At 46.5% G+C, this 62,819-nt stretch overlaps 1 protein-coding gene, 1 long non-coding RNA gene and 1 pseudogene across 15 annotated transcripts; 2 read left to right on the top strand and 1 right to left on the bottom strand.

Annotated features, from left to right (window-relative positions):
* Positions 1–5,748: 5,748 nt before the first annotated feature.
* Positions 5,749–15,594, top strand: LOC125508511 (uncharacterized). 14 transcript variants are annotated; one of them, XR_015604334.1, is made up of 4 exons: positions 5,749–6,196; positions 6,598–6,760; positions 6,847–15,018; positions 15,173–15,594. It is a non-coding gene; the product is annotated as an uncharacterized LOC125508511 (long non-coding RNA). The 14 variants fall into 14 exon arrangements; XR_015604340.1 differs by having other exon boundaries at positions 5,749–6,760; positions 6,847–7,297; positions 8,095–15,018; XR_007283558.2 differs by having other exon boundaries at positions 5,750–6,760; positions 6,847–7,040; positions 8,095–15,018.
* A 10,111-nt stretch (positions 15,595–25,705) lies between these two features.
* On the bottom strand, positions 25,706–36,724 carry LOC147970864 (uncharacterized). Its single transcript, XM_087523686.1, has 2 exons — positions 35,957–36,724; positions 25,706–25,966 (listed from the first exon to the last, which is right to left on the bottom strand). Exons 1-2 carry the CDS (start codon positions 36,722–36,724, stop codon positions 25,706–25,708), a joined length of 1,029 nt encoding a protein of 342 aa, XP_087379812.1.
* Positions 36,725–49,371: 12,647 nt separating this feature from the next.
* Positions 49,372–51,945, top strand: LOC147970863 (uncharacterized; annotated as a pseudogene).
* Positions 51,946–62,819: the final 10,874 nt, after the last annotated feature.

The following is a 62,819-nucleotide window of genomic DNA, read 5'->3' as shown; positions in this document are numbered from 1 at the left end:
CATTTTAGTGCCGAAAAAGCATGGTACGTCGCGTATGTGCGTTGATTGATTGTAGAGGCATTAATAATATTACTATTCGTTATCGTCATCCTAGTCCTAGGCTAGATGATATGCTTGATGAATTGAGTGGCTCTACAATATTCTCCAAAGTTGATTTGCATAGTGGATACCATCAAATTCGTATGAAATTGGGTGATGAATAGAAAACAGCATTTAAAACTAAGTTTGGATTATATGAGTGGTTAGTCATGCCTTTTGGGTTAACTAATGCACCTAGTACTTTCATGAGGTTAATGAACGAAGTTTTACGTGCTTTCATTGGACGATTGGTGGTAGTTTACTTTGATGACATATTGATTTATAGCAAATCTTTGGAGGAACATTTACGTGCTGTTTTTATTGCTCTACGTGATGCACGTTTGTTTGGAAACCTTGGAAAGTGCACCTTTTGCACCGACCGAGTATCTTTTCTTGGCTATGTTGTTACTCCACAGGGAATTGAAGTTGATAAAGCCAAGATTGAAGCTATTGAGAGTTGGCCGCAGCCCAAAACGGTCACACAAGTGAGGAGTTTCCATGGCCTCGCTGGTTTCTATAGGCGTTTTGTGAGAGATTTCAGCACCATTGCTGCACCTCTCAACGAGCTTACAAAGAAGGATGTGCCTTTTGTTTGGGGTACCGCACAGGAAGAAGCTTTCACGGTATTGAAAGATAAGTTGACACATGCTCCTTTACTCCAACTTCCTAATTTCAATAAGACTTTTGAGCTTGAATGTGATGCTAGTGGAATTGGATTAGGAGGTGTGTTATTACAAGATGGAAAACCTGTTGCATACTTTTCTGAAAAATTGAGTGGGCCTAGTCTGAACTATTCTACTTATGATAAAGAATTATATGCTCTTGTTCGGACCTTAGAAACATGGCAACATTATTTATGGCCCAAGGAATTTGTTATACATTCCGATCATGAATTTTTGAAACACATTAAAAGTCAAGCAAAACTGAACCGTAGACATGCTAAATGGGTTGAATTCATTGAGACTTTCCCTTATGTCATTAAACACAAGAAGGGTAAAGAAAATGTTATTGCTGATGCCTTGTCTCGTCGTTATACTATACTTTCACAACTTGACTTTAAAATATTTGGTTTGGAGACCATCAAAGATCAATATGTTCATGATGCTGAATTTAAAGATGTATTGCAGAATTGTAAGGAAGGGAGAACTTGGAACAAGTTCGTTCTTAACGATGGATTTGTGTTTCGTGCTAACAAGCTATGCATTCCAGCTAGCTCCGTTCGTCTTTTGTTGTTGCAGGAGGCGCATGGAGGAGGATTAATGGGACACTTTGGCGTCAAGAAGACGGAGGATATACTTGCTACACATTTCTTTTGGCCAAAGATGAGACGGGATGTTGAACGTTTTGTTGCTCGCTGCACTACATGTCAAAGAGCTAAGTCACGACTCAATCCTCATGGTTTATATATGCCTTTGCATGTACCTAGTGTTCCTTGGGAGGATATATCTATGGACTTTGTTTTAGGTTTACCTCGAACAAAGAAGGGGAGGGATAGCATATTTGTTGTCGTGGATAGGTTCTCGAAAATGGCACACTTTATACCATGTCATAAAAGCGATGATGCTGTTAATGTTGCTGATTTGTTCTTTCGTGAAATTATTCGCTTACATGGTGTGCCAAATACTATTGTTTCAGATCGTGATACTAAATTTCTTAGCCACTTTTGGAGATGTTTATGGGCTAAGTTGGGGACTAAGCTGCTTTTTAGTACTACTTGTCACCCCCAAACTGATGGACAAACTAAAGTAGTCAATAGAACATTGTCTACTATGCTTAGGGCTGTTTTGAAGAATAACAAGAAAATGTGGGAAGAATGCTTGCCTCATATTGAATTTGCTTATAATCGTTCATTGCATTTTACTACTAAGATGTGCCCTTTTGAAATTGTGTATGGTTTCCTACCTCGTGCACCAATTGATTTGTTGCCTCTTCCATCTTCAGAGAAGCTTAATTTTGATGCTAAAGAACGTTCTGAATTGATTGTAAAAATGCATGAGTTAACTAAGGAAAACATTGAGCGTATGAATGCTAAATATAAACTTGCTGGAGATAAGGGTAGAAAACATGTTGTGTTTGCGCCTGGAGATCTTGTTTGGTTACATTTGCGTAAAGATAGATTTCCTAATCTGCGCAAATCAAAGCTAATGCCACGTGCTGATGGTCCTTTTAAGGTGTTAGAGAAAATAAATGATAATGCATATAAACTTGAGCTACCTATAGATTTTGGGGTTAGTCCCACTTTTAACATTGCAGATTTGAAGCCTTATTTGGGTGAGGAAGGACATCAATACCATTGTTACACCCACAGCCCCTACTGTTACATATACTGGACCAATTACTAGAGCTCGCGCACGCCAATTAAATTACCAGGTACTTTCGTTTCTTGGTAATGATTCTAATGTTCATGAGATTATGATGCTGCCTAAATTGGATACATTTGTTTTGCTTACAAATGAAGGGCCTAGCTTGGAGAAGGATGAACATTGGAGCAAGAACACGCATGGAGTTGATGGCATGCGCAAGAGGATCAAGAACGGAGTTACAAGTGATGATTTCAGGACTTTGAAGCCGCCATAAGGAGTGCATGAAGCCTTGGACGAAATATACAAGATGCCACTTCATAATATTCGTCCATAGGCTATTCTAGGTGCTGCGCCACCTTATTAATGGGCCAGGCCCATGTAATTTCGAAATACTTAAGTATAGGCTATTTTTAGAGTCCATATGTGTGGGGAAACAAGAGTTAGGGTTGGTTTCGGACCCCACCCTCAAGGGCCACGAAATTTCCCCCTCTTCCTCCATATATACAGCCCTTAGGGCGTCGTTTAGACTTTGGGTTTTGTTTAGATTAAAAGTTCGCCATAGCTGCAACTTCGCGTACTTCGTTTGTGTCCAACGACCAGACCAAGACGTCACAGAACCCCACCTTGATCAATAAAGCTTTCATCTTATATTCGCAATATCCCGATTGCAATCTCAGTTTCTTGCTTGTTCTTCGTTTGCTCGCAGGAAACAGACCCTCGTGGTCAGGTTGATCGTGCTCCGGCGTGGTCAATAACCCTCGGAAGTTGGTTTAGCGATTGCTAAGGCGCGACGTCTCGCACGTTCGTAGTCGGATCGTCAAGGTCGACTCCCACAGAAAACGATAGCCACCATCTCATCGAAACATCGGGACACCTTAGCCTCTATCACGTGTCGTCGTCCGTCTGCGCGATCGCTGGCGGCTACCGCGCCCTGCGCGAGCGCTCGAACTGCTGGTGGAGGGAGAGCATTCATGGAGGAGGCAGGGTGAGTATGCTGTGCGCCAGCGCCGTCGTCGTCCGCAGCACGGTCACGGATGAAGCTCTGGATGGTGCGCGCCGCCACGACCATGTTGCTCTGGACCTGCGTCATGCAGCTCACCGCCGTCAGTGAGACGTGGGGCCCCCAGGTTCTCAAGGGATGGCCCTCCCGCCTCACGGCCCCCGAGGAGGCTGCCGCCGTGCGCCCGGCCGTCATCGAGAGGGCCGCGTTGCCATCGCGCAAAAGTTAGTCTGTTTCTCTACTCGCTTGCTCGCTTTCGTTCGCCCTATTTGATCCGCTCTGTGTTTGAATGCTGATCCTTACAAAATCTCCAGCATAGATTTCATCAACCTGGGAATGGGATGATACAGATTGGTGGTTGGCGTCGATTTTGCTCGCTTCACTGTGTAACATCGAGTCTCCACTGCCAGTCCTCTACGATCTAACCAATCAGGCCTCCATCGACGTAAGCTTCTTAATCTCTGATATCCTGCTTCGTGTCTGATTTGGATTGAATTCGTGACTGTGTCCTACTGTCCTTCTCCAACACAAATCAATGGAGTGCCTGACCCGGATTGGACTTCCCTCCTATAAGAAGGAAGGGTCCTCGACCGGAATCTCCATCAGGTTGCGTACTTGGACCGGAAAATCCATCAAATCTCGGAATACTTGGACGAGAAAAGCATCATGTCGCCTTCGACTTCGTCGGAGGTAGAAGAACATCTGTCGAGCCGTCTAATATCGTGGCTACAGCAAAGGTATGTAATGCCTCGCCCCCCTCAAAAACAGCCTTGCTGCTTTGGTTGTGAACTTGTGGTGCCTGTGTTCCTCAAGTAGTTGTTTTTGATGTTACTGTAGTTGGTAGACCACTGTATGATCGGTGAATTCATCTGATTTTCCTTTGTTTGCACTGCTGTATAATGAATGCAACTGATTTGCCCCCCTCGAATCTACCCCTGTTTCAGTTTATTTTTTCCGATTGCTCATAATTTCAGCTTAGCTGATATGCACTAGAGTCTTTAAACCAACTACTTTGTATGTTTTTTTATGTATTTTGCATTATGTTTCAGGTAATCAGCGATACAAGCCCATGTTTCAGTCTATTTTTTCTGAAAATTTGTTGTTACTAGAAAAGGATTGAACCAGGAAATTTCATGTTGCTGACTACATATACCTGAACATGGTGGCTTGAACTTGGTTATAGTAATTCTTGGACATGATGCTGGAGTAATTCTTGTAGTTTCATATATTCTGCTCTTTCTTCAGTTATCAATTAGCTTAATTACATATAGATGAATAGATATGCTAGCTGCACCTAGCAAAGTAGGATTAGGAGTGAGTAGATGGGTGATGTCGGGGGCGGTGGTGCTGGTTCGAGGAGGTGCCGGTGCAACGTTTGCATGGTCAGGTGCACTTGGCTTCAGGCCCTGGGAGACGCTATCAAATCCACGGCCGCGCTGCTGTGTTGACCAGGACGGCCTGCTCGTGCAGTGCGCCGCGGCCGGCTACGAAAGCCAGGCAGCGGAGAGGCGCAGGCCGAGGGTGAAGCCGGCGGGGTGCTTTAGATGGGATGCGCTTGGATGGGGCAGAGAGGTAAAGGAGGACGTGGTACATATCAGGAGCAGTTGTGGTGCCTACATATGTGTACCCCGTTGTTTTCTCCAATCCCATAAAATATGTAGCAATTCATATTGGGTCTTCTTTATTCACAGTAAGATAGCAGAATATACCTCTGGTCAATTTTATATTGTTCACATGTACTTACTTTATTCAACTGATGATCGGGTCTTCTTTTATTTTTGTTCCTCAATCGTAGACTCGTAGTCTCGGTTGAGGCCATGCATGGAGAAGGTGAGCTTGCATTTCTGAACATGCATTATAAACTGAATCATCAAAAAGTATGGTGATAGCCAGCATTACGGTGCTCTAAAAATATGCAATGATGATCCCAAAAGAACAATAGCTATGCAACACAGTGGTGGACATTGACATTTTGGGTTTTTGTTGTGAGTTCTGTTGAATATTTCTCTAATTAATCTGCCATCAAAATATCTAATTAAGCTTTCCATATCAGTGTTGTTGGAGGATGATTTGACTATTGGAAATTTGATTGAAGATCTATTATTTGGGATGTTGGTCCTTCTATAAATGTGTTTTACTTCCTACAATTGCTAATGTATTTTTTTGGCCCATCAAATTTTTGTGGTTTCTTTAACCCGTTGCAACGCACGGGCTTTTGTTCACCGTTACAACACGCTTTCTTCCTATGAATTTACGCTTTCAGTTTGAATTTAATACATATACGCGAGGTGGTACTAATGTTGCCATCGTTTTTCTATCCGACGTCAACGGTGAAAAAACGTTTCGTTCGTGGGTTGGGCTGACGCACGGGGGAGTAGATCTTTCTATAAAAAGAAACCCACTAGCACAACCTCTCCTCCTCGATGCCTACACACGTACGGCACCGCCGCCGCCATCGCCACCGCACGCGCGGCCGGTCATCTTCCGCGGTCGTCTATCGCCCTATCTCCTTGCCCTCTGCACCTGCCCCCGTCTTCTTCGGCGCCACTCTGAGCCTCCTCGGTCTTCAACCTCCTGCAATCTTCAAGCTCGCGGCACCCAATCCGAGCAACCAGCCGTCAATTCGAGCGACCCTCGTTAGGAATCCATGGAATTTAAGGTGGATTTCCTGGAAGAGGGAGGAGAAAGGATGATGGTGGGGTTCATGGGGAAGAGGAGTCTACTATCCGCGACTCTCTCCCTCAGGGGAACATCGCAGATTTGACTAGGAGCTCTCAAGCACGAGATCCCCTGGGCGTCTCATCTGTCCTTGCAGGCATGTGTTCTTCCTCCTCTTATGAGATCATCATGTGCAAATATGCTAGAGTTGTACTCCCTCTGTAAACTAATTGTGATCTAAAAGATCTTATATTAGTTTACAAATATAGTACATAATATCTTGCAAGGCCTGACTAATAAGTAGTTGTGGCTTAAGATGCTTCTGGAGACTAATTGAAATGGTGGAATTCAATTGGACTACCATATGAGCATAATAGACTATGAACATAATAGACTATGAGCATCATTCAGATTATAATGAATGAGAAGTGAAGGTCCGAATGTCAAACAAAAAAATACAGTGCTAAATATTCAGTCAAGGAATAGGAAGAAGTATATATATATCTTCTCATGTATATTACGAAGAAATTCTTCACATGTTTTGCTTTTTCATACTAGGTTCAAGGTGATCAGGTACGGCTCATGGGCTGCTACAACTATTAGTGGGACAAAAGGGTTGTGCATGCACATGCTTATTGATTGAAGGCATAATTATGGGAGATGGTGCATGGTCTAGATGAATAGATGGAACCCGTCCAGAGAAAAGAAAAAGAAGAATAAGGTGCCACCAATTCGCATCTTTACATAATTTATAGAACTGAGATTCAGTTGAACCTCATCTAAGATGTGCGTGCATTGTAATTACAGAAGAAAATTGTTCTTCGTAAACAAGTACTCCCTCCATCCCACTTATGTTGGGACGGAATACATATTACATCATATGTAACCGGAGAATGGCGGCATGTCAAGATCAGGCAAGAACTCTGATGCCTGTGTGCACTTGCTGAACATAGATGATTGTGATGGCCTTATTCCTTGGATGTGTAGGGAGCTTCAACCTGGTACGTAGCTTATTACCACCTACTTTTTGCGCCTACAAAAAAGTATGTACATTGATATATGTGGTCTAATCAGTACCATGCATCATAACCTATCCTTAGTTTTACTGAAGTTTTTAGTTATTTATTTCTTGGCCGAATAAATCCCCTTTCGTATGTAAAATACAATTGATCATCATGACATCCCCACCGAGGCGCCCCGCGTCTGCGCCCCGTAATCCTACACGGATCCCCGCCGAGGCCATGACATCTCCACCCAGGTATAGGAGCATATTGATCTCAAAAAGGCACCAACCCAATTGAACCTCTCCCCTGACCCTTTCTTCTCCATCTTCCAATCTCCTCTGTTAAGTTTATATCAGTTTATTAAGATGGTTTCCTATCTGTTATGCAGTTTATGTGTGAATTCTGCAAGTCGTCATGTTCAATTGTGGTTGTCATGTCGAATTCATATTGATCATACTGAGCGCAAACTGTAGGGTTAGCTGTGTTTGATGTTGAATCCCTGATGATTACATTGTTGGAAAATTATTCCTGGTTTCCTTTCTGTTAGTCAGTTTTAAGTGTGAATGGTACAAGTCATATTATTTGATTGTTCTTCTCTTACCGAATCTGTCCCGAGCATATTGTTCAGTATGTCAGTCTTATTTCAGTGATTGTTTTGTTAATGTTCAAATCAGCTACATTAAACCTAAAATCATATGGGAATCAGTGCGATTTACATGGACTCTTTGGGGAGATACTTTTCAACTGTGGAACAACAATAAAGCATGTTAGTTACGTGGCGGAGATGGGCTACTTAGTTGATCTCAACCATTTTGCAATTCACTTTTAATCTGAAAAACTGTACCTTATACTGATCATGACTTCTTTAGGTTCTGAGGGCTTAGATTGAAAAAATAAAGACAATTTTTTGTATTGCAGTGGGGTTGGCTGCTGTATTGACAATTTGGAGGTTTATGAATGAGGCCTGTTTTGAGAATAAATGCGGTGTCTGATACTTTTGTTCTGATTCATGTGGTTTGTTATTTGGTTAAACTGATGGTCAATTTTGCAGATTAGTGCTGATTTGGGGAGTAAAGCTCTTCGAGCAAGTGACAAATCATGTCTTTTGAGCATCTCAAAGATGGACGACCTAGAGTCATTTGACTGGCAGCTTAAAAGCAATTAAAGTGAACAGAGGAATCAAACTTTAAAGCCACTCTTGCCATTTGTGGACTGTTCCTGCTTGTTGGTGACTGCTTTTGCGAGTATGTTCACTCTCATCTAGCGATGAAATATTTTGTTTCTATTGTGTAGCTGCTGAAAGGGCAAACCCCGGATCCTAGATATTTGTGGGTTCTGGGTGCCCTCTAGGGTTACCTGGATGTTCCTATTTCTGTTTTCTTCTTCCCTTTTTAGTTTTCTTCATGCTGTAGATGAACTTTTGGTTTCTGTTAATAGAATTCACAGAGGAGGTTCTCTTTTAGAAAATCTAATGAGGGGGAGACTGAATGACCGAGTGTAGATGACACTGACCAAGTTTATTAGTATGTGATCCTACATATCGCTCCATTAATTAGATAATTCCTGTATGCTTAACTGTTTCCTCGCTCAGTCCAATAACGATGACAGATCCGAGGGTATCCTTTGTAGCTGAAGGAAAAGAGGTATGCAAGGGTGTATTCCATATACTGTTCTATCTTTGTGTCATTATAACATATATATTCCCTTAGTGCTTAAAATGTTCTCATGGCCAGTATGTTCACGACGAAGATGGATACTCTCATTATATTACATAATTGATATTTAGCAAGTGCTATCCGGTGCTTATCACACACGTACATGAGTAGTCAAGTGTACCTTTACGTAGTAGCAAGTATTTTTGGTAATCACTATTGGTTTAGGTCTCGTGAATCAAATAACGGACCATGATTGAGCAGACAATATCAAATTTGATGAGACAGCAATCCACACGAAGCAACAACTGAGGAGGCATACGTGCTGACAGCAACGCGGCATGAGGAGCGACACGGGAGGCTAGAAGAAAAGGTTGGGGTAGAGCTTGCATGGCAAACACGTTGACTCACAACATGGCTGCTCAGGCGATATCAAGCCGGAGGTTGATCAAATAGAAGGGGGATTTGCGCTGGTCGACGCCAACGCCGTATATGTTGCGATGTCGTTATTGGGTTAAATACATGTGATATTTTTTCCCCGTTACAATGCATGGGTATATTTACTAGCAATATCTTTTTTAAGAAAAAGGATAAACTCTTCCCAAACAAACAACCAACTATCTGTAGAAAAATTTGACATAGTAAAATAGTTTAAAAATGTTCACAATTTTACATATGTTTACACTTAAAAAAATGTTCACTTATAAAAATGTTCAAAATTCCTAAAAAGGTTCCAATTTTTCAAAAAAATATTTTCATTTTAAAATGTACAAAAACTTAAAATAATCAAAATTTCTTTTTTAAAAAATACATCTGTTCAAAAAAAAGTTCCTCAAAAAAATGATCCAATTTCTGTAAAAACATTATCTTTCCTTAAAAGTGTCCCAATTTTTGTGATTTTTATTAAAAATAAGGAAATTTTTGCATTTTCTCGAATAGTAAAAAATAAAACCGATGGACAACTATTCCATCCAGATGGACAACTATTCCATCCAAAACTACTCTTTCATCAGACAAAGAATGCTAAGTTGCTTCCTCATGTCCAAACTTCATCCTACAAAAAGCAATGATCGGTGTAACCTTATTATTGATGTTTATTAAAATTAAATATAAAAAATGGCGCATAAAGCAGGTTGTACGCCTTTTTTCGCCCGGTGCAATGCACGGGCATTTGTACTAGTCTTTTCCTAATCTCTCTCTAATTAATTAATAATAAAATACAGATTGACTCCGCGGGTTCACCGTCACAATACGCTTCTTCTTATAAGTTTACGTTTTCACTTTGAATTTAAAACATGTCGGGTTCACCGTCGCGCCCTTTTACACGAAGATCCCTGTGGTTTTTGTCATTGAACCCGCAGTCTAATACGAACCGGTACGCCCGAGAGAAAGGAAAGAAAATCACCCCCTCCCACCGCACGCCCTGCCTCCCAATCTCCACGCCCCTCACCGCGCGCCGCCACCGCCCACCCTGCCACCTTCTGGATCGGATCAACGCGTCGGCTCGAGCGGTTGGGCGCCTCGCCGGTGACGACGAGGAAGGCCGGAGCTAGGGATCCGGCGACCTAGGCAGGAGCTCGCCGGAGCTGGGCGACGGCGGACGGGCGCGACGGACGGATCTGGCGCGGCGGCGCAAATTCCTTGCAGGTAGAGGCGGGTCTCCATGGCTGGCAGGGAGAGCTCCAAGCCATGGCGGGGCTTCAGTTTTTCCTGGTAGAAAAGAGAGAAAGAGGAGGATTCATTATGTCGGTATTATTTTCTGAATTTATTTTTTGATGGTATGTTATATGATCCATCTTAATCAGGTCACCTGGAGCCGGCTTGTTTTTCTCATGTGTGGTTGATCCATGTTCCACCCAATCGATGGTCTATTGTTGTTATCTTTTCTAAATTGATTGATGATGTTGCCGTTGCTCAAACCAGCAGAGAAGCATATTTCACCAAATTATTCTTGCAATTCAGAGTTTGGTTAAACCTGACACAACACCTCTCTGTGTTAGAGCTAGCTGAGTCGGGCATATTTCTGTTATACAGGCAGTGTATTGATGTTATAAGTGAGGCAGTTCTGTAATTGTAGGTGATGCAGTTCTGCTATCAATTTCTCCACCGGCTAAAACAATGCGAACAGCTTGTCTGCCCATGAATTTTGCCTGAGTCGATGCTACTCCATTGCCAACAGCTTATAGAAGTTTACTGATTTAATCTTGGTGTGTACTACTATTGGTTTCTTTATTCGTTAAGAAATCGCATATGCCATGGCTTTCACCTTTCAGTACTATGCATCTTTCGTGATGATCTTTTTTCTTGCATTCTGTCGTGGCTAATTTTTAGTATCTCTCACATTAACTGAAACATATACATTTTGAGTGTGTCTTAATTTAAACAAATGCAGAACAAATGTGGAAGTCTGGCCGATTTAATTTTAGATCTAAGCATTTTAATTTTACTTCTATGGTACAGATGTATTTGCTACAATTTTAATTAAGGTATCCCAATTTTAATATATGCATCATCAATTATAATCTTTTTCACTTTCTGAACTTACCAATCTATTCTTTGTACTACCAAGATTCAAGCAACGCAAGGAAAGGATCATGTCATGTCGTAGCGGTGCGCAGCCAGCGCATAGCGTGATTGCTGCGAACTCCACATTTCGCCACTGACGCCAGTTGCCACCTGATCAACCAACACTCGCCCCATCTGGCACCGCACCGTCGAGATGGACATCCCCGTCCTCACATTCGATGCCGCATGCAGGGCAAGAAGGGATTCTTTGCAATTACGGTCATAGCCTTTGTCATCGACATTGGCGGGATTTGCCCAGGCTGTCGGTGCCCGAAGGTGAATGCTCTCGCCAATCAACAGTAAGCCCATCTGGTCTCGCATCTCCGTCACCATGGCTAGCCGCTAGCACAGACCATGATGTTACAGCATTCAGCGGTGTGGATGGAGAGTCTTTTACAATGGCATTTCTTCTAATTTGAGCGATGAATGCAGACCATGGCCGTCCGAAACATCGTGAGACACGGCAGTGGGGCAGCTAATGCTCATTGACGCTAACTAAAATATATGTTAATTCTCAGTCACTGAGGTTAACAGAGTACAATTTCTGCTCACATTATGTTATCCCTTCATGGTCTGTCATTAATGAATATTTTTCCATTTCATTACATAATCTTTGACCACAATGCATTCTACTATCACAACTAGACCACTGGTGCTTCAGTTTTTTTATCAAGGCAATTCAGTTATTGTAATGCACAACAGCACAAACGGGTGAGTTTACATAGAGATATGTAAGGTTCAGCTACCCGCATAAAAAAATGAAAGGCTCAGCTGTGGAGCTAAAAGATTGGAGTTGTAGGGAATAACTAACGACGGAGGCCCTCAAGTCTAGCTCAATAAGACAAGTTTTAATTAACCTTAAGAATTCTCAAAACCACGGGAGAAGAGGAGCTGCAGATCAGGGTGTATGTGATATCCCTACAAGATTGCTTCAACATTCATGCAGCTACGCTTCTTGCAGCTTTTTACAGAATGGCAGGCAATGCAATTACATGTTTGTGATGCTTTGTTCCTACCGTGTTTTCTCTTTCATCTCAGTAGAGATTCAAAATCAAAACAATGTCATTCATGTTTTCACTGAAATTACAAATCACTCCCTGACCCATTCATGTATGTTTGTATCCGCAAGCTAGCATGCTTCTGCCAGCAGATGGGCTCCATGGCACTACATCTATATTATATTGGAATGATGTGTTGACCGATTCGTAGATGGTTTGTGGTATAATCATATAAAGAGTGTCGCATCACTTTTCTAGCTCTATGCTCTCTTCTATACAGGGGGTCACTGGTCCTCAGTCTAATGTACAAAAAGTTAGTTTACCATAATTCAATGACAGTACATATTTACCGTTGTTTATTGCATATGATATTTCTCAATTACATTTCTCAACGTGATATTTGCAGGTTAATTATTACCCAACCGACCTACTTTTGTTGTATTTTTTTATTCACTTTGTTCAGATTTATTTAATGTCCAATGCTATATTATGTGCATCTCTTAACCAAACAGACATGATGGTCAATGCGCTGAACTTGCATGAAAATCCATGGCTTTTCGGTCTATCCTTTGTAGATGCTGCTATGTTTAGCGGCATTCTCCTAATGATCTTTTCCGACATGTCCATGTGCAGGCTGTTTGATGCATGCATTGCTATGAGCTAAGGATTGACAAAATACCAGTAGCATACTGCAACGTCTCATTAGCTCTTCCCAAATTATCCTATAGACTTAAATGATTGCTAGCGTTGTATCATTATCAGTCTGAAGATTGTTTGTTTTGTTTTGTTTTGTTTTGTTTACTCAAGATGAATAGAGTTAATGTTGTTGACCGATTGATTTTCCTCCTGGTAAATCCGTTGATTTTCCTCCTGGTAAATCCATGACTAATTCTATCACAATCTTTTCTTCATTATCTTCATTATTTTTATCTAATGTTCCCTTACAGTGAAATTCTTAGTATCTCCGGTGTGTCTGATGTCGACAAATCTGTCTCCTTTAAAGGATGCCATTGGCGCTTGAAGTTAAATGGAACAAGCTCAATCTTAACTTTTTCATATGTGGGGAACATATCTTCTATTAAGGACGTGTGCTCAATAAATCACTCCATGGAACAAGAAAGTACAGGTTAGATCTTGTGCCTTTCTTTCTGATATTAATTGTCCCCTTTTCTTTTCGGGCTGATAATATAGCTAATATGTTCTACCTTGAACTAAATACTGTTTCAGATCTTACGTTCTTCAATAAATTATCAACATGGTAATGACATGTTACTTATATACTACAGCTTCGAAAACATGTTCTTTTAAGTACATCTGGTATATTTTAAATCATTAGGAAATGAATTGATCCAAAATGCATAGTGCATCTTTTTAGTTCGGTAATTTTGGATGTTAGGTGGCATAAGTAGTGCCCCTGTTAGTTTGTCGGGTTAAGTGAAATTTTTTGTGATGCTTCCCATAGTTCTTTGCCTTCATGAAACAACATATGGGTGAGGCAATATATTTTCCTGTCTATATATCGGCGTCTCTATTTTTAAAAATTGGCATTGAGGATCCCTTTTACATGTTTTTTCTACACCCTGCTGGGAGCTGAATTGCCTTTCCTATATATGAACCGATGGCAAGACATTCAAAGCACGGTTCCTCGCATCTGAGCGACAGTTTTTATGCCCTATGCCCTTGTCCGTCTCACATATCTACCTTATATCTACAGGAAAATATATCTTTTCTTTCTAGTGCTAAGGCAATCTATCTACACGTAATCTATGGATTCTTTGTAGTTCAAATGGACTAATCTATATATTATTTATGCAGTACTGTTTATTCAGTTAAAGGTGCCCTTTTCTAGAGAGTGAAAACGGGTGTAGGGCAGGCTATATGGGTAGACCACCAAAATAGTTATGTAGTTGTAGTTGGCTAGCAATAGCTTATATCCCTAATTATATTCGGTTTTCTGGTTGTACGCAATTTGCTTTCCTCGTAGGCAGAAGTAATGGCTGAGCTAAGTTAATGGCTACATGTTCCAGAACAAATTGGATCTGCAGTGTGTAGATCGATTGATGATATTTATCCTACTTTTAGAGAAAGGACTAAGCCCAACTTTTAATACAAAGCTTTGAAATATTCTGATATTGCTGGGCCAGAAGCGAACAAGTGGCATGCATGGTGAACTGTCGCTAACTTCAGAAGATGGTAAGGTTGCATATGGCTGGAGCAACCTTCTCTTCAAATTCTCGGAATTATTTACCCTTTTTCTCTGTAGTTTCTATCTTCAAATTCTCTTAATTATTCTTCACCCATTTTTTCCCATGCAGTTTCCATCCTTCTGAAAGCTCCTTTTGTTCTGTATGAGCCTAACCTGAAAATATATACGGTTATATATTGTCAGTATTTTCCTTTTCCATGCCTCATGGTTATTCGCCTCTGTTAGCTAGATGAATGTGCTTCAGTTATAGGAATTGCATGCCTTCTACGATTATATTGTTGTTATTGGCTTGCGAAACATGCATAAGACTGTACCTATGGATAAAAATTACCCTACAAACTCCAACATTGAAAATACAGACTGGCTGGCATGAAAGTTTGAGAAATGCAGCAAGTGAATGACTTTGATTTGCACATTCGAGTGCATGATATAGTAGAGCTGGAGGTGTAGCAGCTGTATGAGGGATATCAGGTGTCCTCTACTGCATGTGAGGCTGTTTATTTCCTTCATGTCATTCAACTTTGTCACCGGGGCCTCTTACGCCTACTCACTAGGTAAATAACTCTGTATCCTCAAACTCACTCCTCTATATAATTTAACTCAAATAACCAGTTAAAATAATTGATGTTATGTACACACTTTCATCAAGCTAGATTTGTTGCATGTGTAAGTAAATCGGAATAGACTAACCTTGAATTCTTTCAACAGTTTTAGGAATTCAAGTCTTCAACAGGAAAAAAATCGGATGCACACTGTGGACAATCATGGAGAGCTGATATAGATGACGGTTCATAACAGTTACTATTATTATCCTATTTTGCCATATTTTACATTCTCATATAATTTTGTGTGTGAGCCGGTAAAGAAAATAGACCAAGATCTACCAGTCACTCATACAGATGCTTCGCTATTTGAGAACCACTCGACCAAGCATTCAGCTTAATTTTGTTCTTAGATCTATTTGTCATTTGATGAGTGACTTGGAAGTCTTTAGGCTATCCATGGCAAGCAAACCGGCACATATATCATGTTGATTCCATGGTATTTTTATAACAGCATTTAGGTGGACCTCTAACTTATACTTTGTAATATGCTCAACATGTACATGCATGAATATGTATTTGGGTGGCCGTCTTGATGTCCCTGGGGCCTTGAGATCCTTGCCGCCCCCACATTGAAAGACAGGCACATCTGCTCCACGCCTCCACCATGGTCACACGTTCTTCCGTGTAGTACTACTTTCAATGTCTTGAGACGCTGATGTCCATCGCAAACGACGACTGCAGCAGCAGCTCCGTGTTAGATACATCCGTATCTAAATAAATTTAAGACAAGAATTTTGAGACGGAGGGAGTACTAGGATCTTATTTACACCAACTCTACACCATCCTATTGGCATGTTTATAAACAAAGGAAACTGCTTTGTTCATAACTTTACACCAACCTATTGGCATGTATATTAGCAGCAATGTAACTTAAATGAACAACTCTAGCATATTAATTAAAATTCCTTGCACAATACTTCTCAGTTTCTCAGGTTTAAGAACAATCTATAGCACATTTAATCTCTCCAGTTAGTAGTCGTGCTTTCCTATTTAGATATTTATTTTGTGCTCTTGACCTTTACTCCACATTAATATAACCTGACTTTAAAATATATTTTTAAAGTTGATTATAAATTATTTTGTTGGATAGTATATCATCTTCATTCCATTGGATTACATTACCATCCCCCGGTTACATGAATAAGCAAATGTAGCTATGTCTAAGATTCCAGATTCGGATTGCAAGGTCCTTTTAGAATCTGCAAAGTAATTTATTTTATCACTTTGTTCTATCAACTTTGGTAATCGCTTACTATTCATCTGCAGGTGAACTTGCCTATTTTTAGAAAAGTCACTTTATTGTGAAGTTTGATTATTCTTCTATTTGGGGTTGGCCTAATAGTCGGTTGTCCATATAAGGTCACATGTACATTATTTGTCGGATATTATATGGTTCCAGTTCTCACAAACTTCTCAATAGCTTGCAGATGATTGATTGAATGCTTTTTTCTGATTATTGCACATCATCAGTTATGTATCAAAAGGCTGAAGTGCCCTTTGATCAATCTAACGTAAATAAGATTTGTATGAGCTGCATGTAATAGTAACATAGAAATTATGATAGAAATTATGACCGATGGGAGACAAAAAGAGGGCTGTTGTAATGGTAAAGAAGTCAAAATGACCGTTGTTGAACCTAGCATGTCTACAAATAAGCATATGGCGATGGACATAACTTTCTTATTTGCAACGGCACTGTCCACTGTTTTCTTCATAAAAGTTTATCATTTGGTCTATCAGTGTGTTATATATTTGCTTGGTTGTGTCCAGTATAAGGGTTAGTTGTTGATAAATGATAAGGGGTTGGTTTATAACTATTTAATATAAGAAAAGAACATGATGAAGCCATGCTTGTGCATCACTAATAACATTCATTCTGGTCAAGTTAGGAAGAATAATATCTGGGACAATATTCCTGGGAGTACAACCGAGGAGAAGGATTGAGGACGGAGATTTCATTTGTGATGAGCCAAAAGTAGAACGATAGATGGAAAAGAGACAACATGTTTTTTCACGTGCGACAACCCAGAGTTGAACTTACACATGAACGGAGGGTTAGGGGTGAGAGGTAAATGAATTACTTGTACATATATGCCGTATGAGCTATATCTCTTTTCCCGTGACAACACACAGGCATTGTCCTACTATATATATATATATATATATATATATATATATATATATATATATATATATATATATATATATATATATATATATATATATATGAGGAAAATGCATCCTACTACCGGGTGTAGCTACACCCATTTCTTATATACTACCATGTGGTAGTATATACTCTAAATAATTATTTTTATTATGTTCATATACTATATCTAAGATACTCTAAAGTGAGTTATAAGAAAAAGTTGTAAGTGAGCTTGTAGTTTTATTGTATTTGTGAAATACGTACATATTTGTACGCAAAATGAAGTATGCACAAAATATGATACATACTACAAAAAAATAGTATATATACTACCTAAACATTCTTGTATACTACATACTACGCGCACATACTCTCCAATATGATAGATACTACCTAGAATGTATGAAACAAAAATGAGAGTAGCTACACCCGGTAGTAGGAAAAATTTGTCATATATATATATAGGGAAAAGCATGGCTGATGTGTTTCTTAGCAGAGAGTGCTATCTCAGCCACATGCAAGCATTGGGATATGTTCCAGCCTCTTTCCCTCTTTGCATTTTCCTCATTTTTGATGTCTAAAGTTTATTTCCTCTTTGAGCACAAGTTGGACCACATGCACATGGGCATAGGCCATAGGCCCAGCCTGTAGGCTGGCATGGCCTGCACGTTGCAGCCATCGGGCCATGCGCACAAGGTTCTGAGCCCACCAAAGGTTCTTAGCCTCCGTTTGGTTCTTTGCTCAGCAAAGGTGCGAGATTTTTTTGTTCTTCTTCATTTCTCTCCTTTTTTGTAGTATATGTGTGTGGGCTGTTTGCATCACAACCCGGATGGACCTGTAAGACTGCAACACCACGGCACCTCAATAGTAAGCACATGTGATGGCTCGGTTCCTCTTTTCTCCATCCTCTAATGGGCCGCTATAAGACTACTAAAAAATTATTTCAACTTGTGAGTAGTATAACGTTTTCAAAATGAAGAGTCTGTACGAAGGAAAAAAATAGTTGGTGCATAACCTGAAGAATAGCAAGCTATGGATATATATTTCAAGTAATTATAAGTAGGTAGACATCTTTTCACCCGGACACATGCGGAATCACTCCCATGACCCGGCGAGTATTTGCATGAACAGAAGCTAATCACAAGGCACTGTGTTTTGGACGCAAATCCGGTGAAGTCAATGTTCATCCTGATGGCATGCATGCAATGAAATGAAACCCCCACACCAGCTAGTAAACTGATGCATGTCTAGCACACAGCCGATGGTCCGGCTTTTTTCATGCATGCCGCAGTCCTCACTCTGTCGCACCTGTGGCCTACCTAAACGGCATGGTCAGATCCTCAATTTGCCTTCCCTCGAACTCGGCGTGGCATCGTTTTTCGGGTTGGTTTGATGGGCTGAAATACGATGGATATGAGAGCCAGAACCATATTGCTAGCCAGCACAGCCGTCATCATCCTCTAGCACAAACCATGTCCAACATCGTCTCTACCACTCCTGTAGATGAGGAAGACTCCATGTCTGAAGTTTTAATGCATGCCTATCTCCTTGAGGATGTCCTTAGTAGGGTCAAGGTAGCTACTCTCTCGCCCATCTTCTCCCCTTCCTTCCCTAACATGTTTGGTTTTCTTCCTCACTCAGGCAGGTGCATGCAGGTAGCCAACCCTAGCCGCAACGCCCACTAGCGTTGTTACTGGTTGTACATCAGACTGGAGACGGCGGCTGGTGGGCTTCCTGACTAGGTAAGCCGTAAGCCTCTCTCTCTCTCTCATCATCATCATCATCATCCCATGTGCCCAAGGCCATCCATCCGTGGTTAATCCTTTACCCTCTTCTTGGTGGGTGCCGTCAAAATTAGTGACAAGCTAGCCAACAACCATGTGTGGCCATATACCCCTCTCCATAATGCCAATTTGACCAATTCCTCCCAAATTTGATCTACAGGCTAGGCTCATTAGGAAGGTGGATGTTTCCTTCACGCTCGATGATGGCAATGGCAGCATCGCCTTCATTACATGGTCAAAGCATCTCCCTAACTCACCTAGTTTTGATCGAGCTCTGCTTGTATTCTATGGGCCGGGTACAGTTTTGGACCTTTGTGCTCTGGCTGTCATTGCCAGACATTGTATGAATGACCAAACTACTTTCATGAGCCGATTGTTGGCAATAAAATAACTTTAGAATAGGGATACAAATGGAATGAACTAATGTATTTGAATGCATTCACGGTTGCATTTAACTTGTCAGTGTGGTTAGAATTAGCGGAAAACTGTAGAGGATGCAAGGCTGCGGTACATTTATCACCGAACTATTTAATTAATCAGTAACACTATTTAGGACAAGGTGCATGAAGTGTACTGCTGAGCCTAACAAGCAATGCTTTGGTATTGTGTTCATGCATGCAGGTAACAGCCGGTGTTTGCTACAAGTTACTCTTTATCCTGAAAAAGAGCACTAAGCAAAAAACGGTTGAAATGTCTGCTGCTTCAAAGAGAGATTTCATATATGAAACTGGGGCTGTTGCATTTCAAAAATTTGAACGATGAGATAAACTGGGGCTGTTGGTTATTTTGACTGTTGTTAAGTAGAATGGATGAAGAATTTCTTTTTTTTTAGAAAAGAGGAAGACCCCGACCTCTGCATCTAGGTGATGCATGCAACCACTTTATTAATTATTTCCAAAAAACCTTACAAAGAAATACACTCATATCCAATTGATGAAGGGATGCTGATAGTTCAGGCCTAATACCACAGACCTTGCAGCCAAGCCTAACATTTAAGACCCGAGGCCCCAACCTAGCCACTTGCCGGGTCTGGAGCACACATCGGTCTGGCGCGCTCTCAGAGGCCACCGCCACCAACTGCCATCGCTCCATCTTCAGACCTGTACTGAGGCATCAACCTTGCTCGGTCTAGCTATCGTCGACGCCACCACGTCGGCCAACGGCACCACTTCCCTGCACACGAACAACTGAGCACGTCGCAGGCGCCCCCGATACATCTTAGCACCATGCCGCCAAGTACCACCAGCCGACACAGCTTGAAGTCTTTGGAAGATCTATCGTGCGTAGCACCTGCCGACCAGGCATGACAAAGCGTAGCACCTGTCGGTCAGGCATGACTTGACATCTCCACCGAAGCTCCATGCAAGACGAAGCCACTCCACCTCCTGCCTCTGACTTCCAGCGCTGCTCCACAAACGACGCTCCCAAGAAAGAAACGACACCGCAATGCCGCCATCGCCCGATCTGGAACACCAGATTCTAGGGTTTCCCCCGGAGCAGCAAAAGTGGGTCGACAGTAGTTAAACGATGATGCCTTCATGAATGTAACAGTGTAGAACGCCGCCATCGCCTGCCGCCGGCTCGGTTTTCACCGGCAACCATGTCTCCCCAACTCGCAGCCAGGACTAGATGATGGATCTCAAGATCCGACTACCCAGCCTCTGGCCGGCCACCTCCGACGAAGAAGATGACCACCACCGTTGGCTACATTGGCTAGAACAGATCTGGCAGAGGTGCCGCTGAGCAGTCCACCAGGCCCTCGATGCCGTCGCCGATCTAAAGCACGATGACGCACCGCCGCCAGATCTAGGCCAGCCACCGCAGACAACTGCCCGTGCCCCGAGGCAGGGCCGACCACCGCCGCCATCGTCGAAGCCATCGCCGCCGCTTCTAGATCAGCCACACCTCCACGCGCATTGGGGCCCCTTCACCCCTGAGACGCGGAAGAGAGGAAGGACCCCCTCCACCGTCGTCAGCCTCCGGGCGCATGCCGACAGCGTCCTCCGGTGGCGGCGGAAGGAAGGAAGATGATTTAGGCCCCAACGGCAGCTAGGGTTGGGGTGCCACTCGAGTCGCCCAAGCAGGGGGTGACGCGGGGCCTCCTGACTTTCATAAAATGGGAGAAAAATAACTTGATACTCCACCAGTCCCTCGATGCCGTCGCCGATCTAAAGCCCGATGATGCGTCGTCGCAGATCGCATCACGCCGCCGCCCGATCCAAGCCAGCCGCCGCAGACAACCGCCCGTGGCCCGAGGCAGGGCCGACCACCACCGACATCGTCGAAGCCATCGCCGCTGCTTCTACATCGACCGCACCTCCACGTGCGTTGGGGTCCCGCCACCCCAGACACGCAGGAGAGAGGAAGGACCCCCACCACCGCCGTCGGTCTCCGCGCGCAGACCGGCGGCGTCCTCCGGCGGCGGCGGAAGGAAGGGAGGAAGATGATTTAGGCCCCTACGGCTGCTAGGGTTGGGGTGCCACCTGAGTCGCTAGAGCAGGGGGCGACGCGGGGGCTTCCTGACTTTCATAAAGTGGGAGAGAATTTCGTTAGAAGGTTATAACGTACATACTAGTACTAGTATACTGAAAACAATGCATATTCTGTGTGTGCCTCCTGGCTGCTGTTACTAAAGTAACTTGATACTCGTGTGTGCTCGTGGATGTGAAAATTGATTTATGTTATCACACAAATGCCGTTAGTTCTGACACGCTGGCTCTCTTTAAGGTCTTTTAATTCTCGTGTGTGCTATCTTTTAATTCTCATGAACCAAAATCACATTCACATTTTAAGCAAAACAGAACGACCCTTCATTTCGTATTATCGAAGTCAGACTTGAATATATGTGTGATGTATGAAGTGAAGCCCGGTCCTGCATCTTTTGCGTGTGCAACAGAACAAAGTACGCACACTTTCTAGCTTTTCCTCGTTGCGCATAAAAAAGTATGATGAGTATCATTCTTTTTTGCTGCGCTCTGGTGACCTGTGAAAACATGGCTTGCTCTATTCTTCTTTCTACTCAGATGCACGGTCACGTCCAGCATTAGTAAGGCTGCGCTTGGTTTCCTACACATACGATGCTGCCGTTGCTAAATAGAGACTGTCTGATTTTCTGCAAACTGGAAAGTTGGAGCAGGTGCGGCCACTGCTCGCACCGAGAAATAAGACTTTGACTTGCGCTCATAATGGGTATCAATTATGGTTGTGTGTGTTGGTCTAGGGAACCTTCATTTTATACCATGCACGTTATATTGTATTGACAGGAACCTTCATTTTTCATCGGTAAACCTTTCACAATCTTATTCATACATTCTTTTTATTGGACCGGGCACCTTTCATATCACAAATATTAGAGCATCTACAACCGGTCTTAGCAAATCGAACTCCTCAAACGTCCACGGACCCGACCGGGCGCGTTTGCAGACAGCGACCGTTCACGCCTCAAATTTGCTCCTCTACATCCGAGTCTCTCATATCTCATCTCCTAGATCCATACAAACCATGCAAAATAAACCTACGTACCATGACACCCTAGCTACGATTCATCGTTGGAGATGTCCACGACGTTGGTGATGGGCGTCGGGTGGACGGGCGTGTAGGAGGTCTCCGGCTCCTCCTCCTCATCTATGTACGCGAGCATCTCGTTGAATTCCGTGGCGTGCTCCGCCTCCATGTCCCACTGATGATGTCATATGGCCTCCACATCCGACTCTGAGTGAAAGGGAACCGATGATGGCTTGTTGCTCCGCCTGCAGATCTGCGTCCCTAGTGCCCCCCACATCCTCCTCCTCCTCCTCCAAGTCCTCCTCCGGATCCTCCTCCTTCTCCAAGTCCTCCTCCGGTCCACAGCATCCAGAGGTAGCCCCACGGCGATTCGGGCTTCACGCCTTGCTCGGATCCGCTCAAGGAGTTGCAGATGGTGCTCCGACTAGATATGGGTAGCTCCTTACCTGACTGCGTGGGGGCATGGCCACTAGTGGTGGCCGACGATGAGTGGAAAGTGGCGGCGGCTGTGATGGCCTGGCTTATTAGGGATGATAGACTACTCATATCAATAAGGAGTTCCTTCTTTTCCGGTAGCCCATTCGGTCAGAACTCCAAAGTTAAGCGTGCTCAACTTGGAGTAGTGTCAGGATGGGTGACCGACCGGGAAGTTGCTCCCGGGTGCGCATGAGTGAGGACAAAGTGCGCAGAAAAGACTAGTATTGATCTGTGGGGACAGTCTAGATACCACCAGGAGTAACGACCACCGGCGGATGTGTCCGGGGCGTTACAAGTTGGTATCAGAGTCGACCCTCGCGGTTACACGGATGGTTGCGGACAGGTGCGTGGTCATGTTGTTCATGACGTTTGTGACCCGTCGTGGCACCCGACATGGCACATGTACCGGACTGGAAGCACAGACGTTTGTGCCAAGAGGGAACGTTCCTGTGGCCCGACGAGGACCTCGGTTCCTCTGAGTGGGGGTGTATGTGATGGCCTGGCTTATTAGGGATGATAGACTACTCATATCAATAAGGAATTCCTTCTTTTCTGGTAGCCCATTCGGACAGAACTCCAAAGTTAAGCGTGCTCAGCTTGGAGTAGTGTCAGGATGGGTGACCGACCGGGAAGTTGCTCCCGGGTGCGCATGAGTGAGGACAAAGTGCGCAGAAAAGACTAATATTGATCTGTGGGGACAGTCTAGATCCCACCAGGAGTAACGACCACCGACGGATGTGTCCGGGGCGTTACAGCGGCGGTGGACGGGAGGGGAGAAATATGAAAGGGTAGGGGTTTGGTGCCGGCGGTCGGCTTAAATAACCGGGCTAGGGACTACGCGCCCCGCCGGAGCAGCGCCATGTGGTGCCACCGGTCCGACGGGGGAGACGAGCTTCGAATCGCCAGGTTTCGGACTGTTTTCCTGTGGGACCCCAACACCAGTCTGACATGGCGGGAAGGCCCAGGCGCCCCCATATCCGTCCCTATTTGGGTTGGATATGAGGGGTGCCGGCCAACCTGGGCGTTTGAGGCCCGTTTTAAAGAGTCCGTCTAGGTCGCATTTTTATGACCGGCCACTGAACGGGCCATCTGCCCGAGAGTTATAAGGGCATGTGTAGGTTAGGTTTTTCGTTGCTTGTGTAGTCTATTAGAACATTATACAAATTAGGACACCCGCCCTAAACAAAATTATTAAGATCCACTTGACATTATAATGGCATGGATATTAGACTAAGAGTGCGCATTGGCCAGTGATGCTTTCATTTTTCGTTGCTTAAACCTTGCACAATCGTATGTGTGCATTCTTTTTATTGGATCGAGCACCTTTCATACCATGATGGTTGTACCCCTCAGGGTACTACCTTGGTCAACCAAGTGGTGGGTGGCGGTGGCACCGAATACAACTTCTCTCCAAACCTTGCACATCATATGTGTACACTCTCTTGATTGGACCGGACATCTTTTATACATCTAACATTTTACCCCTCGGGGCACCACCCTGGCCGACCAGGTGGTGGACGGCGGTGGCACCAAACATAACTTGTCTCCAAACCTTGCATATCATATGTGTGCACTCTCTTTATTGGACCGAGAACCTTCTATAACTCTTAACATTATACCCCTCGGGCACCATCCTTGTTGAGCAGCTCCCTTTGAGGGTCCACCGCCGCCTCCGACCATCCATATAATCTCGACCTCTTCATCTCTTCCTCTCTCTCTCTCTATGTGTGTGTGTGTGTATGTGTTTAAGGATAGACGGATTAGAATGTAATATTGGCACCAACACTTGACGTGTGGTTTAACCCACCCGAAATATATATTGGTAGAGTTAGCATATGATGACACACCAATTATGAATGAACAATTGTGAATGAAACATGAAACTTATACCCCTCACGGTGGTCTAGTATCCCTGTATCATCATAGTGACACGAGAACTTTTATTTTCCATTGCACAAACCTTGCACAATCATATGAGTGCACTCTTTTTATTGGATCAGGCACCTTTCATGCCACGAAGGTCGTACTCCTCAAGGCACCACCCTGGTCGACCAGGTGCTAGATGGCGGTAGCACCGAACAGAACTTGTCCCCAAACCTTGCACATCGTATGTGTGCACTCTCTTTATTGGATTAGCAACCTTAAACTTATACCCCTCGCAGTGGTCTAGTATCCCAGTATCGTCATAATGACACGGGAACTTTTATTTTCTATTGCACAAACCTTGCACAATCATATGATTGCACTCTTTTTATTGGATAAGGCACCTTTCATAAAATGAAGGGCGTACCCCTCGAGGCACCGCCCTGGTCGACCAGGTGCTAGATGGTGGTGGTACCGAACAGAACTTGTCCCAAAACCTCGCACATCATATGTGTGCACTCTATTTATTGGACCAGTCACCTTTTATACCTCTAACATTATAACCCTTGGTGCACCACCGTCGAGCAGCTCCCTTTGACGATCCACTGCCGCCTTTGACAATCCATACTCTGTGTGTGTGTGTGAGAGAGAGAGAGAGAGAGTGTGTGTTGGTCTAGGGATAGATGGATTAGAATGTAATGTTGGCACCAACACTTCACACGTGGTTAAATGCACTCGAAATATATACATGTAGAGTTGGCCTAAGAGGGTACACCAATCATGAACAAAGAATTGTGAATGAAATATGAAAGGCAGGTGAACATTGTTGTTGCTGATTCCATGGCCGCAGACCACTCCTTCACGAGGTAGGGCATGCCCAGCCGGTCGCAGAACACCGGCACACAACTTCAACTTTATCATGACATCCCATGTCGGCGAACCTAACGAGGTAGTTGGTCGATGCCCGCTCGTGGCCTTGGACGGGGGCGTTGATGGCTGCCCGTGGGATGTCAGAGAAGCAGCGGATCATGGCCGACTTCACCATCGATGGTTCAGTGCATGTAGCATTGATAACCAAAGCCGTTGCTCGAAGGCGACTCTCCTCCACCATCTCCTGAATCTGCTCAAGCACACAGTGAGACAACAGTGGTTGGCGATTAGGCCAACTCGAACGCACGACCCCAAATGGATGTCCGGATTTCGTCTGTTTAAGGCAGGAAAACAGATACGCCTGTCCGTTTACGGTCATGCGGCCGTTGGTGCATCCAACGCAGCAGACTCGCTCCAAACAGTGTCCGGTTTTGTTCGGCCTTATCATTTCTTCGAACACATCAAAGATGCAGGAACAGAGCACACAACATGGAGCTCCCGACGGCCTCTGCCGCGCGCGTGGACCTCCTAGTGATGTCCTTAAAAAATTGGTGCACTAGATTGGTAGCCATTCTAACTTGATCTGCCCGAGTGAAAACTCTCGCGTTCTCTTGCTTTCATAATTGCTACGCGGTCGCTTGATTTGCTATTTTCACTCGGTGTATGCTCTAGCGATGTTTTTCTATGAGCGGAGACAGCTTCGGTTCATTGGTGTCGTGCCTATAGCAAGCGTATATGTAAAGTTAGACAACGATGAGTTAACTAGTTTACGGTAACTTTTCACACAAAAATACGACCATTCGCTACAAAACAAAGGCAGCGACGGATAAATCCGCTCCGTGCATCCTGGGCACGGTCAGCAACGCATCGCCCTGCATGCAACCAGAGCTGTCGGCATGAGAGCGGGATGCACAGCTCCTAGGAGTGATAGGCATGTCTCGAAGTAGCACATATGTTTGAAGTCAAGTCCACTCAATCGCCGAGCTGAATCTTGCTATCTTGTTGTGTTTGGCAGTGCTGGTGGCTCGTGAGAGCCTAGTTATCTGGCCCAGTGGAGTAGTCTGACACTTATACATCCAGGAGCTGCCTGCCTTTTCGCTATATTAAACAAAGTATGACTCCTATACAGACACAAAGGTATGGCGCGTACATGGCGTGAGCAAAGCTGGCGTTCAAGAACGACCAGTGCAGATTATAGTGTAGTTGTAACAAAGTAAACATTTTGGCATGAAACAAAGTAACAAATGAAAGGTATTAATTGCGTCTTAACATCGGATACAACGACTGATACAACAGACATAGCCGATAAAAAGCTCTGCCTTAAAGCACTCAAACAATCCAAATGCGATAAGCCATGGATGCTAGGATGACAAAGAAAAGCATGTACACCACGGATCTTGTGTCGAAATGCCAACAGCGACCACTATGCTCAATCATATCCCTTTGTTGAGCGACTGTAACGCGCAGCAGATGATTATCACCTTCAAGACGGCGGATCTTGTCTCGCAGATCCACAAGCATCTTTCTCATGTATTCACTTGATTTGGGGTTGATCTAGCTCCAGAGGGGGTGAGCGCAAACCTGCAGGGAAAAGGTTTTGATGTGTTCTGCGCGGTCTGAAATGTTTTAGCAAAACAACTTAATAAAGAGTTTGCAGAGTGCCTCACCGGCGTCCGTGACCACGACAGGTACCTCTGGCCGGGTTTGGCGTCTGTCCACGAGGTCAGACGGGCTGCCTTGGCGCCGCAGCCGCAGAAAACAGCAGGCTCATACTCCTTGGTCTGATCTGATGCACAAATTCCCTGGCCTGAATCCTGCTAGTCCCGTCATGAAAGTCAAACATAATTTTGCTGTCCAAGTCATGTCGATTCTGCATCACACCAATGGAACATCCCTTCATATTTGAAGTTTAAGTTTTGACTAGAATCCCATGGAGACTCAACGCACCACCATATTGCGTTGAAGGAGTGAGCATTGTTATTTGTTTCACCGTCAAAGGAACAAGGTTGTTAGGGAGATCAACCTGCTGCATAAATCCATCAGTTTAGTAGGAAGTCGAACCAAAATGCCCAGGATAAAGTTGATCTATACCTAAACGTTGCTGCACTGGACAACATCGCTTCCTCCGGTTACACGAACATCACAGGGCAGTGTGATTCCCTCTCTAAAATGATCTTCAACATTACAAATACTGCTGGATGAACCTCACATGGTTCTTTTTCCATCACCCAGCCCTGCCATCGTAGATAAAGTAGCTTCTTCAAATCCGGCAAATGGCTGCAGCGATATATATTGGTGATTGAAGAAGTCCAACCAAAGGGACACAGTTATGGCAACGGGCTGGCACTGCAAACCAAATAAATGGTCATCTTGACTACAATCTTTTTTTTGGGTGTGAATTTGATGGCCCTTTCTGATGCACAGCAGACAGTGGGTAGCACACTTTGCAAGATTGAAACAAATGGGCGATTCATTCAAGTTCCTCACTGGGGTGTGCAATGGTGTTCTTCAAGTGCTAACTGGGACAACCGGAAACAAATGCAATAGTTTTGCCATAGGTGACGCAAAAGGTGCAGAACCCTTGGTAGATGATGCATCAGATCTTTGAGACTAAAACCTACTTAAAACCCAAGATGTATGGAATCTTTCACAACTAGGAACGCAACAAAACCTAGACAATAGTCCTCCAAATAGAGCAAGCTCGCTGACCAATGCTGGAAAGGAACTACCCCCATTCCACTTATAAGTCTGTTATGTCAGAACCTAGCTTACCATTTTCATCCACAACCCAGTAAAGCTTTCCCACATGCTTTCCTCTTCTATAAATGTGATCTCCAATAATGCAACAATTCTGAACCTTATCCACATAAAAGTTCGGATCTTGATGCAAACTAAGGGTTCCGATAGCACCCTCTGCTACTAGTGATGGTAGGAAAGCCGCTCTCTCTCTCTCTCTCTTTATATATATATAGTGATACTATTCATCACCCAAGGTGCATAATAAGTTATTCTTCATCCAAGATAATCTTACGATCATTTCATAATTAAATTACATTTAGAATTCAAATATTTACATTCCTAATGATTCACTACGTAAAATTTGGCACAAGAAAATAAAAATATAGGTCATAAGACAAAAAATTTACAGTTTATGTGTATTTTACACTATGTTTTTACGTTGTAATTTTACATAACATAAAATATTTTTTACGACGATTATATATTTTCTTACGGTCTCTTTTTACGTCGGAAATAAGATAAAACTTACGGAACGTAAAATTATGGTACATTGATGGTAAAATAGAGGGGGGTGAAGAATAACTATTCCTCACCCGGGGTGACGAATAGCGCGACTATATATATAGTCTGAGCGCATTATGGATTAGCTTACGCTCCGGCCGCCTGACCCAGTCTATCATAAAATGCTAATGGAACACGGTGAAAAATCTATCGTAAAATGCTAATGGAACATAGTAACCTTGATCTTTCATGCGCTTCCGTGACCGTGTGGAATCCATCATAAAATTCTAATGGAACATAGTAATAGATTTTGCTCATTACTGCCTCTCCTTGTCTGGCTATGCATGATTAGGGCAATTTTCATGTAGTAATGTGTTTACAAAATGTAGTAATGAAGTTTCATTTTTTTTTGAAAAGGGGGACTCCCCGGCCTCTGCATCAGAACGATGCATACGGCCACTTCAATAAATAAAATAGGTTCAACAAAGTCATAGAGTCTTCAACAAAATAAAGGCGAGGGCACAAAGAACCTCGAAGCAAACCAAGAAAAGGCCAAAGAGCCACAACCGGCTGGTAAAATAAAAATAGGAAAACTAATTGCCTATCCTATTACATGATCGCCAACCAAACCGGTTGAAGATATCCCGCGCTACCATCTCCCACCGGACAGATCCAGTAACCAAACGCTCCCTGGCCTCCGTCGGAGTGAGTAATGACCACATACGGATCAGCGCCGTAGCACGGAATATAACTTGCAAAAATTGAATAGTAGTTATTCTGTTAGAAACCAAATCATTTCTGCAGTTCCAAATTGCCCATAACAACGCATACACTCCTACACGAATATGTCTAGCTGTATCGGATTCTATCCCATCCAGCCACGTTTCAAATAACGACCCGATCGTACTCAGAGGAGTAATGTTAAAGGCGATTTGCACGGTGCGCCATAGAATTCTCGCCAAAGGATAGTCAAGTAAGAGATGCTTAATGGTCTCGTCCTGATCACAGAAGCTACACCTAGTAGATCCTGTCCAATTGCGCTTGACCAAGTTGTCCTTTGTTAAAATTACCTGTTTATGGACAAACCACATAAACACTTTAATTTTCAAAGGCACCTTTACTTTCCAAACATGTTTGGTACTAGGAATGATAGTAGAGTTAATAACATCGATGTACATCGACTTTACTGTAAATTGTCCATTCCTAGTAAGCTTCCAACACAACTGATCGGGCTGTTGAGCTAGCTGGACTTCCATCAGTCTACGCACCAGATGGAGCCAAGCTTCCCATCTCTCACCAACAAGCATCCACCGAAACTGAATATTAAGGGGAATGGACTGCATAATCGTTGCAACTAGCACATCACGTCGCTGGACAATACGATACAAGGTTGGGTACTGTAGTGCTAATGGTGTATCACCCAGCCAAGTGTCCTCCCAAAAACGTGTATCATTGCCATCACCGACAATAAACTTTGTTCTATTAAAGAAGGTTACCTTGACTCTCATAAGCCCCTTCCAAAACGGCGAATCAGTTGGTCTCACTGTCACCTAAGACAAAGTTTTGGACAACAGATACTTGTTACGAAGAATCTGCGCCCAAGTTGCGTCAGTCGGAGCTGAAAGCTTATACAGCCACTTACTAAGCAGGCATCTGTTCTTGACCTCAAGATTTTCGATACCCAAACCCTCTTGGTCCTTTGGTCGACAAATAACATCCCACTTGGCGAGTCTATACTTTCTCTTAAGTTCATCACTCTGCCAAAAAAATCTTGATCGGTAGAAGTCCAGCCTTTTCCTAACCCCAACTGGAACCTCAAAGAAAGATAGTAGGAACATCGGCATACTCGTGAGCACCGAATTAATAAGAATTAACCGGCCTCCATATGACATAAGTTTTCCCTTCCAGCAACTAAGTTTCTTTTCAAACCGATCCTCGATGCATTTCCACTCTCGGTTTGTTAGCTTACGATGGTGAATGGGTATACCTAGGTAGGTAAAAGGTAAAGCCCCTAATTCACATCCAAACAATTGCCTATAAGCCTCCTGTTCCTCCTTGGATCTACCAAAGCAGAACAACTCGCTTTTATGAAAGTTAATCTTTAACCCAGACAATTGTTCAAATAAGAATAGCACCAGCTTCATATTTCTCGCTTTTGCCAGGTCATGCTCCATAAAGATGATAGTATCATCAGCGTACTGCAGAATGGACACCCCCCATCAACTAGGTTGGGCACCAAGCCACCCACCTGACCGGCCTCCTTTGCCCGACCTATTAGGATTGCCAACATGTCAACAACAATGTTGAACAAAATAGGGGACATTGGATCTCCTTGTCTCAGGCCCCTGTGTGTCTGGAAATAGTGCCCAATATCATCATTTACTTTAATTCCAACACTCCCCTTTTGCGTCAAGGATTCTACCTGGCGTCGCCAAGCCTCATCAAAACCCTTCATACGCAAGGCCTGTTGAAGGAATGTCCATTTGACTTTGTCATACGCTTTTTCGAAATCCACTTTGAAAACAACCCCATCCAGTTTTTTCGTGTGGATTTCATGGAGCGTTTCATGAAGGACCACTACCCCCTCAAGGATATTCCTGTCCGGCATGAAAGCAGATTGGGTAGGCTGCACAACAGTATGCGCAATCTTTGTGAGCCTATTGGTCCCGACCTTGGAGAAAATTTTGAAACTAACATTAAGAAGACAGATTGGCCTGAATTGCTCAATTCTCACAGCCTCTGTTTTCTTAGGAAGAAGGGTGATCGTTCCAAAATTGAGCTGAAAAAGATGAAGCTGTCCAGCAAACAGATCATTAAACATAGGCAACTGTCACATCCCTAGTTCTGGTATGACCTAGGCTTGCTTTGTGCATCATGTTTAATCTTTCAAATAAATTTGAAATGGGGAAAGTTGCAAACCCTAGCACCAAAGTTTTTCCAATAGGTTCAACTTTAAAATGGATTTTCAATGAACCCAAAATGCTCTTCAAAAATGTTCATGCTCTTTGGATAATGTTGGGAACAACAACCAGAGGTGATGCACATTTTTGCTACACATTTTGGATTTTTGAATCAATGCATAAATATTTGATTTGGAGCTGTTTAAATTATATAAATATTTTAATGGCTCCAAAAATGTTGGGAATTGGTGAGGGCCTCTGGAATATTATATCTAGATGCCACAAATATTTTCAGCATTTATGGAAATGTTTTAACATTTCTTTTAGAGTCAAAACAAATGTCAGAAATAGAAAAAGAAAACAAAAAAAAATAGAAAACACTTACCTGGCGCTCACCTGGCAGCCCATCTGGCCGGCCCAGCCCACCAGGGGCAGGGAGGTCTTCTTCCTCCCGCTAGTCGGATGCACGGCGCGTGCCCGACGAGCGCCGGTGCACGCCCGACCACCTCCTGCTTCCCGCCGCTGCCTCGACGCCCAGGACGACGCCACACAGTCTCCCCGACCCCCCTCTCACTCCCTCTCGCTCATCCCCCTCCTCGGTCCTCTCTCTCGCACGCACCCGAGCGCTGCCATCGCCACCGACAAGCACCACCGCGACCACTGCCTTCCCCTCGCCTCTCGGACGTGCCCCAGAGCTCCGCCTCGCCGCCTGCTACGTCCTCAACGAGCCAGGCGACCCGGGAAGCTCTGCATCGACGCCACCGTCTTCGTTTCCATGGCCGGCCACCGAAGATCCTCCTTGTTGCTCCGATCGCTCCGGGCCTTCCCCGAGCCCGCTGGCCTGCTCTGCGTGATCCCCGTGAGCTGCCGGTCTTTCCCCCCTTAACCACGTCGTCGTTTTCATCCTGTAACCACTGCCCCGCGGGTAACCGGAGCCGCCGTCCGCCATGGCCGGCGAGCTCCGTGCCCCTGAGCCCTCTGTTCCTGCTAGTTGCTCCGGCGGGCTCCTGTTGCCCATTAGGTGCTGCCTAGCACCCCACGTTCGCTCGCCTCGCGCTGCAGCCGCAACCCCGCATCAACCGAGCTCCGGCCGCCGCCGCGAGCCCTGCTCCGGCGAGCTCCGTCCACCCCACGGCCTCCCACCTGCTCCGTTAGATGCGCGCAAGCGCCAGCCACCCTCAGCACCCATCCGCGCGTCGAATGGACGCCTGTAGCGCGTTTCGGTGAAGCACCGCCGTGCGGTTTGGTCGTCACCGGCCGAACTCTGGCGAGGCTGACGTGGCGGGTTAATTAGCGCTAACCCCACAGCCTAATCACCCCCCCTGAGACTGACAGTGGGCCCCAGAGCCAAGTCAAACCCTGATCAGTGCGGGTTTGACCCAGGCTTAACCACTGTGTCACTGACGTGTGGCCCCCACATGTCAGGTTTGACCTGGTCACCCGTGCTGACGCCTCTATGATGTCACGCTGACGCAGTAATTGATTTTCTGGATTTTAAATAATTCAGAGAATTTCAGAAAATAGTTAAAACTTCTAAAATTCCTAGAAATTAAACCGTAGCTCAGAATGAAATAATTTATATATGAAAAATTATCAAAAAAATGCAAGGAATCCATTTATGCCAGTTTCATGCATGAAAAACCAACTTATACTTGCTGTATAAGTGAAAACGTAATAATGGCATGTTATATACTTAATTTGGGATTTGCATATGAACCCTTGGTTCATATGGACTTCAAGCAAATTGATGCTACATGCATTAGGGCAAATCATAGCATCTTTGAAATGTCATCTTCATGCATCATATTGTTGCATATGGTTGTTTATTGATTGCCGGCACTGTCCCTTCTCGATAGGTTCTACTCCGGAAGGTGTTCCGAGCACCTGTCTGAGGAGCAGTGCTTCTTCGTGGATCTATCAGGCAAGCAACCCCCCCTTGAGCATTTCGATAAATCCCACTCTCTCGCTCCTGCTCCTTATACTGCATTAGGACAACAACAATTCAAACTGCTACTTTCTGCTGCGGTAGTTGAACCCGTTCCTCTGCATGACCTGTCATTGCCACAGTAAATAGTTAAACCCACTAGCATGAGTAGGAGTTGCTTGAGCCTTGATGTGCCTACTCATCCATGCTTGATTTCTTTATGCCAGCTATGCTTAGAGTTGTTTCAGGTCTGATTCACCGGGAATGAATCGGAGTGGTGAACATGTCCTACCGGTAAAGGCTAAGTGTGTGAACACGTTTTGGTAAAGGTAGCGATGAGAGGCCATGTAGGAGTACATGGTGGGTTGTCTCATTGGAACCGTCCCTAAGAACTGAGTTCTGTGTATGTTATCCAACTCTAGTTACTACCACGCATTGGGTTCCGGTTATCCGGCCCCTCTTGGCTTATTAATCCACTTGATCTCTGTCCAGGAGTTGTAACTAGTTCTGGCGTTTGTAGGTAGTGCTACTTGTCTACCAGGTGGTGTCCGACGGGACGGGCTTGGGACAGACTAGGCACCGTGGCACGGTGTACCAAGTGGCACCCGGATGGTGGGCTTGGGAACCCTGCACACATCGTTTGGGGCCGTGAGCGACACCCCGGCCGGATCTCCTTGCGGATGGAACCCGAATAGGCGATAAACCTGGACGAGAGACTTGTGTGGTTAGTCAGGTTGTGGCCGACACCCTCGCCCGGCTTCCGCTTGAAGGTTGTCGAGGTACATGACGTGTACAGGGCTATAAGTGGCAAGAGCGTGTGTGAAGAAGTGCACCCCTGCAGGGTCAATATTATCTATTCGAATAGCCGTTTTCCTCGGATATGGAAAGTTGGAGGACTTATGTAGTACATAGACAACTTGAAGTGGATACTCTAAAATCCGCAAGATAAGCGTGAGTGCTATGGATGGCCTTCTCGTAGGGAGACAGGAACGGATCCATAGTGGAGTATTGATATAGTGAATATGTGGACTCGTGTGCGTCTTCTCCCCTCAAAGAAGTTTCTGATACTCGTAGTATAGGTTAGCCACTAAGTTAAAGCTGGCTTGCTGCTGTTAAAACTCCACCACCCCCTTGGTTGAAAATGTTGCATATGTAGATAGTTCTGATGTAAGACTTGCTGAGTACCTTTGTACTCACGTTTGCTTATTTATGTTTTGCAGTTGGTTACCTTAGTGACTTCGACGAGTAGCTTGTATCCCAGCTACGATCTTGTACCCTTGGGAGGGTCGTGTTTAGTCAGGCTTCTTAGTCTTTTCCTTTTGTAGTTGTCTGATCTCAGACATGTAATGCTTCCATTGCTTGTATGCTCTGAATGATGGGTCATGAGACCCCTATTTGTATTGAATGCTATGTGGCTCTTCTGGGCCTTTATCTATATGAGTTTGAGTTATGTTGTGATGCCATGTTGTACAACACATACTTGCATGTTATGCGTACGTGTAACGTGTATTGCTATGTGTGGGATCCGACAACCTAGTTGTTTACCTCTGATAGCCTCTTTTATGGGGAAATATAGTCTTGTGCTTCCATGAGCCATAGTAGTCCGCTACAGCCCGGTTCACCGGAGTCCTGCTAGCCCAGCACTACTGCTCCGGAACACTTGACTGGCCGGCATGTGATTCACTTTGTTCCTGTGTCTGTCCCTTCGGGGAAATGTCACGCGGTGACATCCGGAGTCCTGCCTAGCCTGCTACAGCCTGGGTTCCCAGAGTCCTATTAGCCCAGTGCTACAGCCCAGATTCATACGTTGTTGACCGACATGTTCGTGGTTGATTCATGTATGCCTGTCCCTGTAAGTTAGTGCCACTTTGGGTTCACGACTAGTCATGTCGGCCCGGGTTCTCTGTCATATGGATGCTAGCGACACTATCATATACGTGAGCCAAAAGGCGCAAACGGTCCCGGGCCAGGTAAGGTGGCACTCGTGGGAATACCGTTCGTGAGGCCGCAAAGTGATATGAAGTGTTACATGCTAGATCGGTGTGACTTAGGATCGGGGTCCCGATAGCAACAAATCCCCTTTAATGATATGCCAGCATTTCTTATAAAACTCCGTTGGGAATCCATCAGGGCCTGTCGCCTTGTTATTCTTCATTTGGGAGATGGCCTCGAGCACCTCTTTCTCCGAGAAAGGAGCCGCAAGAATATCATTCTCCACCGCTGTGAGCTGAGGAATATCCTCAACCCTTGACTCATCCAGAGACACATAGTTCTCTTCTGGAGGGTCAAACAGCAGCTTATAGTACTCGATAATGTACAATTTTAGGTTTTCCTGTCCTATAATTGTGCCCTCATCTTGCTCAAGCTGAAAGATCCTCTTCTTTCGATGCTTACCATTGGCGATCATGTGAAAAAATTGGGTGTTTGCGTCCCCCTGGACTACTCGCCGGACCTTGGCCCGCAACGCCCATTTCAACTCTTCTTCCCTAAGAAGTTCTTTCAGCCTCAATTCTGCCTCGAGCTTGGCATGAAGCTCTGCGGCCGGCAGTATCCTGGTTTCTGCTTTTACATCCAGAGATTGAATAAGGGAAAGGAGCTTTTCCTTTTCGACCTTATAAATCCCGCTAAGATGCTTAGCCCACCCACGTAGGAAACTCCTCAAGTGCCTAATCTTATTCTGCCAGCTGAAGTGCAGTCCTCCCTCCTGACTCCTAGCCCACTCTCTGGCCACGAGATCAAGGAAGCCATCACGTTCAAACCAAGCCATCTCAAAGGAGAACACATTTTTGTTCCCCAGGTGGGTGGGTTCACCAGAGTCGACAAATAACGGCGTATGGTCAGAAATACCACGGGACAAGGCCTGGACAGTCACCAGGGGAAACTTCTGTTCCCAATCGACGCTGGCCAACACTCGATCCAACTTCTCATACGTCGGATTTGGCATCGTGTTCGCCCAGGTAAATTTTCTACCCGAGAGATCAATTTCTCTCAGGTCCAAACTTTCAATGATAGTATTAAACATGAACGACCAACGGCCATCAAAATTATCATTGTTCTTATCCTCACGCCGTCTAATAATATTGAAATTACCCCCCCCCCCCCACCAGGATGGGCAACTGTTCGGAACCACAAATCCGAACAAGATCAGCTAAGAACTCGGGCTTAAGCTCGGGCTGTGCAGCACCATATACCGCAACAAGGGCCCAATTAAACCCATCAACCTTCGACCGCACCCTAAGCTTAATAGAAAAGTCTCCCATGACCACACTGCGAACCTCAAGCGCTTCGCACCTAACTCCGAGAAGGATTCCACCCAACCTCCCTCTCGGCGGCAGGCAATGCCAGTCAAAATCTATACCACCCGATAAAGTATTTAGAAATTGAGGCGCGAAGTTATCTCTACCTGTCTCCGATAGAGCGATAAAATCTAAACAATGCTCAACAGATGCCTCAGCAAGAAACCTTCGTTTAGCCAAGTCCTTTAGACCTCTGCTATTCCAGAATATTCCTTTCATAGATCATCATGAAATTTTTTTGTCGTACGAATCCTAGCACTCCTACGCACTGCGGATGCCGGTTATACCTTCCGTTTCCACTTGCGCTTGGGAATAGTTTGACTCTGCAACTGGTCCTCACAGCCAGTCTCAGAGTTGCTAGCCAAAACTATCTCGGTAGAATCAGCCTCTACATCCTCGTCAGTATTAGGTTGCATAAGATCCGCACAAAAATTGTCGAGCACCTTGACCCCGAGCGCATCAACCTCAGAATCACTCATGGGCTTAACAGCCGCAATATTACGAATCATCTCTAAGGCCCGCCCAGCCTCTAGGTCTAGAAGATCATTAACAGAATTAGAGATTTCAGTGTCATTACTACCCAACAAGACTCCTAATTGATTTGCATTTTGAACAATCTCATCATTTGAAAAATGCAAAATGGAATTAGAGGTATTGATGGACATACCAGTAGTGACCTCCACGTCACGAAGCTTGGCCGCCCTCATGGCGCACCGCTGCTGAATGTCGTCCACATCCGGCTGTGTCTGGAGACGGCCGCTCATTCGGCGCCCCTCAGATACCGGATACTGAATCCCTCCAAACGCAATGACCTCCTCCTGAGAGATCGCGGTCGGGGTCCGGCCTCGTGCCGCCCCCCAACCAGCTGGCCGATCAAACTGCACGGGCTCACCCACAGCCTCGCCCGAGAGAGGGCAAGCACTCTCCGCAGACTCGTGGCGCGCCCCACCCGGTGAAGCTGGCAGGGTGGGTGGTGGAGTCCGAACAAGGGCCACCTGCCCTCGCTCCCCACCCAGCACCGGAGAAGCTACCCGCACATGCGCCGAGGGGGGAGGAAGCTCCGAGGCCACCTGCCCCGAGCCCTCTCCCGAAGGCAGAACCGCCATCAACCGCAAAGTAGACGCGACGGGATAGGAGGTATCCAAGGCCACCTGCCCCAGACCCCCTCCCGGCAAAGAAAAGGACACGGGGGCCACCTGCCCCGAATCCCCTTCCTCAGCAGAAGGAGAGCAACCCAAGGCCGCCTGCCCCAGGGCCCCACCCGACAAGCCAGGTACGACAAGCTGCGTCACCTCCTGAGGAGGTACTGTGTGCTGAGCACGAGAGGGAGTGGCCACCTACCAACCCCCAGGAATCGTGTCCATAGCACCCTCCAACCCCATAGCCGGTAACTCGAGCTCAAAAGCCTCCTCGGACTCAACCCGGTCACTCCACAGCCTCGGGGGAGCAGAAGAAGGCTCAAAGGACCCAAATCTCAGAGTCGTAGAAGGTACCACGGTGGGTGGGACTGTTCCATACCCGGTCGACGCAAGCTCGGGCCCCGGCCCCTTGGACAGCTGTCGTCCAGGGTCCTCGACCGGCGACTCCTATACCCCCGCACCGCCATCACCCTCGTGCATATCCACATCAGAGTCATGAGCCGGCGCAACTAGAAGGCTCTCATCCTCAAACTCAATAAGCAGATCATAAATTCTGCCTCGATAATCCCACTTAACCACTTCCGGTACATACTCAATGTTCAAAATACTAACCAAAACCCGAGCAATCCCATGAGCTCTGGTGAACTCCATGTCCACACGCTTAGGCTTCCCCACTAAAATGCCCATACTGGCCACAACCCGAGCATCCTGCAGCGGACTAGAGGGAGCCCCGGAGAATCGCAGCCATGCCTGAGTAAGCGGCTTGCCCTGAGGTTCAACAAGCTTCCACTCTTGAAACTCAAGGATACCATCCGTTCCCGGCACCTTACACATCCCAAAGCTCAACAACCTCTGCATTTCCTCCACAGAAGGAAACTCAACCTTGAACATCCTATCAGCGAGGCTGACAAGGTCCCACTGCAACTCCCCAGGAGCCAACTCACGGAGCCTCTGCACGATCTGTGTCTCAGACACCTCCCCTCTGGTGACCTTGACTATCCCCGTGGTCATACTCGTGGACTCATCAGAAACCTCTCGCTCATTTGGAGATTCAAAAAAAGTTAACTCAGCACAGTACACTCCATACATCATGAGCGACGGTGCCTGATCTCGCAGCAGCGGACACTCCCCAGAGTCATGGCCAGTTTACCGCATGTATCACATAACATAGCCACACACTCCGCAATGAAGTGACCCTTGTCTCCGCAACGATAGCAAAGCATCTTTTCCTTCCTACGCGCCCACTTGGATGCCCTCTCAGCCTCAGACCTATCTGTCAACTCCGCAGACACATCGGTCATAACCTCGTTCTCAGGAACCTGCATGGAGGCAAGAGCCGTCACCACCTCCATAGTGTGGCCAGGCAATAGAGGCTCCTTAGCAGCCCCGTCTACTGTCGTCTGGTCGACAACAACAGGAGGTAGCGGGGGACGTGGACGGTACCGGCCCCCTCGGCCTCCCCGACCACCCCGATAGCCTCGATAACCTTGTCGCTGCCGATGACCCAGATCCGAGGGCCCCTCGACGAAGCCACCTGAAGGGCCCAAGAACGGCTTCTCGACAGACCCATCACTCTGCCAGGCAAAACCACGACCACCACCCGTGGAAGAAGAACCACGGTGCTGGCCAGCCCCGTAAGCATCGTATCCATCGTCCCCCCATTGTCCTCGGGGCGCAGCCGCAGTACCAGGCAGGCGAGCAACGACATGGGGAGGAGGTTCCGGAGGCCTAGGTGGCGCAGCTCCCCGGCCCGCCGCTACCACTGCCTCAGAGCTCTGCACGGCTGTAGGCGGTCTAAGCACTGGACCCAAAGGCACAGGAGGCCTAGGCGGCCCGGCCCCCCTGCCCGCAACTTCCACCGCCGCCCCTCCCGGAGCAAGCGGCCGAAGACCGGAGCCCGGTCCGCCCGGTCCTCCCTGCCCGCCGGACAGCAAGGCCGGAGCCGGCGGCCTCCCTACGTGCCCCCCGGCAGGCACACGCGCCGCTGCGGCATGAGAGTTTGGCGCGCCACCACGACCAGAACCAGAAACGGGCACCTACAGCGCTCCTTGGCCAGCGCCTAGACCCGGCGGCAACGCTCCTCGGCTAGCGCCTAGACCCGGCGGCACCGCGCCCCGTCCGCTGCCAGGACTCGGTGGCGGCACCCCCGCAGCCCGGCCAGCCCCATTGGGAGGCGGCTTCTTCCCGGGAGGAGGAGCCCCTCCAGCTCCAGCCATCGAACCAAGAGGGAGGATGCGGCGCGCCCAGCCAGTTCCGACAGAACGCAATCGCGGCGATCGTCTAACCCTAGGGCGCAGCGACGGCGAAGGCGAGTGAGGGAGTCCTAGATTAGGGGGTGTCCGGATGGCCGGACTATACCTTCAGCCGGACTCTTGGACTATGAAGATACAAGATTGAAGACTTCGTCCCGTGTCCGGAAGGGACTTTCCTTGGCGTGGAAGGCAAGCTTGGCGATGCGGATATATAGATCTCCTACCATTGTAACCGACTTTGTGTAACCCTAACCCTCTCCGGTGTCTATATAAACCGGAGGGTTTTAGTCCGTAGGACAACATACAGAACAATCATACCATAGGCTAGCTTCTAGGGTTTAGCCTCTCCGATCTCGTGGTAGATCTACTCTTGTACTACCCATATCATCAATATTAATCAAGCAGGACATAGGGTTTTACCTCCATCAAGAGGGCCCGAACCTGGGTAAAACTTCGTGTCCCTTGCCTCCTGTTACCATCCGGCCTAGACGCACAGTTCAGGATCCCCTACCCGAGATCCGCCGGTTTTGACACTGACATTGGAGCTTTCATTGAGAGTTCCTTTGTGTCGTCGCCGTTAGGCTTGATGGCTCCTACAATCATCAATAGTGATGCAGTCCAGGGTGAGACCTTCCTCCCCGGACAGATCTTCGTCTTCGGCAGCTTCGCACTGCGGGCCAATTCACTTGGCCATCTGGAGCAGATCGAAAGCTATGCCCCCGGCCGTCAGGTCAGATTTGGAAGTTTAAACTACACGGCTGACATCCGCGGGGACTTGATCTTCGACGGATTCGAGCCACTGCCGAGCGTGCCGCACTGTCACGACGAGCATGACCTAGCTCTGCCGCCGAACAGTGCCCTGGAGGCCGCAACCGCATCGGCTTCGACCCTTAATTCGGAGCCAACTGCGCCGATCGAGGACGGGTGGTTGGACGCCGCCTCGGGGGCTGCAATCCCAACGGCGATTGAGCCGAACACCAGCCCCGCACTCTGCGAGACTCGTGACTCCCACGAGCCGGACTCCGAACCCTTCACGCCCCTGCCGATCGAATCCGATTGGACGCCGATCATGGAGTTTACTGCCGCGGACATCTTTCAGCACTCGCCTTTCAGCAATATTCTCAAGACACTAAAGTCTCTCTCTTTATCAGGAGAGCCCTGGCCGGACTACGGTCAGCAAGGTTGGGATACGGACGATGAAGAAATTCAAAGCCCACCCACCACCCACTTTGTAGCCACTGTCGACGATTTAACCGACATGCTCGACTTCGACTCCGAAGACATCGACGGTATGGACGCCGATGAAAGAGACGATGAAGAACCAGCGCCTATTGGGCCCCGGAAAGCCACCCCATCATATGATGTATACATGGTGGATGCACACTAAAGGCGCCCGGACCAGCGAAAGCATCCAATAGGTCGTCAAGACCTCAGACACAACTAATCAAGTCCGGCACCGTTAGTTATACCGAATAAATGGTCACACCCCTATTTGTTAATACAAGGGGCTCAACGCACGCAGACAAGTGGTAATTTTTTCTCATCTTGAATTATACATGGTTTCTTTAAAAACTATCTTTTTGCACGACAACTTTTTCACCTAAATTCCTCTCTTTTACAAACGATCATCGTGCTACACCCGTCCAGGATACGGCACAACGGAGACACAGGCGCAGACGTGCAGCAGGGACCCGGTCCAAGGATTCTTTTTAGATTAAGACCCTGCATAAACCTTTTTTACTGTCTCTTGTTGATACAAATCCACCGTTGAGAAGGATGCTGACGTCTTGGCATGTGGCCACGCCAGAACAATGCACGTACCTGGACACAAGGGGCTTCTTACAAAGGCTATTATTTAGGCTCGGTTTATACCACAAAGACCGAATACCTTAGGGAGTGTTCGGCGTCGCGAGTTTGGCCCTATATGCATCAGCTCCGAATCATTGTCTTTGGTCAAATGTTGGGTTTGCCCGGCTCCTGTGTTTTGGTGCCTTATGTTCCGCTTTACCAGCTAAGGTAGCACCAGGAGAACTACTGCAATTATGCCCTGGTTCATCCGGACGAGCACCTCAGTAGAGAAAGCCGAAAACTGACTGTCATGATATAGTGTGAGACTGGTCAACCACTCGATGACCTGTTGGAATGTTAGAATTCCTCCACCTTAACGAAGGGTCGTTTTCTGGCCAGGCATGTACGCACCCCGGGATCGGGAGAGTGCGGAGCCACCAGGGGCTATCTAGTAGCCCCACTGTCAAACTCCTATGGCTAAGTGAAAGTGTTAAAGCATTATAGTCCGGTTGCCTCGCTCACTCCGCTATAACCTCCTTAATAGGACCAAGACGTTGGGTTAAGTGTGAACACGTGTTTTTTTGCGAGCACCTCCGCATTATATGCGTGGGGGTCGAAGCCGACGGCTGCAATCTTTCAGGTTATACACATGTATACATAAACGGCCGCCCAGGAGGCATCATATTACTTTCAGGCAAAAGTATAAAAATAGCCTTATAAAAATTTATAAAAGCATTTCGCTTACAATGAGATTACATATCACTCAAACATAATATTTTTTGAGCACTGGGTCCCTATCAAACGAGCACCCTCAAGAACTTCTTCAAAGTAGTGCTCAGCAGCCCTTAGGCCTATGGCCGAATCCCGCGCTGCAACAGTGGTAGCATCCATCTCCGCCCAGTATGCTTTAACACGGGCAAAGGCCATCCGTGAGCCCTCTATGCGCGTTGACCTCTTCATCGCATTAATGCGCGGCACCACGTCAAGGAACTGCTGCACCAAGCTGAAATAGCTGTTCGGCTTTGGCCTTTCCGGCCATAGCTGATCCACAACAAACCTCATGGCAAGTCCGGACAACCTATTTAGTTCGGCCATTCCGCTAATTGGTCATTCAATGAAAGCGGACGCTCGGGAGAATGGAATTGTCTCCAAAACAGCTGGTCTACTTCACGGTCTGTCTGACCCTGGAAGTACTTGGCTGCATCGGCAGCGCTCGCCGCCAAATCCATATACACATTCTCCGAACTCCACAGCCGATCCAGAGTGGCATACCGTGGATCTCCGAACTTCCTCCGCAACATAAAGGATTTCCCAGCTACAATATCCTCGGCTTCCCGCGGCTCCTCCTTCTTCGCCCTCATAGCAGAGCGGATGTCTTTCCTCGTCGCAGCAGCTTTCTCAAGGTCCGATGCCTTCGCCAGGTTTTCCTTTTCAAGAACCCGGCAACGGTCGGCAGCGGCTTTTAATTCTATGGCCATCTTGGCCATCTTATCCCGGCTATCGCCATGCGCGGCCTTCTCGGCTTTCAACTCTTCGGCCGCCTTCAAAGCAGCCGCATTACCAAACCTCGCTTGTTCCTTGGCTCGGGCATGTTCTGCCCGCAAGGCTTCAACAATGGCAGCTCCATCTGCAGTCACAACATATTAAAGATACTAGCATCATGATGCTCTTACTATGTGGCGTTTACCAGATAATGAAACTTACCCTGTGCCTCGTCAAGCCTTTTGTTAACAAGCTTGATGTCGTCGTCTGCCGCATCCAACTGCCGTTTCAAATGGGCAAACTCGCTAGTCCGGTTAGCCACCGGAGCTTCCATCACCTGCACATAAAGGCAGTATGGTTATTACCTGGGAATATGATCCTCTATTCGTCGTTGTTTCCGACGACAACCAGAGTCTCAGGGGCTACTATCTACACAGGGCACACCTAGCATGTGCAGGACTATCATACATTATTTTACGTACCTCAAAGCCTGTCAGTAGACTCATAAAAGCTTCATGCAATCCGCTTTCGGTGGATGAGATTCTCTCCATCACCATATTCATCAGCACACGGTGTTCATCTGAGATGGTCGCTCGCCCCACCAACTCCCTCAGAACATCCGATCGCACACCAGACGGTGCCGGACTCTTTTGTCTGCTCTCTTCGGGAGCCGGACACTGGGAGCTTCGGGGGTCAATGGGATTATCTTCTGGCCTCACCGGACTCGGAGAGGCCCTCCACGACGACACTTCGGGGTTGCTCGCTTCCGGAGCGGAGGAGTCCGGAGGAGGCGTTTCTCTCTCCATCATCTCTGAAAGAAGATCCCCCGAAGACGAGTCTTCGAGAGGGGCTAAGGCCCGAACTGCAAAGATATATGCGGTGGTTATTTTCTCAGAAGAAAAAGATGGCATACCTGTACGATTGAAGTATTTCGGGTCACTTACGACTCGCTGGAGAATTGATCCCCCAGCGGACTTTGTGTGGCAAAAGCACCCCCCATAGGTAGGACCCTCTGTGGGAGACTTCTTCTCCCGTTTGGAAGCTTCGGCTTCCGAATCCCCGGGCGCAGTCCTTTTCCTCCTCCGGTCATCTTCATTCATGGAGACACTCGCTCCCTCGGTTAGAATGGGCAGCGTTGGGGGCCCGCGTCCGCCCATATTATTCTCCCCGGTATCTTCCTTCAATGGCTCTGGGCCAGGTGCGACCTGGAGCATCTTTTCCAATACCAGATTCTCCAAACCCTCAGGGAGGGGGGTCGAACACCGAATCAACTTCGCCTTTGTTAGCCAGTCCTGGTCAAAAAGCAAACTCTTAGAAATAACTTCGTAACAAGTGAGAGATAGTATGTTCGGCCGGAAGATTCCTTACCTGTTCGGCGGCGCGGTTACTACTCAGGCCCACGTCCTCGGTAATTTCCGGACAGTCTACCTGAGGTCCGAAGAATGACTTGTACATATCCTCGTGCGTCAGGCCTAGGAAATTTAGAATGACACGCGGTCCCTCGGGATTGAACTCCCACAAGCGAAGGGGCCGGCGTTTGCAAGGCTGGACTTGACGAACCAGCATAACTTGTATTACCGCAACCAAACTAAAATCTCCATTGAAGAGATCTCGAATGCGGCTTTGCAGCATAGGCACGTCCTCGGCTGGACCCCAGCTCAGACCTCTGCTGATCCATGACATCAGCTGTGGTGGAGGGCCCGAGCGGAAAACAGGGGCGGCCGCCCACTTGGCACTTCTAGGAGCCGTGATGTAGAACTACTCCTGTTGCCACAATTCAGACACCTCTGGAATGGAACCTTTGGGCCATGGAGCTGCCGTCATCTTGCGTATTGAGGCACCTCCACACGCTGCATGTTGCCCCTCGATCATCTTCGGCTTCACTTCAAAGGTCTTGAGCCACAGGCCAAAGTGAGGGGTAACCCGGAGGAAGGCCTCACACACGACAATAAATGTCGTGATATGAAGAAAGGAGTCCGGAGCTAGATCATGGAAATCTAGCCCGTAATAAAACATCAAACCCCTGACGAAAGGATCCAGAGCAAGGCCTAGACCTCGGAGGAAGTGGGATACGAACACGACATTCTCGTTGGGTTCGGGGGAGGGGACGGCCTGCCCTCGGGCAGGCAGCCGATGCAAAACCTCGGCGGTCAGATATCTGGCCTCCCTCAACTTTTTGATGTCTTCTTCCGTGACGGAGGAAGGCACCCCTCGGCCTTGAAGGCTAGATCCGGACATGATTGAAGGTTCGGAGCACCTGACCTGAACTTTAGGTGTTTGAGCTTGAGGTGGGGAAAGGATTCGATTGAGCATGGGAGGGAAAAGAGTAAAAGCCTTGTCCCTTTATAAAGAGGGTGAATATTAAGCATCCTCTCCGTGGCCGTTTGGACTTGCCTATGGTCTAGGAGTCCTAGAAGCGGTTGGGTTACCCACGCCCGTATTGATGAGAATCCCGGAATAAGGGGACACGATCTCTGCTTTAACAAGACGTGCCAAGGAAACCGCCTCGCATGACACGCTGAGGTGGGACAATAAAACGAATAAAGGCTTGGCCATGGTGCGTCACACTACGGAATACGTCAGCAGATTAGATTTGTGTAAATATTATTCTCTCTATGGCAATATGTGGAAAATTATTTTGCAGAGCCGGACACTGTCTTTGTGTTCAAAATCTTCTATGAAGTACTTGGAGGAGGAACCCGCCTTGCAATGCCGAAGACAATCTGCGCGCCGGACTCGTCGTCGTTGAAGCCTAGTTCAGGGGCTACTGAGGGAGTCCTGGATTAGGGGGCGTCCGGATGGCCAGACTATACCTTCAGTCGGACTCCTGGACTATGAAGATACAAGATTGAAGACTTCGTCTCGTGTTCGGAAGGGACTTTCCTTGGCGTGGAAGGCAAGCTTGGCGATACGGATATATAGATCTCCTACCATTGTAACCGACTTTGTGTAACCCTAACCCTCTCCGGTGTCTATATAAACCGGAGGGTTTTAGTCCGTAGGACAACATACAGAACAATCATACCATAGGCTAGCTTCTAGGGTTTAGCCTCTCCGACCTCGTGGTAGATCTACTCTTGTACTACCCATATCATCAATATTAATCAAGCAGGACGTAGGGTTTTACCTCCATCAAGAGGGCCTGAACCTGGGTAAAACTTCGTGTCCCTTGCCTCCTGTTACCATCCGGCCTAGACGCACAGTTCGGGACCCCCTACCCGAGATCCGCCGGTTTTGACACTGACAGCGAGGATGAACGATGCGTGCATGCACCCCCCTGCAGTATCGCTAGGACCCACATCCAGATGGGCCTCATACCCCCTAGACGTTGGCCCAAAAGCCCCCGCCGGCCCAACAAGCTTCGGATCATCCCCGACCCGGTGTGCTCATTCACGATCATCGTCTACCCTGCACAGCTCGATCGGCACGGGAAGTTCATCCAGGCTCTCCTGGGCCACCCGCCCAGTCGACGCCTTTCCAAACAGCCCCACGTCCCCTCTCCCATGTTGGGCCTCATGCCCAAGCACGGGTTCACAGCCGGCCCGCTCATCGACCGCCCCATCACGGCCCACGAGAAAGTTCAAAGGAGCAACCCTAGCCGCCCGGATCCCAGCCGCCGTACGGCTCACCGGCGCCGGCGTTGCTAGCTCTGATCTCCCCATCCTCTTCTTCTTCTTACGTACCACTCTAGTCCAAGCATCTTGCAGAATAAAATCGGACAAGGTTAGTGGTTGGATGCATACCTTAGGTAGTGGCCCTTTCCAAGGCCGAATCGCCGTCGCCGCCGTCCTCCGGTGAACGATCCGACGAACCACCTCCACCCTATCCTCTGAACGCAGCCCGATCCGCGCCGGATCATCGCCCGGCACAATCTCGTTGACTAGTGCGGCCACCTCCTCCTCCGAGTATCCAGGGCTGAATGCCTCACAAATCACGTCGGAAGGCGTCGGCGAGTAGTCGGCCGGCGATCAGCCGGTGGGGTCCCCGTCGTCGTCCTCCTCATCTTCCGAACCCGCAAGAGCCCAGAACCGCCCCCCTACTCGCCTCTTAGAAGGGTCCGCCGGCATCGGCGGCAGGCTCGCCGCGCACGCCTCAGTCGCCTCAGCGCTGAAATGTCGGTGGGATCTTTTGTTTGGAGTCTCGCGCGATCGCACCTCATGCGGAATCACAGGTGCAGGCTCGGATGTAAGATCGACAATTTCACAAGCATCCTCTGCACTCTCTGCGTCCTGCACACGATGAAGACACCACACAACGTAGACGTCAATTGTGAGTTGCGAACCCTCAACCAAATGCTCACCTTCCGCGAGATGTCGGCCGGCGAGGATGTCTCAATCAGCATCTGTCACCACTGTCCATCGGGATCGCGAGTACGCGTACACCCTGCCCTCGCGCCGGTGGCCGGGGTCCCTGGTGTCCTCAACTCTGACCACCCACTTCGCCAGATGGAGAAAACGGTGATCCCGATCCGCCTCCCCATCGATTTCGGCCCGGATCTGCGTCGTTTCCCCTGGAGAATGTCCCGTATGACCACGATGAGGCGGGCAGCGAAGCAACTCAGGCGGTGGTTCCGGCGGCGGCGGCAAGATCTTCGCCCCGTCGCCCTCACCCGCCTCGCGCCCAGTCATTATCATCTCACCCCATAATGAAGTTTCATAATTAGCGAAGGAAACATAGTAATGATTACTAGATTGCCATAACTATCACTCTATGACAAATACTACCATTACTTGATTAAATGCCTACTAGATTAACAATTGTTTGTAAAGTATGCATAATCTTACAACAATCAAGACCGGACGTACATGACAATTCAGTAGAAATACCTTACTAGAATTAAGACTGGACATATACCAGACTTTGGATGAAATAACCTAAGAAGAAGCTCTCAGGTAACCACTATACTAGCTTATGGTAATTGCATTACCACCACAAACCAATTACTATAGGGACTAGTGACGTATGTTTACTAGTTCCCAGCACTGACTAAAAGTAAGACACCCCGTAATGGTTGTAGTTCCGTTACCATATATCTAAACATTCATTGCCATGGTTAATTAGGCGGTAGTAGGATGTCGATATGTTTAATATCACTAACGTGTAGTCTTGTGGGGCGGGGATGGATAGCCTGGCCTGGGTAAATGTGTTACTATATTCTGTAGTTCTTTTACTATATTTCGTAAATAGTTACTCCCTCCATTACAGTTTATTAGGCGCAACTCAGAGGGCTCTGGGACCTAGGTGTTTTCTAATTGACAGGAAAAACGGAGCCAGTTAGCTGTAGATGCGCCTAATCAAATGTAAAATTGACGCATAGTACTCCCCGTCCATTAAACTGATTGCATGCACCGGTTTCCTTCTTTTCCCCTTGGCGTTTCCTACTCTGCATGCACCGGACCGAGTACTTTCCTTCCGCATGCATTTCTTCCGCGCGCGATTTCTACGCCGCGAGTTTCCTTTCGCGCGCGATTCCGCGCCTGATTTTCCTTCTGCGCCGCGCGCCGCGCGCGAGTTTCCTTCTTGGCCGCCTGATTTTCCTTCTACGCCGCGCGCAGTATAAGTAGCTATGGCGATGGATGTTCACGAACAGACGGCGCTCATCTTCGGCTTCCTCCTCTTGGCCTCCTCGGTCCAATGGCACGGACGCAGCAAGATGAATCAGATCGCCGGCTTCCTCCTCTTGGCCTCCGTGGGCTGTCTAGGGTTGCTTTCCAACCGAGAGCGCAGCCGCCCGGAGGACTTCCTCCTCTTGGTCTCACCGGACGAGCGAGAGTTCCATCCATCTCCATCGACACGGCTGGGTTCGACCATCTTCCTCCTCCAACGACTTTGCCTCGACGGCGCGTCGGCCTCGCACGCCCATCTCGCCCTCCGGCACCTAACGAGGCCGGTTCGTCGAACTGGAGTGGCTCCGTCGGCAGGGAAGGTACAGACAGCGGCGGCGGGGCCGGGATCGCAAGTTCTACGTTCGTGGGCTTCACGTTTGGCAGCGGCGGGATCTCGTTTGGCGGTGGCGGCGGGATCTTGTTCGTCGGCGGGGCAGGTACAGGCAGCGGTGGCGAGTCACTAGGCTTCACGTTCAGTGCAGCCAGCACAGAAGGTAAACACTAATGTTCTACCAGCTCCTATGTTCGTCGGCGGGGCAGGTACGGCGCGTCGTACTGTGTTTGCGTTTAGTGCACTAGTGCATGTGTTTAGTACCAGCTCCATGCACTAGTGCATGCGTTTAGTACCAGCTCCAAGCACTAGTGCAGGTACGGCGCGTCGTCCTGTGTTCATGTGTTCGTCGGCGTTGCCAAAACTGCAATGTTTTAAAACTGCAGATCGTTACCAAAACTGCAGTGTTTGCTGCAGGAGTACTAAAACTGTTGTGTTCTAAAGCTGTTCTCTTCTCACGTTTGTGTTCTAAAGGAACTGGTGGACACAATGGTTTGGATGTGATGAACGGAGAGAACGCAACTGGTTCGGGCATTGGCTATCGAGGAAGTGGATACAGCCCAAATTTTGCCCATGCCGACGAATACCCTCCTAGTCAAGAGGCTGTACAAACCCAAAAACAACCAATCGATTTGAGTAAGCATATTTACAGCATAGTTTTGTTTCCATATTTTTTGTTTATCTAATTATTTTTCCTACGAATCTAGATGTTCTGTCGAACAAGGAGACAAGAAGACAGTACAATACAGATGACAAGCGTCACATATATGCTGAGATCATTAAACGTAATGGTACGGGTATAAGGTTGAAGCATGGTGTTTCTAAAGCTGTTGCACTAGCTTGTGATTGTCCTAGGAGGATAGTGCAAAGGGTATGGCGGGAGGCTAAAAAAGGTGGCGGCATTACTGGGGTCAAAAACAATCAGAAGCTCAAATCAGGAAGGAAGAGGATTAATTTCGATATAGATGCATTGGAGGCCATCCCACCTGGAGAGAGAACAACATTAGAACAAGTTGCTGGACATTTGAACTTGTCAACTACCACTATTTGGCGGAGGTGAGCGTTATACTATCAGATTGTTGTCAATTTTCTACATGTCAACATTCTTTTATTATATGGAGGTGAGTGTTATCAACGAGATATTTTTGATATTTTGTTGTAGGTTGAAGATGAAGGAAATTAGACGAATAACAAGTGAATTGAAGCCTTCTTTGACTGCTGCAAACGAAAGGGCTCGTGTGGAGTATGCTCTTATGCATCTTGAGCGAAGTAGCCTAACATCCCAAGGCGGTATTAATCCCACATTTAGGGCTGATATGGATGTGGTTCATATAGATGAGAAATGGTTTTATCGCACGCGGAAGGCCCAGAACATGTATTTGAGTCATAGAGAGGAGGCACCACACCGGGAATGTAAACATAAAAACCACATTCAAAAAATTATGTTCTTGTCCGCAATGGCTAGACCAAGGTATGATGCTCAAGGCAATTGTGTATTTGATGGCAAGATTGGGGTTTGGGCTTACACAGAGTGGGTGCAAGCAAAAAAGAAGAGTCAAAATAGGTTGGTACTTGTTCTTGTTACTACTCCTACTTTCTGCTAAATTTTTATATGCACATTATTTACTTGTTCTTTATTTCTATATTCTTAGGTTGAGGGGAGCATGGGAGTTGAAGCCCTGCGATAAAGTGGACAGGGAGAAAAGTTGGGAGTACTTAGTGAAATACGTACTACTGGCTATAAAGGAAAAGTGGCCTGAGAGTGATAGATGGAACACCATCTACGTACAGCAGGACAATGCTAGGACTCATATAAAACCAGATGATCCACTTTTTTTTGCAGGAAGCTGCAAGGGGTGGTTGGGATATTAGGATGATATACCAACCACCTAATTCTCCTGACACAAACATATTAGATCTTGGTTGGTTTGCCTCAATTCAAGCAATGTTCCATAAAAAGATGCCCAAGACTCTACCCGAGATTGTCGCAAAGGTCTTGCACCGATTTGAGTATTTTATGTTATTTGTTCAAGATATCTACTCCCATAGGTTAATGTTATGAACTGATTGAGTTTTTTAATTTTATGTGTAATAGGTTAATCAATCCCTTGCTGAGTACCCCCATCAAAAGCTTAATAGGATCTGGTTGAGTCATCAAGCGTGTATGAGAGAGATCATCAAGCACAAGGGTTCTATGCACTATGCAGTTCCTCACTTGAAGAAAAAAGCACTAGAGAGACAAGGATGTCTCCCTGTTCGTTTGACAGTTGACAGAGAATATGTTGAGCAGGCAATTGAGCACTTGAACTCAACATGAGATGTAATGGCAGATTTTCAGTAGCACTTGAACTCAACATGAGATGTAATGGCAGATTTTCAGTAGCACTTGAACTCAACATGAGATAATACTCCTACTAGTGTTGCGAATGTACTGTTTTGAACTCAACATGAGATAATACTCCTATATGCAAGGGGCGGCCATCAGGTTCATAGATCATGCAGTAGCTTTTTTTTTGCGCAAATCCTATGGTATACTTCATTGCTATTCCCCTTGATTACTTTGTGAATAATCCGCAGGTTCACTCATACACTTTTACATATTCTATCACCAAGATAAGCTCATAATAAGATTATATAAAACCATATTCGTACTCACTTTCTTACATAAACTTGAAGCATATAAAACCATTACAACTCACTTTATTTTCATCATCCGGCAAATCTAAACTTGACTATCCGGCACATTATGCGCTTTCTTTTCGTCCTCTAGATAGATAGATGGGTTGCGACGGCACCTTATGCATACCCCTTCTTTGTTTATCGCCACCGTAGTCGCACAATCTTTGCACCAAAAGTTGGCACACAGGCAAGGATTTCCGCAAGCCTCGCAAGAACGCAAATCTTTTGGTACCGGGAGCCTACATCCTAAGCAAAGGAATATGGAAGGCTCACCGCGGATGCCACACTTGAGGCACAAAGCCGGATGAATGCACACCTCGCAAGTTGATGTCGGGTTGGAGTAGGTTCTGTGTGACACATCTTGCACGAGGTTAGCGGTGCGGACGTACCTAGCCAAAATCCTTGCATCTGTAGCGTCGACATTGGTTGCACGATCCACTCTATGAAAAAGATCCTGGATGTTTTTATCAACCCTCTGAAATTCATCCTCTAGTTCTTGTACTTGGCCTTGCGTGATCTCCACATCGCCATCCACCTCGACATGGACGGCATCCACCTCGCCCTCCACCTCTCCTTCTCCATGGACGCCCTCCACCTCTCCTTCTCCATGGACGCCCTCCATCTCTCCTTCTCCATGAACCTCAACTTCCTTCTCCATTTGGCTTCCACCTCGCTGGTTCAAGGAATAGCAAAGCAAATGGCTCTTCTTTTATACACCAAGGAATGGGGATGCGGTGTGAAAAGGAGATCAAAAGCTGCTGCATGCAAATCCTTCTCCATTCACACCTCAACAAAAACTGACGTGTTCCCACTTGCATGCAGAATTGGAAGGAGAAAGGAAAGAGAGCACCGCATGCACCAAACGCCACAATTAATTTTGTGATTAATGAAACACGCCTTAAATCTCTCCTATTCTGAAAAATCAAGGATTTGGAGATGCGCCCAACAAACAAAAATGGAGGGAGTACCATAGACTAAAGAAAGGAGGGGCGGGGTGGTCAATGCAGTCACGTAATAATTATATGGTTGTTACGATGGTTTTCATCTTTTTATGATCAAGCGTTGGTTGGTTAATTTGGCAGCGGCGCGTGCGGATGTCTTGTCCGCCTAGCCTGGCCGGAGCGTATGATTAGCAATTCTACGCTCGGGCTTTTCCATATATATATATATATATATATATATATATATATATATATATATGGAAAAGCAAACCTATAAAACTTCACTGTGGCGGCTGCAATCAGAGACGCATACTGCACATGGGGATCTGGTCCCCCTCTTTCTCTCTTTTCATTTTCCTTATTTTAGGTGATCATTTGTAATTTCCTGATATAGACAAACTGGACCATGCATCATTGTTTATGGCCCAGGACGCGTCAGGTGTAGGCTGGCAAAATAGCTGGGGTGATAGTCCTCGGCCCACGCGTGCTCAGTGCCTAGCCCACGAAAGGTGCGTGACTGTATTTTTTTCTAGCGCATGTGCACGGATGAACACACTCCTCCATTCCTCTCTCTCCCACGCACTAGAATTCTCTGCTTTCCGCTCTCTTTTCAGATCCAGACATAACCATCATCCTCCCTTTCCTTATATGGTGTTCTCCTTCTTCCCCGGACCTGGAGCAGACGACCACGGGATCGAACTTCCCACCGCCCCCAGCCATCTCCCCCTCTCTCCCCCGCCATGGCCAACGCAGCGAGGTCCTATGATCTCTTCGGTCTCTTGCTATGGCTCCTCCCTCACTTACCAGCGCCCTCGTCACCCTGTCCCACTCCTCGAATCCCTCTTCTCTTGACTGCTCCCCCGAGGCACTTCACGACTGCTCCCTCCCTCTCATGCTAGATCTGGGTCCGACGACCACAGGATCGAGCTCCCCCGATGGCCCTGCTCCAGCTGCGCGAGGAGGAGACCATCGCTTGTTCTAGCCGCGCAAGGGTCTCTGGATCCCGCGACCATGGCGAGTTCCCTCCACAGGTCTCGGGCTGAATCCCTCAGAGCAGCCCAGCACATCAACCTCGCCGTCCTCTGAGCAGCTCAGCATTAGCACCTCACTAGGACTCCCGTGTGCACGGCGGCCGTTGCAGTCCAGCTGCTTACGTCCACCTCTCTTTCCTAGTCCGGTGGCTGCAAACGGCCATGGTACACGAGGCTGCAGCCGTCATATAATTCTGTTCTTGAACAAATGAGTCATCATGCTAACTTGATTCGAATCCTCACAGAGGCAAATTTAGGTTCCTATTTATTCCTTCATTTATTGAGGATCAAGTTTGGTGTGTGGTGAAACCGCTCATCAAAAAATATCTTGATACTCATTTAAAAAATTCTGAGGACCATGGTTATCTTGGTACTCATACTAAAATGGTCGTATGCATCCTTAGTTGGTGCAGAGGCCGGGGAAGTGAAATTCTTCCCCATTTTTGCGATCTGGATGCGGTGGTGCCGGTGGCTCGCTGATCTGCAGGTATTCTAGGGTCTGCTTGGTGGTGCTGGTAGTGACGGCAGCCCGTGCACGAGAGTTGGATCCCTTGGAACTGATCTGGGCGAAAACTTGCCTTCGGCTTCTGCTAAGGCCAGCGGTGGCGGCGTTATCTGCGTCGTTCCCTTCTTGAAGGCATCGCCGTGGAGAAGTTCAAGACCACTCTCTGCTACCTTCGGGGGAAACCTTAAATCGGATGATCGGGTGACGGCGGCGCTCTGGTGTCTTTCCTCCCTTGGGGGTGTCATTCTTGGAGGTACACACATGATCGAGGGACCAGAGGACAGATTCTTTGGTGGAGCGGTGCTTCATCCTGCACACTGATGGCGACGGATCTTGACGACGTGGCGCGGTGCAGATTTAGAGTTCGCTGTCGGAGGATGGACTCGCGCAGGAGGACGACACTGTCGGGCGTCGTGGTGGCGTCGATGACAGAGAGCCCTGGCACGGTACATGCAATAGTACAACTCTGGAGATGGATTTGTGGCAGGTGGCTGCGGCGGCCTCATACCCAGCATGCGTCCTGGTTGAGAAGTGCGCCGGACTGGTAGGTGCCCCATACCCGGCAAGCATCCTGGTTGGAACCTCAGGTCTTAGATGATTAGGTTTGGCTGTGATGTTTGTTTCGTATTAGGCCCAGATTATCTGCACCCTTTCATCAATTGGATAGGTGTAGCGATAGTTGTTGCTTAGACGGTGGCTTTAGTCTTGCTGTTGTATAGCTTTGTAAGGTCTTGTAAGAATAATTAATAAAGTGACAGTATGCATCGCCCAGATGTAGAGGTGGGAGTAATCCTTCTTTTTAAAAAAAAATGCTAACTTGGTTTGAAACATTTGCATGCACTGAAGTGATAAGTTCCTCTTTTCAGATTACAAGATTAGCCGGTGCGGGGACAAACTTTGCAGCTTTTGTCCAGCATATTGGAGTCCTTTCACTTGATATCTCGCAAGTGAAAAATATGTTTGATGGCTCATAAGCCTAAAACTTTCTCCCTTTTTATGCCACTAGCATAAATACTCGTGCATTGCAACGAGAGACATTGTTATACGTCTCATGCCTCACTAATATCCGTTCGTCTCATCTCCTCTTTCCGGTCCGCCACACATCCGTGCGTTGCAACAGGATAAAAACTACCCACACTCCTATGGTATTTGTAAAAAAGAAATGCATTGCAACAGGATAAAAATACACAGCACTCCATATGGCCAAGTGATCCCATTTTAAATATCTCAATAGGTCATCGACATTTTTCTTATGCGCTCCATATAATTCCGTTTTAATTAGAGAGTGTTCCTTCCTTGTTTCTCTAACTCAAATTGGTGTATGACTTCCTCTTTTCCACTCGACATGCATGGGGTGTATCTTTCCGAATCCCCATGTCGACAATCCCCATGTCGACTATTAAAAAATTTAACTTGCCATAGTATTCGCATTAATACATTAACCTATTATATATAAGAAGTCATTGTTGGTTAAAAAGAGAAAAATAGACAAAAACATCTTCCAAAAACCAAGCCATTTATTTGGTGGACCATTTATGAAAATTTACAATGTGATTTGACCAGATAAAAGAAATATATGATAGAAAATAATAACACCTAAAAGCAAAACATTAGGAACTTCATTTGGCAGACCTTTATTATAGCAAATCATCATCATTAGATGGTCTACTTGCAAAAGAAGAATATTTGATGACCAAAATTGTACACAAAGGCTCTAAGTATGTAAAAAACATTAGATGTGCCCAGGTAATAAGGGCATGTACAATGTTTGATAAGATAGTCTTATCTTAAGTTTTGCATGTAATTTAAAGATGACAAAAAAATGTCTACAATGGATCATCTCTTAGCCTTATCTTCAATAACTAGCAATTCCTAAAAATGTGGTGAGACATATTGTGCTAAGAGATCGTCTCTTGTCTTATCTTAAATAAGAGAAGACAAACCTTCTCTTATAAGTTCTCTCTCCTCCACCTCATCATTTATCCTACGTGACACTTCTAAGATAGCACCATTGTACATGCCCTAAGTATGTTCACGTCCAGAATGCATACTACTTCCTTTCTTATTATTTATCTCTTTTTTGCCTTATTTATTTCCTTTTTTTCTTTATTTGTCTCAATTTCTTTCCTTCACTTTCTTTTGTCTCCATTCATTTCGTTCATTTTTTTGTCTCCATTCCTTTCTTGCCTTAATTGTTGCACGTCTTCCTTATTTTCTTTGTCTCAATCCTTTCTTTCCTCTTTGATTATTTTTAATTTCTAAGACGGCTACTTAATACCAGGAAACTGAAAAAAAATGGGAAGAATTCTATGTCAGCGGGCGAGGTGGGATTTAGTCTAACAACGGAGTTTGTGCAGCATTGATGGGCCGGCCCATAGTCCCCATCTAATCGTCCAATACATATTAGTTTTATCTCTGTTTACGAACATAAGAGATCCCTGATGGGCTGGCTAGCGCGTGTCCTATCTGCAGGATGGTCTTGAGTTCGATCCCCCGTGTGAACAAAAAATATTTAGCGACAATTTCTTAGCGTCGGACGACGTACGAAAGAATAGAGAAAATCTGACGGACGATGATAAACGACGTACGAAAGAAAATAGCCTTTAATATCCAGTAGCAGCACCAACACTAATGAATCCTAAAAACTCTAAAATTATAGTAGCTGATTCAGTTAAAGTTGCTCTATAAACGTTTTTGTTTTGTAGCTGATTCAGATAACCACGACATGAGCTCGAGCTCAGGGTCACGTGTGCTCCTTTCCCTATTTTTCTCTCAACCTAGTACTACACGTCGTTGCTAAATAGCACTAATAATGAGACTTGGAATATTTCAGTTAAAGTTGGATGCCCAAGAAAAGGAATTTTTTCCAATCTCTCTGTCACGTGCAAATAAAAAGAGCAATAGAGTGAGAAAGATATGGAGATGGAAAATATTATTATCTTTCTCTATCCCTCAGATGTACTACAAGCAGTGTCGAGTTATATAAGAGAATACGTTCAACGAAGTCCGAGACAACTGAGCGAATCGGTGCCCTTGCGTCACCCCGCGCGGGCGACATCCCTAGTGTCGCCACCTCCCTCGCTTCCTGGCTCCTTCCTCGCCGCTGCCTGAGACATCCACCGGGGAAGCCCGGGGCGTTACCGAGGAAGGTGGTGGTGGCCCCTCTGCTGCTCCGCCTCGCCCGAAGAGGGTATCGGGCTCCTGGGCGGTGGCCCCGTGCTGGAATGAAGCCACCAGTCGCGATGCGAGGTGGCAAGGCATGGACCGGAGTTGGTCGGGCGTGCGTGTGGCAAGATTTGTGGTACAGCGGGTCATTTTGTATTGTCAGCACCGTTTTGTGCACGGGGGGACCTTCACTATAACGACTACACAAGAACCCCCGTCTTACATTGTGAAAAATGCATACCCCACATGAGGGCACCCTCTTATAAGAGGGTGCACGAGAACCTTCTCTATAAGGTAGTTGTTGTATGAGGAACCCTCTCTGTAACCTTTTTACGATGTGTGCGCTTTAAATCAGATGTTGTCCATTTTTGACCCTCGGTCTAGGTTTTTTACCATGTGTGTGCATTACATTGTTAAAGGACTAAATAGGAGGGGCCAACAATTAGCTACATATAGCATCACCACAATGCTTACACAAAAACCTCCATTTTACATTGTCGGAACCATGCATACCAACTGGAGGGCAACTTGTGTGTGTGCATGAGAACCTTCTCTATAAGGTGGCCGTTGCACAAAAACCTCTATTTTGTATTTTCGAAACCATCTGTGCACGAGGAACCTTCACTATAAATTTCCTACGATGTGTGCACGAACGCCCCAGATGTTAAATGACTAAAGTGGGAGGGAGAACCGATTAGCTAGATATAGCATCACTGCAATGCTTAAACAAGAACCTCCGTTTGATATTTTCAAAACCATGCATACCAACCGAAGGGCAACTTTTGTGTGTGCACGTCAGCATGGCCCACTGTGGACCGCAGCGACCCCACAAATATCCCCCTTGACGAAGCCTAGACCTCGGTCCACTTAGTCCACTCCACTTTCTCTGTCCCCTCCTTTTCCCAATCTGATCTATAGATTCCGACTGCAACAGCTCTGGCTCCGGCAGTGACAACTCCAACGTGGATGCGGTCGCTCTCCGCATCACACTGCACCAGCGTCATAGTGCGGGCGATGTTGCCAGGCCCTTCCATCCGGCGCGCAGCACCGATGGCAACTCCGCCTGCTCCTCCACTCTAGGTATGCCGCTCCTCCCGTTCTCAACCACCTCTGGAAGGCGTCCACGACCACCGTTCGGTTGTTCATTCATAATTGTTCTTTTCTCTTATGTCAACTCTATAAACTTATATTTCGACTGAGGTTAACCACATCTAGTGTTGACAACCTATATTAAATCCTAATCCGTGTATCCATAGACACCCTCCTACATACACAAACAAACAAAATTTTCCTCCGACCTCTCAACCAGCAACTCTTAAACGTCTGGCGGGCCAACTCCAAGCGCATGACTACCTTCAAGCTGGCCAGAGGCGGTGCGGTGCGGGGTGGAGGACACAACGAAACAACGATGCCAAGCAGAGGAGGCAACCGAGTGTCTGCAAACGTGCATGGGTATGGATGTCGCTATGCCACACAGGCCTTCCTCATTTGGCTCGACGATGACTATGGCGCGAACAACGATGAAGGTGTTGGTTGCCTCCAAGGTCATGCCTACGACGGACTTGAATTTATGTTGAACTCATTAAATATTCATTGGTTTGCATGTAATATAATGTACTTTGTTAAATTTCATCATATTTCATGTTCCATTCATTTGAAATGGCCAAACATTTGATGATCACGGTTGAACGGACTCCACCCCATTCGCAAAAAAAGAAAAAGAATGGACTCCACCCGGCCGGATGTTCACAAACACGTTTGAACGTCCTAGACTTGTGTCCAAAAGCATCATGGTGGTAAATACTCATGTCAAAAATCATCATGCAGGTAATAGGTAGCGTTCACTAAATGTACATAACGTTCCAATTTGATAGTAGCCCAGGCGTGAATACATACTTTGGTATTTATCATCTCGAAAACAAAAAATATTTCTGATCAACAACAGTGTCTTTGCGTTCCTTGCTCTACGAGCCTGATACACCGGTCAACTGTCTTATTCATTTCGATGCAAGGGTTCCTCCGAGTCAGAGTCAACAGTGTCTTATTACTGAAGAGGGAAATGCAGTTTGGTCCTTTCCACGCATGGTGTTACCGCAGTGTGGCCACTGTTTTGGGTACCGCTCGGAATTTCGTGATCCCGAGCGATTACCGCTACCCCACAAAAAACTCTCACACCGAGCAAAAAAATTGAGTTTTTTGAAAAATTTGAATTCAAACGCTCAACGTGTAGATAAATAGAGGGCATCTCTAATGTTTCAGATGCTCTACTTATGGCGTAGTGGCAAAGGCAGGCTCTCTGGAGCTGCGAGTCGTGGGTTCGAGTCTCCCTCCTCCCTTTTTCTTTTCTTTTTCAGAATGCCAAAGTAAAAAACTAAAAATGTTGTGAAATTCTGGTAGAGCCAGGAGTCGAACTCAAGATCTGTGTGCGAGCTGCAGCGGAGGGTGCGTGTGAACTGCTCCCTCCTCCCTTTTTCTTTTCTTTTTCAGAATGCCAAAGTAAAAAACTAAAAATGTTGTGAAATTCTGGTAGAGCCAGGAGTCGAACTCAAGATCTGTGTGCGAGCTGCAGCGGAGGGTGCGTGTGAACTGCTCCCTCCTCCCTTTTTCTTTTCTTTTTCAGAATGCCAAAGTAAAAAACTAAAAATGTTGTGAAATTCTGGTAGAGCCGGGAGTCGAACTCAAGATCTGTGTGCGAGCTGCAGTGGAGGGTGCGTGTGAACTGCCACTATGCTAGGGGAAAGCTAGCATTCTAAAAGTGTTAAAAAGTTTTCTATATCAACTTTGATATTTGAATTCAAACTTTAATTTTAAATTTCGTCCGATTTTTTCGGTATTTCATGGTTACCGTGGTAACCGTGAATTCTGGTGCCCCTCGAGAAAAAAGTCCCGCTTGGGATCCAAAACCAACATATATATATATATATGTATGTATGTATATATATAGGACAACACTATTCTAATCCCAGGATTAGAATAGTTATTTGGATCACAGTAGCCCATATATAGGGCCCGACAGGGCCCTACCTGTAACACCCTCGATGCGACTATAGCTCCCACGTGTTGAGGCACGACTTAGAGACATAATCGCATTGAAGGCATATGTCGCAAGTTAGGCAATCTTCACAACATCCCATGTAATATAAATAATAAAGGGGAGATAACATAGTTGGCTTACACTCGCCACGTCAATCAAGTACATAAATAACATTACATCATCCAAACACTCATGGCTCGACTACGGCGCCAAAATAAAAGAGAACCCAACATGCGACACGGTCCCGATCACCCCCAACTGGGCACCACTACTGATCATCAGGAAAAGAAACATAGTAACGTTGAGAGTCTTCGTCGAACTCCCACTTGAGCTCAAGCACGTCTCCTGGAGCGGAATCATCAGGCCCTGCATCTGGTGTAATAGTAATCTGTGAGCCACAGGGACTCAGCAATCTCGCACCCTCGCGATCAAGACTATTTAAGCTTATAGGTATGGCAAGGTAAAATATGTGGAGCTGCAGCAAGCGACTAGCAAAATATGGTGGCTAACTTATTCGCAAAAGAGAGCGAGAAGAGGAGGCAAAGCGCGAGCGAGAAACTAGAGAACAACCTGCGCAAACATTACTCCAACACCGTGTCCACTTCCCGGACTCCGCCGAGAAGAGGCCATCACGGTAACACACTTAGTTGATTCATTTTAATTAATTAAGGTTCAAGTTATCTACAACCGGACATTAACAAATTCCCATCTGCCCATAACCGCGGGCACGGCTTTCGAAAGTTCAAAACCCTGCAGGGGAGTCCCAACTTAGCCCATGACAAGCTCTCACGGTCAACGAAGGAATAGACCTCCTCCCAAGACGTTCCGGTCAGACTCGGTATCTCGGTTCTTCAAGACACTTCGACAGGTTAAAACAAGACCAGCAACACCGCCCGAATGTTCCGACAAATCCCGATAGGAGCTGCACATATCTTTTTCTCAGGGCACACTCAGATTGTCCAAACTTCCGGTAGGCCAGCCCAGAGTTGCCCCTGGTAGCCACCGGCGGCTGACGAGTTGGACCAACACTCAGAGGAGCACTGGCCCGGGGGGTTTAAAATAAGATGACCCTCGGGCTGCGGAAACCCAAGGGAAAAAGAGGCTAGGTGGCAAATGGTAAAACCAAGGTTGGGCATTGCTGGAAAAGCTTTAATCAAGGCGAACTATCAAGGGGTTCCCATTATAACCCAACCGCGTAAGGAACGCAAAAATCCGGAAACATAACACCGATATGACGGAAACTAGGGCGGCAAGAGTGGAACAAAACACTAGGCGAGAGGCCGAGCCTTCCACCCTTTACCAAGTATATAGATGCATTAATATAACAAGATAATATAATGATATCCCAACAAATAAATAAATGATCCAACAAGGAACGGCCTCCAATCTTCACCTGCAACTAGCAACACTATAAGAGGGGCTGAGCAAAGCGGTAACATAGCCAATCAACGGTTTGCTAGGACATGCTGGGTTAGAGATTTGACATGGCAATTTGGGAGGCTTGAAAGCAAAAGGTAGGCATCGTAGCATTGGCATAGCAAAAGAGCGAGCAAACTAGCATAGCAAAGATAATAGTGATTTCGAGGGTATGATCATCTTGCCTGCACAGTTGTCAGAGTTGACTGGATCCTCGAAAGCAAACTCAACGGGATCCTCGTTAGCAAACTCGTCTCCCGGCTCTACCCAAACAAGACAAACAAGCAACAAGGACACAATCAACCACGTGCAAGACTCAAACAATATGATGTAAAGATGATATGCTATGCGGGATGCGATGCGGGATGCATATG

This window comes from Triticum urartu, chromosome 5A (assembly GCF_056163025.1).
Source record: "Triticum urartu cultivar PI428250 chromosome 5A, HENAU_Tu73, whole genome shotgun sequence".
NCBI lineage: Eukaryota > Viridiplantae > Streptophyta > Magnoliopsida > Poales > Poaceae > Triticum > Triticum urartu.
Note: the sequence above shows the minus strand (reverse complement) of the source record. Positions and strands in the feature narration are given on the sequence as shown.

Coding starts and splice junctions, on each gene's coding strand:
- LOC147970864 (XM_087523686.1), bottom strand. CDS start 36,724: ATGCCAAATCCGACGTATGAGAAGTTGGATCGAGTGTTGGCCAGCGTC. Junction 25,967..35,956: donor CTCCTTTCTCGGAGAAAGAG/GTGCTCGAGGCC, acceptor GTGCTTGAGCAG/ATTCAGGAGATGGTGGAGGA.